At 40.6% G+C, this 72,089-nt stretch overlaps 1 protein-coding gene across 4 annotated transcripts; it reads left to right on the plus strand.

Moving 5' to 3' along the window:
• Positions 1-18,579: 18,579 nt before the first annotated feature.
• LOC145536437 (plastin-3-like) lies at positions 18,580-56,370 on the plus strand. 4 transcript variants are annotated; one of them, XM_081565811.1, is made up of 14 exons: positions 19,038-19,206; positions 21,618-21,925; positions 34,976-35,057; positions 35,832-35,997; positions 37,905-38,047; positions 45,352-45,378; positions 45,651-45,746; positions 49,353-49,548; positions 51,122-51,200; positions 51,928-52,042; positions 52,230-52,363; positions 53,205-53,328; positions 53,551-53,675; positions 55,139-56,370. In XM_081565811.1, the coding sequence occupies exons 2-14, from the start codon at positions 21,921-21,923 to the stop codon at positions 55,269-55,271; spliced, it is 1,425 nt and encodes a 474-aa protein (XP_081421937.1). In that variant the 5' UTR covers positions 19,038-19,206; positions 21,618-21,920; the 3' UTR covers positions 55,272-56,370. The 4 variants fall into 4 exon arrangements, with proteins under 4 accessions (XP_081421939.1, XP_081421937.1, XP_081421938.1 ...); XM_081565813.1 differs by lacking the exons at positions 19,038-19,206; positions 45,352-45,378 and adding an exon at positions 18,580-18,843; XM_081565812.1 differs by lacking the exon at positions 45,352-45,378.
• The last annotated feature ends 15,719 nt before the right edge of the window (positions 56,371-72,089 follow it).

The raw sequence follows: 72,089 nt of genomic DNA on the forward strand, positions 1-72,089 counted from the left end.
ATGCAGGAAAATCATCCTTCAGGTGTACATATGTATGAAGCGGGGCATCCAAAGCCAGTGATCTGGAAGAACCCAGAGGAATAATGTGGGGAGGGATGTGGGGTGGGCTTAAGGATGTGTTGGACACATGTGTACCTATGGCTCACTAAGGTTGATGTATGGCAAAAACCGTCACAATGTTGTATAGTAATCATCCTCCAGTTAAAATAAAGAAATCAACTTAACTTACTAACAAAATCAGAAAGAAAAGCACAAGGAACTCTAGTCAGTGCTCTGGAGACACAAATGGGAAGACAATCCAACACGAAGGGATCTATGTTAGCATATAATTGATTCACACTGATGTGCAGGAGAAACTAATACACCAATGTAAAGTAACTATACTCAAATAAAAATTGATTTAAAAATATTACAATGCAACTAGACCTCCAGCAGTGAATAAATAAATGGTTCCCCCATTTGCAATGTATATGTCTTTAGGGGCATTCCGCTAAGTAAAATATTTCAGTTAGAGGAAGACAAAAACTTGATCATCACATGATATTGTTAGTTAAAATACCTGAGTTATAGAAACAGAGAGTTGAATGTGGTTATCAAGGGCTAGTGGAAATGGACCATGATGGCCCAAGATACCAACTTTAGTCATACGTTGAATAATCTCACCAAAGAAGATGCTGTAAGAGGGCAGGAGGAATATGGAGCTGCACACTTAGCTCATGTCCATTAGTGAAGTTCGAAATCCAGCTCCACCAGAGTCAGCCTCTCAGAAGAGTTTAGTTAAAGATATATTGCAGGCTTTGCCCAGGGCCCTCCAGGTCCTCTGGCCTCGTGCTGGGTAGCAAGCCAGGGCACCTGGGGACAGGCTAAAGGCTGTGTCTTGCAGTGGCCCAGAGCCGCTTGCTAGAGCCACTCACTGGCCTGGCTCCAGGTTCAGAGCAATAGCCAAGCGCTCCCATCCCCACCTCCATGACTGAACGGTTGTGGCTTCTGCATGAGTCAGTCTACCGAACCCAGCCCCTGCCCGCTGAGGAGACTGAGGGTCAGCTGCATGCTGGACACCTGGCTCCCTCATTGAAGATGGCTGGGCAAAGTATGGGGACCTTGGTAAGAGGAGGGCACAGAGAACTGAGAGCTGCCTCTTCAGCTGGGACTGGCTTCCTGTGGGAGGATCAAGACTGGGTGCTGGATGAATGCTCCCAGTCAGGATAACCAGCATGCCCAGGCCCCCCCCCCCACTCCTAAACAGGACCTTGGAGTGTGAAAGTCACGCTTGGAAGCTTTTCTTTCAGCATAGGGAATCATATTTGTTTCGATAGAGGCTTACATGAACACTGTTACCTCACCGTGACCTTATTTCACTAGCAGAGGATCTGACAGGGATACGTTTGCAACGGTTAATCACACCCCTCCCTCACCTCTCCCAGAAGTGTATTTGGCTGAAAACCCTTGGGGAGTTCAGGATTTTTAAAGCCATATGCCATCCTTTCATGGCCCTGCAATAAAACTCTCTCTGCTTTAAGCTCCAATGTTCTGATATTGCTTGGCCTAACTATACTGGGTACGTTGGTATTCATTAACAGTAGCACCTAAAGTCCTATTTCTGAAGAGGGTAACTATCTGAGAGAATACCTCACTCCCAAACCACATTCAGTCATTAAATTATGTGCAATTGATCATTCTTCCAAACACTGATGGCTACAACAAATTACCAGGTGAATTTAGGACAAAAGAACGGTGACAAATGTTGTCATCAGGTCTTCTTTGAGGAATACATGTTACTTTGTAACCTTTGTAATGACTGTGCTTTAATAGGATCATTTCAGTCACTCAGTCGTGTCTAATTTTTTGCGACCCATGCACGCCAGGCTTTCCTGTCCTTCTCCATCTCCTGGAGCCTGTTGAAAGATATGCCCATTGAGTCAGTAATGCCAATCCAACTTTAAATCAGTATGGAAAGTAAGCAAAACGTACATTTGACTCATGATAACATATTAAATAGAAAAATATTCATCAGGCACAGTACCAGACATATGAAAACATGTGTCTTTAGATTTCTCTTCTCTTGAAAATCAAAAGCATATGAAAAGGTTGATTAAAATATCTTCCCCCCAAAGAGAACTAGCACATTCTATTTGCTGACACGAAACCAAGGCTGTGGATAACTGAACTATAACAAAGCTCTAAGTTGAGCTAGTTAAAACTGAACATTAGATTTTCTGTAAATCTATGTTCTATTGAGGTGCTTTCTAATTTATCTTCTCTGTATAGACTACATGCAAGAACATTTGGACTTTCATAAATACAAAATACACTGAGAGAAAATTAATTCGGCTATTCAATAGCAAACAGTTTAGTTACTGTTCTTTTTGAAGTCTATTTTCTTCAATAACTATACCAACATATTTTATGGCTGTTCTCTCTTTCAAAGATTATATCAATGGGTTCGTTTGAATCTCAATGGAGAAGAGGCACAGACTGTTAAAAACTGGAATAATGAGCAATAGTTTTTCAAACACTATGAAGAACACACATAATACAGTGAAGACTCATATAAAATACACATATGCTTGTAGTGAAACTTCATGATAAATGTAAAACTGCAACTGCAACTGGTACGCATACCGATTTGGTTAACATCTCGAAAGGATAGAAGAGAATCAAAACAAACCAAAGAAAAAGGGGAGAAGTTCATCCTGAACTTCAAGTTTTGTGTGGAAACGCTGAAGAATAGTGGACAAAGCAATACTCAGGAAAAGAAAATGTGCTCAGTGTTGTTCGATTAAAAATATTTTTTTCTAATATGCATGATTTCAACTTATGGGTCCTTCATGAAAAAGTTATTAGAGGACTAATGAAGGAAAGTAATCACTGATGGCATAAACAGAAGCAGAAGTTTTGCTGAGCAGAAGATCTATTTAAACCTCAGAAAACCAGTGAAGTTGGTCAGTCGTGTCTGACTCTTTGTGATCCCATGGACTGTAACCTACCAGGCTCCTCCATCCATGGAATTTTCCAGGCAAGACTACTGGAGTGGGCTGCCATTCCCTTCTCCAGGGGATCTTCCCAACCCAGGGATCGAACCCAGATCTCTCGCATTACAGGCAGATGCTTTACCGTCTGAGCTACCAGGGAGGCCCCAAATGTAGGCGATGTCAGGAGTGAGATTAAACCTCAGGTTAAAGAAAAAACACCCGAAGAATTTATGGTAATAAAACACAATGGAAATATGGAAATAAGATAACTTTTTAGAGTAGACTGGTGAAACTAGAACACTGAGATACAACGACAGACTTATTGGAATGGTCAGATACAAAAATCTGACAAACCATTTGCCGGCAAAGATGAGGGACAACAGGAACTCTCATTCGTTGTTAGTGGGAATGCCATTTGGAAGCAATTTCTTACAGAGCTAAACATTGTCAGACCGCATGATCTAACCATTGTGCTCCTAGATAGTTCAGCAAACGATTTGATAGCCACTGCCCACACAAAAACATGCACATGAATTTTATAACAGCTTAATTCATGCTATCTCTCTCCCTGTCTCTCTCTCTCACACACACACACACACAAACACAAATTGGAAGCAACCAAAGTGTGCTTTAATAGACGACTTGATAAACTACTGTAGTACATCAACATAAGAAAATATTATTGAAGAATAAAACAAAGTGAGCTATCAAATCACAAAAAGAAATGGATGAAACCTGAATGAATGTTATAAAGTAAAATAAGCTAGCCTGGAAAAGATCACACACTGCATGCTGCCTATTATATGACATTCTGGAAAAGGTAAAACTATAGAGTGAATGAAAAATATCAGAGACTTTTTTGTTTTGCTTCAGAATAGTTTTATTAGTTTGGATAATGTATGTCAACGTTTAACAATGCCTCTCCTACTTTGACTCACAAATCCAGTCAATTGGATTCTTCGTTGCCCCAGAGCTCATAGGTCTGCAGGAACCTCGACATTGTGGGGGGGTGGGGGTGGTTACCACCAGTTGACGTGGCGAATTTCAGATTCCACACACTGGACACAAATTTCACGAGGTCCATCTCGAGCAGGGTTAAGGTATGGAAAAGGTAGTCTTCTTCAGAGGAAGACTTTTCCTTTTTCCTTCTGAGAGAGCCAAATGAACGGTCCTAATGGGCTGCAGGAGGAGGCTGCACTTTACTCTCGCCACTCTCTCCTGCCAACTTCACTGTCACGTACATCAGCACAATGAAGAAAAGCCAAAGCAACGTGATCTCAAGCAAGTCTCGGACATGCTCTTGTAGATTCTGCCGAATTAAAAAGTGCCCTCCACAGAGCAGCTTCCCCTGGGGTTCTTCAGCTTTCTCTCTCAGAGAAGTAAACTTTAAGGCGTAGACACAGGTAACACCCATGGAAAAGCACAGGAACGATTTGAGAGACCACATGGTGAGCCGAGAGGAAATGGCTCCTGGTGCGCTGGTCTGCCCTGGCACCTGGAGACTGAGGTCCAGCCAGGGCTGGGCCCTTGGTGACGTTTTAGAGGCCCTGCCCCATCCAGAACCCATGAGGCCATTGTGATGACTTCAGGGCAGAGGATAAGGAGGCTTGCAGAGGTCAACTGGTAGTAGGGCTTAAAGGAAGATGGTGAAATTTCCAGCGGGTAGTTGCAAAAGGGTTGGGGGGTGACAGAATGCCATCTCCTTGCCAGTGTATTCTTTCTGAACCTGGTGCTCTACTGGGAGGGTGGGTCTATCTTTCATTTTTATTTTTCCATTTGTTAAATCCAGACACTGGGTGAGCAGAGCAGACCCATGGGCACGTGGCCCTGTGGAACAGAGGGCCAAGTGGGAAAGAAAGATAGTAAAGGAGAGACCGCAAACTAGGAGCCGCTGAGGTGTTTTGTGTGGCCTTCACTGTTCTAAGTCGTGAGTGACTCCTTGGGACCCCATGGACTGTAGCCCAGCGGGCTCCTCTGTCCCTGGGATTTCCCAGGCAAGAATACTGGAGTGGGATGCCATTTTCTTCTCCTGGCAGAGAGGATGTTTTAGGGCAGTGAAACTATTCTGTATGATGTTATGGTAAATAGATGACACTGCATATTTCCCAAAACCCTCAGAATCTTACAGCACATAGAGTGAATCAATGTATGCATATTAAACAAATTTTGACCTCAAGAATGGAATACAGAATCTGTCTAAACTATCGAATTATATTGCAAATATTTAAAACAACCTCAATCAGATTCCCTGACTTAAGTAACTTTGGAAATGAACAGAGTTTGAAAGACTGAAAGCAAAAGATAAAAGCACTGTAATCTAGTTGATCGTGTTCTTTCTAGTAGTGATACAGGTTAACAATCTTGATATGGTTGCACATGCGTACATGAATTAAACTGTTAAATAGATGGCACATGAGTATACATACATACATTTCTTTGTTCTGTGAGCTGAAAGAGTCTAAGAGGAATGATACTCCCCATACCTGAAAGAAACAACGATGTAGAAATAAGCACACATTTTGGTTCCCAATACTTTCCCCAAGGAAAGGAACCAGGCTTCTAGGAGAAATTGCTGATTATAGGGCTCAGAGAAGAAATATAGAAGAGGAGTCTGGGGCATCTTATGGTATCAAAACGGAAGTGAAAAAAAAAAAAAAAGCCCCACAGTAATGGGGTTATGTCAAAGTAGACAGGAATGAGCTTCCAATGGCCAAAACTAGAACAGGATGAGCAACGGAATAAATTAAGTAAGTCATCCTTTGGGATTATACCCCAAAGTATAAAGCAACTATTCATAAAGCAATTTGGTGAGGTCTATCAAGACAGGCATCCATGATAGGGGACGTGGTACTATAGTGGGCCAGATGAAATGGTAGGGATGAAGAGGATATCCATGAAGACAAAGTAGCCTAGTATGGGGAGTCAGAACCCAAATAGGGTGAAACGCTAAGATCCACAAGAACAGGGAAAAGAGGTGTGTAGTATGAGATGTGATCACACCATTGGACTTATCTGTGTCATTAAGATCTTTTCTGTATAGATCTCTGTATTCTCGCCACCTCTTCTTAATATCTTCTGCTTCTCTTAGGTCCATTCCATTTATGTACTTTATTGTGCCTATCTTTGCATGGAATATTCCCTTGGTATCTCTAATTTTCTTCAAGAGATCTCTAGTCTTTCCCATTCTACTCTTTTCCTCTATTTCTTTTCCTTCATCACTGAGGAGGCTTAAACTCTTTGCTCTTCTTTGGAAGTCTGCATTCAGATGGCTATATCTTTCCTTTTCTCCTTTGCCTTTCATTTCTATTATTTGCCCAGTTATTGGTAAGGCCTCCTCAGACAACCATTTTGCCTTTTTGCATTTCTTTCTCTTGGGGATGGTTTTGATCACGGCTTCCTGTGCACTATGACGAACCTCCGTCCATAGTCCTTCAGACACTCTCTCTATCAGATTTAATGCCTTGAATTTATCTGTCACTTCCACTATAAAATCCTAAGGGATTTGATGTAGGTCATACCTGAACCATCTCATGGTTTTCCCTACTTTCTTCAGCTTACGTCTGAATTTGGCAATCAGGAGTTGATGATCTGAGCCAGAGTCAGCTCTCAGTCTTCTTTTTGCTGACTGTATCCAGCTTCTCCATCTTCATCTGCAAGGAACATAATCGATCTGATTTTGGTATTGGCCATCTGGTGAGGTCCATGTGTAGTGTTGTTTCTGGTGTTGTTGGAAGAGGTTGTTTGCTATGACCAGTGTGTTCTCTTGGCAAAACTCTGTTAGCCTTTGCCCTGCTTTTCACTTTTTACTCCAAGGCCAAACTTGCCTGTTATGACAGGTATCTCTTGACTTCGTGCTTTTGCATTCCAGTCCCCTATGATGAACAGGACATCTTTTTTGGTTTTAGATCTAGAAGGTCTTGTAGCCCACCAAAGAACCATTCAACGTCAGCTTCTTCGGCATTATCGTTGGGGCATAGACTTGGAGTACTGTGATATTGAATGGTTTCCTTTGGAAACGAACAGAGATCTTTTTCTCATTTTTGAGATTGCACCCATCCCATCGGAGGCAAGTAGCCTAACCTATCCGTGCTTCCGTATCTCAGCCGTGTGATCTTAGGCAGGTTGCCTGACCGTTCTCTGCTTTCACTTCTGAGCTCTATGATCCTAGGCAAGATGCCTGTATGTGCTGTTCTTTCATATTTCAGCCGTGTGAGCTTAGATAAGTTGCCAAAACTCTCTGTGCTTCTGCATGTGAGCTGTGTGATGTTAGGCAAGATTGCTAACCTCTCTCCTTCCACTTCTGAACTGTGTGAACTTAGGTAAGTTGTCTGATCTCTCTGTGTTTCCACTTCTGAGCTGTGTTCTTTGTCAAGTTGTCAGACCTCTCTGTGCTTATGTGCTTATGTCCTTATGAGCTATGTGACCCTAGGTAAGTTGCCCGACTTCACTGTTGTTCCGCATTGAAGCTCTGTGATTTTAGGCACGTTGCCTGACCTCTCTGTGCTTCTTCATATGAGCTGTGTGATCTTAGGCAAGTTGGCTGACCTCCCTGTGCTTCCACTTCTGACCCATGTGATCTCATCACCCGGCCTGACTTCTCTGGTCTTAACATTAAGAGCTGTGTGATCTTGAACAAGTTGTCTGACCTCTCTGTGCTTCCACGTCTGAGGTCTTTGATCTTAGGGAAGTTGCCTAAACTCTCTGTTGGCTTCCCTGTCTATCAACAACTCCCGGAGCTGGCTCAAACTCCTGTACATCGACTCGTTGGTGCCATCAACCTACTCATCCTCTGTCATCACCTTGGCCTCCTGCAAACAAACGTTCCCAGCATTCACGTCTTTTCCAATGAGTCAGTTCTTCACATCAGGTGGCCAACGTATTGGAGCTTCAGCTCCAGCATCAGTCCTTCAAATGAATATTCAGGACTGATTTCTTTTATGATGGACTGATTTCATGTCCTTGAACTCAAGAGACTGTCAAGAGTCTTCTCCAATATTCCAGTTCAAAAGCATCATTTCTTCAGTGCTCAGCTCTCTTTACTGTCCAACTCTCACATCCATACATGAGCACTGGAAAAACCACAGCTTTGACTAGAGGAAAGTTTGTCAGCAAAGTAATGTCTCTGCTTTTTTCATATGCTGTCTAGATTGGTCAGCGCTTTTCTTCCTGCACGAAGCATCTTTTAATTTCCTGGATGCAGTCTTGTTTCCTTTTATTTTATTTTATTTTTTTGTTAGGTTTTACGTGTGTGTGTAGGGGGCTTCACAGGTGGGGCTAGTGGTAAAAAAAAAACCCACCTGCCAGTGCAGGAGACAAGAGATGTGGGTTCGATCCCTGGGTTGCAAAGATCCCCTGGAGGAGGGCATGACAACCCACTCCAGTATTCCTGCCTGGTGAATCCCTGGACAAAGGAGTCTGACAGGCTATGGTCCACAGAGTCTCAAAGAGCTGGTTGTGACTGAAACGACATAGTACGCACAAATGTGTGTATGTATAGCGAGAACACAATTAGATATACTCTTAACAAATTTCGGGGCTTCTCAGGTGGCTCAGTGGTAAAGAATCCACCTGCCGTTGCAGTATATGCGGGTTTGATCCCTGCACCAGGAAGATCTCCTGGAGGAGGAAATGGCCACCCATGTAAACTCTAGAGCCTGGAAATTTTCCAGCTAGCATTCTTGCCTGGAAAAATCCCATGGACAGAGGAGCCTGGCAAGCCACAATCCATAGGGTCACAAAGAGTCCAATACGACTAAACAAGCAACAGATTTTGAATAATACTTTAAAAATCTTCCTTCATTGTGCATTTAATATCTGAAAGCTCTGTATTGATGTCCCCTATGGCATTACTGAAATTGGTAATTAGTGTCACTACTTGCTTTTTCTCTCTCTTTTTTTAATCAACCTGGTTGAAAGTTTATTATTTTGTTAATCTATTCAAGGTATCAACAATTGGTTTCATGGAGTTTTCTGGTACTACTGATTTTCGGGTTTCTATTTAATTGATTTCTGTTCAGATGTTTGTTAATCTTTTTTTTTTTTTTTTTGCTGGTTGTGGATTAAATTTTATTGTACTTTTCTAGCTTCTTCAGTAAGAAGGTTATTGGTCTTTGAACGATCATTGGCCTTTTTCCTTTTCTAATACAACGATTTAATGCTATAAATTTCCCTCTTTGAAGATTTGGTGTCACCTCATAAATTTTGATCTGTTGTATTTCCTATTTCTCCTTTGATCTTGGCATTAATTTGAAGTGGTTTTAATTTATAAATAGTTTGTGATTTTCTAGCTATCTTTCCACAGCTAATTTCTACTTTAATTCTCCTGTGGTCAGGGAATATACTTTGTATGATTTCAGTCCTTTTGAACTCATGACGTTTTTAAAATCGCATATCTCATGAACTTCCATATTCACTTTAGAAGAATATGTATTTGGTTGCTGTTGTTCTGTTGGTCTTTCCAGGTGGTGCAGTGGTAAAGAATCTGCATGCCAACGCAGGAGAGGCAAGAGACGCAGGTTCAGTCTCTGGGTCCGGAAGATCCCCTGGAGTAAGAAACGGCAACCCACGCCAGTATTTTTCCCTGGAAAATTCCACGGACAGAGAAGCCTGACAAGCCACGATCCATAGGGTCACAAAGAGTCCAATACGACTAACCATGCAACAGGCTACAGTCCGTGGGGTCTTAATGAGTTGGACACAAACGAGTGACTGAGCACATTCTATAAATATCAATTAGGTCAAGCTGGTTCATAGTATTATTCAAGTCTTCTATATATTTTCTCATTTTTTTGCTCTCTTATTGTATTAACGACTGGGAGTGAAAAGTTAAAGTTTCCAGCTGCAACTGTGGATTTGTCTGTTTCTCCTTTCCATTCTATCAGCTTTTGGCTCCTATATTTTTAAAATAGCCTACACATTCATGATTGTTACGTCTTCTCAATGAACTGAATTCTCTATCATTATGCACTGTCCTTTATCTTCAGTAAAAGTCCTCATTCTGAAGTATAGCTTAATGGGATTAATTCAGCCTCTCCAGCTTTGATTTGATTTGGAATTTGAAGGTGTAAGTATTTCCACCCATTTAATTTTAAATTATTAACTTTTTTAGGGTGAGATCATTTTTGACCATACATAATGTGATCTGACCAACTAGGTCTTTAAGTATTTATCTGGCTTCATGGGCCTTCGCTGCTGCGTGCAGGCTTCTCTCTAGTTGCAGTGTATGGGCTTCTCTTGTTGCAGCACAAGGGCTTCGTTGCCTCGAGACATGTGGGATCTTTGCTCCTAGACCAGGGATCACACCTGTGTCACCTGCATTGGAAAGCAGATCCTTAACCACTGGACCACCAGAGGAGTCCCCCAAAGTAGGTCTTTTAGTTGACATGTGTAGGCAAGTTACAATTAGTGTGTACACAGTTCAGTTTTAAATCTCCCATCTGGATATGCTTTTCTTTATATCACATATGTTCTTTCAGTGACCAGTTGTCCATTTCTTCTCTTCGTTTAGATGGTTGTTTTCTTTAATTAGTCCATTCTATTGCCTCTATTGGCTTTCTAGCTATACATCTTATGAAAAATCTTTCTAGGGAATTCCCTGGCACTCCAAGGATTAGCTCTTGGTGCTTTCACTGCCATGGCTCCAGGTCCAGTCCTTGGTTAGGGAACTAAGATCCCACGAGCTGAGTGCACAGCCAAAATAATCTTTCTAGCGGTGGCTCTAGAGTTTAAAATATGCATTTTATACTTCTTCCAATAAGCCCTCAATTAATACTATACCCAGTTCCTATCGAAGAACCTTAAAACTGTGTGTTTCCCTTTCCTTCCTGCTATTCTTTTCTTACATTTTATTTTTGCATATGTAACAAACACCACGGTACACTTAATATTTTTGCTTTCAATGATTATCATATGAGATTAACTACTTTTAAAATGTATATTTATAAAAAGTATTACTATTTCCAGTATGAGTCAATTCTTTGTACAGACCCACATGTTTTTCTATCCTTTTCCTTCTTCCTTAAGAACTTCATTAAAAGACTTTGTATGGCAGATCTGTTAGCAATGAATATTCTTAGATTTTTAGTTTGATAGTCATTGGTTTAAATATTTCCACTTCATCTTCACGTTTCAAACAGCATTTGCACTGATTAGACAATTCTGGGTGGTATAAATTCTGATGAGAATTCTGCTTTCTCAAATTTGTTCCTGTGTATGAAACGTGTCTTTTTGTTTCTCTTTCTGCCACTGCTGATGTCACATCAGAGTCGCTGCTGATGTTTGAGTCAATCTTTTCAGTAGTTGAGCTGGCCTTCAGTTGTTTTCTGTCTATAGACATTTTCGATGCAATACAGTTTTTTACTATACTCTAGACATGGAGAATTGTACCTTGTTGAGTTCTGGATTTTATGATAATAGTAATAGCAATAATAATAATTCCTTTCAGTAGTTTTGAGACCGAGCCTGTGATGCATTTCAGATGCTTAGAAGGAGATTTATCCTTTTCAGGCTTGCTTTCAATCATTGTTAGATTGGACAAGAGCAGTCACTAATCTAGGGCTAATTTGCCCCGCTACTGAGGTAATATCTTGCTGAGTAATGTGCAAGATACCTGCATATTATGAGTGTTTTCTTCCCTCTGGCAGGTAAGAAGAAGAACTATCTCCATCCCTCTGTGAACTCTGAGATCGCTCCACCCACTCCTTTTCGGTGGTTCTTTTCGTGGCCTTAGGTGCATTCTTCACACATATGAGCTGATCGGAATGGAGCAGGGGGCTCCCAGGGAACCCTGTACAAATATCGGTAGCGCTCGCTCCTGTTCTCTCTCTCTCTCTGCAGTCCTCCCTGCTAGGTGCAGCTCCCCTTTCTCTTGTCCTGTGTTCCAGGATTTCTAGCTGTGTTGGCCTCCCTGAATGCTGTACTCTGTTTCGTCAGATCTGGCAGAGTGCTGGCCTCTGGGTGGGTTCCCTCTTCCTGCACTAATGCTTGGAAACTTCTTCAGGAAGTAAGCCAGGGAAAATTGTAGTTCTCACCTCGTTTTCCCCCTTCTCTCAGGCATCAGCATCTTGCAGGTTCTACTATGTATGAGAACCATCACAAAATTTCAGTTACTTAAAGTGGGAGGATAAATACAAGCCTGTTAACTCCTCATGGGCTGAACCAATTCCTAAGTCAGTCTTGTTGTTTTCTAAAATGTATTTATTTATTTTAATTGGATAATTGTTTTTTTAAAAAGTTTATCTTTAATTGATGTCTTTACAATTTACATTTCTGTATCTATTTTGTAAAAGACATAATTTATTAGCACAATAGTAAACCTGTACCATAAATAGAGTGTCTGTGCACCGCAAGGAAAGATCCGCAACTCAATTTGGGGTGCACGGACTCGCTAGCTGTGCCACAGGCTCAGTGGTTGGAGCGAATTCGCATGCCCTGCACTGCAACGTGAATTCTTAACCATAGGATTACCAGGGAAGTCCCCTCAAGTCCATCTTAGTTAGTTATTGAATTCTGGGTTGAGAGGGTCAGTTATCTTTCCTTATGACGTGTCTGTGTTTGTGTGTTCTGCGATGAAATGGTTGAGGGAAACTCCCAAGGAGTTGACATGAGTGCAAAGACGTAACAACTTTGATGCAGTCCTGAAAATTACCTCTATTTATGATGCGGCGGAGGCTGTCACGAGGGTCTGGAGTCTGCACCAACCCCATCTTCTCTATTGTACCTACACCAGAAGCGGATCAGCAGGGAACATTTACCGTGGCCATGTGCTGCTCTTCCCTACCCTCACATGAGCTGGGTTCCCTTATGCACACTAACTGCCTGGCCCTGGGCCATGTAAGTTTGAGAACCCTGTTCCTGGACATCTTCCAGAGGCCCTCACATACAAATGCTCTGTGCTACAGGTATTGTTTTCATCATATGACCTTGCTTTATATATTAATAGTTACTCAAATATTATCTGAGTACGGGGCTGGTGAGATTCCATTAGTATATCAGTACATGGACTACACAGGTCATCTCACTCCACGTTCTCTGCTCCCAGGACCTACCACTGGGGTTAGTTATCACTGCCTCCTTGTTCCTTTCAAACAGGTTTCTCTGTATTTAAACCACACACACACACACGGCTTTCACAAACACACACACACACACACACACAGGGCTTCCCTGGTAGCTCGGCTGGTAAAGAACCAGCCTGCAATGTAGGAGACCCCGGTTCGGACCTGGGTCAGGAAGAACCCTGAGAAGCAATAGGCTACCGACTCTGGTATTCTTGGGTTTCCCTGGTGGCTCAGATGCTAAAGAATTCACCTGCAATGCAGGAGACCTGAGCTTGGTCCCAGTGTTGGGAAGATCCCCTGGAGGGGGGCATGGCAACCCACTCCAGTATTCTTGCCTGAAGAATCCCCATGGACAGAGGAGCCTGGAGGGTTACAGTCCATGGGGTCGCAAAGAGGCAGACATGACTGAGCGACTAAGCACAGCAGAGCACACACACAGACAAATACACACACAGAGCAGGCCCCACTATGAGCATCTCCCATTTGCTTCCCCTCCCCACAACTATTAACAGCATCTCCTGAAGCAGTTCCATAGGATCAGTACACACTGGTCCCCTCATTGTGTTCCACGGCCAGTGCGTGCTGCATGCTCTACCATGAACCCCTCACCGTTAGTTTACCATCCAAAGATCATTGACAATTAATGGACATAAAGAGGTTTTGCACAATTATTTGCTACCACCTTCCTTCTACACACAGGTCTACGAATGTGGGTGTGTTGATTATACATTTTTAAAGTGGAGCTGCTGGATCAAGACTCAGTCGGTCACCAATCACCCAATGAGCACCTACTATGTGCTGGGCACTGGGGTGACTGACAAAACTGGACAGAAAATATCCTTCCTTCAGGGACAGGACAAGGATTTTGAAAGGAGTGTTCACTTTGATAGATGCTGCCACAGCGCTGTCCAATCTACAGTTCAGGAGAAGTCAAGCTTGCTTCCTACCTCCTCACATCATTCTCAGGGCGGACAGAGGGGAATCCCCTTTCTCAGATGTCCAGGAGGCCACTCCAACCCCCATTTTGCCCACGCCCGTCCCCTGCACATTAGCATACACAGGCAGCAGTTTTTGGTTGTGGGGCTTGGAAGGCAAGGAATACTAGACCACTCTGCACAGCCCACGTGGAAAACGCAGGTTCAGGCTCTCGCGGGGTACAGCGACAGAGACCCCAGATCAGACCAGGGCTCACACAGGCACTGAGGCTGATGAGCAAGAGCTTGCAGTGGGGGCCTGGGGCCTGAGCACCGAAGGGCCAGTGGAACCCAGTTTCCAGGAGTGTTTGCTGCCCAGTCAACAGGCTGGAGAGGCTTCCCCAGTCAGTGGCTGCTTTAGCGAGGTCACTCTAGGAGTCAGCAGGCATCCTTGGGCGGGGCTCTGAGTTTCAGGTAATCATCCTTCTGAGTTGCAGTGTCCTAAGCACTTCTAAGGTGCCATCTCACTTCTTCTTCACTAGGTCCCTTGAAGAAAACCCTGTCACACCTGTGGGACCTTGAGTCTGGCTCTTTCTCTCACAGACCCTCACCCTTTCCCACCAGCCCTGAGGGAAGTGCCCTGGACTCCTGGTCTGGGTCTGGATATTCGCTGGATCTTGGAGAGATTTTCCGTTCCTCCCTCAGCAGGAATTTGTGACAGACCCCTGTGTGTGGGCAGGAGAGAGGTGTCCTGAAGAATGCAGGGAGTAGACAGGGTCCTCACGGGATCCTCTGAGGAAGGGGGGTGCCAGCTGAGAGGCCACAAATGGAGTGAGGGTGTCAATGAGGCCCTGGGAGTCGGGCTGGGGGAGGGGCTAAAGAGGCCCCTGAGGTGGGAGGGGAGGCCTCTTGGAAGATGAGGGGAGGGGTGGGAATTTGCGGAGAGAGAGGAGTTGTGGCAGCTGTCACCAGGAGAGGGACTCTGGAAGATGACAGATGATTAGAGGGATGTAAGGGAGTTGTCATAGGCACAGTGAGGGGAAACCCTCTCCGATCTCCAGAATTCAGTAGCCCACAGTGGGTGCTGAGAGAGACGACCAAGTCCCCGGGGCTTCTTCTCTGGATCTGGGATTCACTCTGAACCTCCCATGGGGCAGGATACAAAGTTACCATGACCAGAGGTGACCGGTGATGGGGGGAGGGTTAGGGCCTAAGTCAGGGACCCAGACATGGGAAATCAGTTTCAGAACCCCTCAGCTCTAAGGCACACCACACCCCTGGAGTGAAACTGCCTTCCTCAGAATGACATGCTGGTGAATGCAGACTGCAGGGGTTGCAAGACTTGCGGCCTCTCTCCCTTGGTGTTGACTTAACAGAGTCTCAGTGCCACTGCCCACACGGAAGTCCAGAGGGAAAGAATTGGGGCTCTGTGTCCCAGGGTGCAGCCTGTCGGCCCTGTGCGGAGGGGTGTGACGCCTCCGAGCTAAAGGGGAGCTGTTAGCTTGAGTAGTGTCTACTTAGAGAAAAACATACGGTGGAAGTGTTGGGAGTCTAAGTTGGATTCAGGGTCTTCTGGGGACTAGAACCCAGGACACAGCTACTCTGTTAGCTCTGAGGAACCTGCTCTGAGGAGGTAGCAGAGAAGTCAGTATGATTTTGGCTAGGAAATACATTCAGTCAAGTATGGATATTGGTGAAAGATTACTGTGAAACACAGAGATCAGATATCACAAGTTACCGCTTTTCATGCTTTTCTGTGTTTGGGAAGATGCAAGAATCTGGCGTCACTGAACCTTTTCCTGAGGTATCCGTGCAACGAAATAAAGGCCAGCTGGTCCAAAGCATAGTGTGCCTCATCCTGTTTTTCACTCTGAATTCCTTCAGGATGCAGTGTCATTCAGCAACCACAGAGGTTACAACCTCACCCGATAGAACTGGCTGTGAGCAATGCTGTTTGTCTTAGGGATCCTAACTCATCTGAGGCCACAGTGGGAATTTCTGAGCTGGTTAGGGTCTGTGTCCTCAGGTGTGACATATTTGAGCTGCTTGGTATTGGTGTCCAGGATGAGCAGGCTCGGAACTATTTGTGGATCTCTGTCCCAGGTATGGAGTCTCTGAACTATGGGGAGGAGGGGTGGTCTTTGTCCAGAGGGATGGGCCTCTGAGCTGTTCATGTATCTGCAAATGAGAGTGTTCTTGAGATGAAGGCTGGATAGACCCCACTCTCACGGGTCTAGAAGTAGACCTGTGATTTCACATTTGCTATGATTTCTACCATGCCTGCCTACAGAGATGAAAGCTTGGGGCCCCATCCTCAGGGAGAGTAAGTGATGTGCAGTTCACAGGAGCCCATGGAAATAACTCTGATAAGAACAAAACTTTCTGACATGATGACCACCCTTGATAGGGGCCCTGTGACCAAATCTGTGTTCACACACTCACTCATTCAATCTGCCCAACCCACAACAAGGAGGGCACTGTTTGTAGATGGGAGCCCAATCCAAAGCCCAGTGCAGATGGAAAGTCTCAGCACCGGAGGAGGGGAGAAACTGGATGTAAGCCTGGGTTCCTTGGAGGAGGCAGGGAAGACTCAGCACAACCCTGGCCAGGTAGTGAGGGAGGGGGGCATTTGCACAGGGCCGCAAGGACCCTGTGACTGACGCACTGTCAGGATATTTCTCTGTGTCTCCCCATCACACACTCAGCTGGTTACCGGATATATGGAATGCAACCTTCTCATCCCCTGGGAGGTGGTGCTGAAAATTACAGAGGTGAGGCTCCAAGCAGGTGGGGAGAAACTTCACACTCAGCAATTTTCATGAGGCTCCACCACAAATGCAGAGACCCCTGCCTCTCTTTCCCCCATTAAAGCATTCATTGGCACTGAGGTCAGCAGGAGTGTAGTCTGGACAGAAGAGGTTGTGAGGGACCCTGTGTACAGCATGAGCCTCCCCATGACTGGAACATGTCCTTGTCTTGATGGGCAGAGGCCCCTGATGTGTGTCAAGGGAGCATGACCGATGCCCTGGCCATGGGTAACTCAATCACTCCCTAGAGGCAGTCCCCGAGGAGGGGCCTCTTTTCTCCTGTAGAGACAGGTACATCATCCAGTAGCAGGGCTGGGCACCCATAGGTGGCTGCTAACTAAGTGGGGACACTTTGCTTCCAGAAAGAGTCTCTCTGCTCCTATCTAATGCTCTAGCTTTGTCTTTCTCCCTGACAACTCCGTGCCTGTTACATCGTCCCTCTTTGCCTCTGTAAGACTGAATGTGACCTCACTCACACCACGAGGGTCCTTGTTCTGGCTCTCCTGAGGGTATCATCCATTGACATGGATGTTCACTGGGAGCAGTAGGGGGCATTCCCCTTGAGAGTGGGGATTCGAGGAAAGGCACGTTCAGCTTCAGAGGGCCTGTGGTTTTCTTGGGGGTAAACCAGGCGTTCCTCAACAATCATTGTCTGATCTGGGCCTCTGAAGGAAGCATGGGGGCTTCTCTTGTAGGAACCCTCCTGGGGCTCAAGTCAAAGTCCTCCCCATGGCCAGTACGCCCTATGGGACCTGCCCCTCGTTACCTCTCTCATCCAATCTCCTGGCTCTGCCTCCATCACGCTGTGACAGTCACATCAGCCTCCTCACTGTTTTCACACACACGACACTGAGTTCCACTCCCCACTTTTTCCACTGGCCATTATCTCTGTCTGGGGTACTCTTCTCCCAGAGAGGCATCTCTTCTAGGCTTTTGCTCAAAAGTCACAATCTTAGAAAGAACTTCCGTGACCACTCTTTCTAGACATGATCCCCTCTCTCTATTTCACTATCCCGATTTAATTTTAATCACGGCAGTTACAAACGCCTGAAAAATTACTTAGAGTTTGGGGGTGTATGATCCCAACAGAATGTACATTCCATGAGGGCAAGGTTGATTTTCTCCTTCCTAACACTCATAGTTGTGCTTCACACATACATGTGCTTCACACATGACTGAATGACAGAATGAATAAATTTAAACTCGTTGAGAGAGGCACAGCTAGACAGGCTGAGGATTCTGCTAGGGAACATATTCAGGGATGACAAGATGATGACAAAGCTGTGGTCTTTATCTCACCTACATGGTGTCCTTGGGTCCCCTTGGAGATGACCCCTTTTCTAACAGAATGGAAAGTCCTGTTGTCCTTTCACATATCACTCGCAGTCAGCGACAGAGGCCGTCCCCACGCCAGGCCTTCGGATTCCATTCTCAGTAGCTTTATCTCTTCTGCCAGTTGGGGGACTGTGGCCGCCTTTCCCCATGAGACCTATTCTGTGTTAAGCAGGAAAGCACAAACAAGCACCAATGCCAATGCTCAGCACAGAGAAAATTCTTTGAATGCTTCCTGTTACAATAGTGGCCACCACAGAGGAGTAATCTTCAGTTTATGAAGACTTTTTTCCGAGTCCAAGAGTGTGGCAATCTGTGGGGTTTTCCTCCTGACTTTGTCTTTCCACCCTTTGCATTATCATCCTGGGAAGGTTGGGGAATCTACGTCTGTTGTTCCCCAATCTCACCACCAAGAGGCGCTCGAGATGAAACAGTTTTGTCCTGGGATGTACCGCTGAGGGGTAGCGGTAGGACCACCCACTCTGGAAGGTACCATTGGGAGAGTGCGTGTGACAACACAGAGGGTCCCCTGACACCGCGTCGGGCATCGACCACAGTTCCCAGCGGAGGCACTCATGGCGCCACTGGGTCCAACCGCATTCGCTCCACTCCGCCTTCCCGCCGCATTTGAATTTGAGTGGACACTGATATTAAGCCGCAACTTTCTTTGTCTCTTTTCCAACTCCACCCCTTCGTTTTGACATGGTCACATCCAAGGTGGGGATGGCTCCAGAGCGAGAGATTGGCTGCCGCTTTGGGGGTAAGGCGACCGGGAGATGGCCGGAATTAGTTCTTCCGGAGCGCGAGTATACGCGGAAGTCCGGCTACTCCCGCCCTCCTTTTTCTCCTGCTCAGTTCCCATTGGCTGCCTGTCTTAGACAGGCACTGAGGTCGCGGAGCTGGACCTCTGGGCGCGAGGCGTGCGTATACCAGTGCGCCTGCGTTCGTTTGCCCGGCTTTTCAGAGTGTGCCATGTTTTCTCCGAGTTTTACCGCTTTTCCCGAAGGGGTTGAATGGCTGCCTTGGTTACTGGCGAGGTTCGGCACAGTCAGTGGCTGTGCAGGGCGACCGTGTTTCAGTCTTACTGAGCTCTCCCTCAGTCTGGATCAGATGGCAACGCGCGGTAAGTCGCACAGATGCATGCAATTCATGACCAGGGAGAGGTCTCAGGGCTTGTTTCGTGTCTCTCCCTGGAGAGTAACCTGGGTCAGGGAGCTTGGGGTTGTGTATGGCTACGTGTGACATCACAGATGCTGTTTTGGGTACGCTTGATCTCTCTGAGCCATTGGCCAGGATTGTGGGTGATGGGGTATTTGATCGGAGTGGATTTTGAGAGCCATAGTCCAAAGCCTCTAGGATGTGTGTGCCTGTGTGCCGGGATGTGCATTTTTGGAGCTTTGGGGCACTTGAGTCCCTGGGTGTGAGATCTCTGTGTAGGCGTCTGCGCCCCAGAATGTGAGATCTCTGAGCTTTTGATTCTGGGTCCCAAGTTGTGCTGTCTCTGAGCTGCTTTGAGGAGGGGTTTGTCTTAAGGTGGAAACTCTCAGCTGCTTGGGGTCTGCGCACAGGGTGCAGGTTTTCCATTTGTCTGGGAACTTTATCTGCAGGTTGTATGATGTTCTTGAGTTACTCAAGGTTATGTCTTTCTGCTTAGCGGTTTCTGTATTAACTTAGTAAGTGTCCGGAGTGGTTCGGAAGTCAGTCTCCGTGATGTGAAGTATCTGTGCGATTCTCATTTGTTTCTGTCTTGACGACCTTGGTCTGTTTGGAGGCTCTTTGTCGCAGTGTGTTTGGTCTCTGTCGTATTTGAGGGTCTGAGGCTCGAGTTGTGAGCTCTCTGTGCAGATACTCAGTGACCTTTTTTTGTGTGTCTGGGTATCTACCTGAGCTGTTTGGAGTCGTTGTGTTAGAAATAAAACCTCTTGAGTTCTTGGCTGTGAGGTCTCTGTCCAGGAGCTGAGGATTTGGAAGCTGGCAGATATGATTCCGAAGCCTGGAACCTGACATGCTGACTGTGTGTCATTGAGCGTGTATGATAATTAATTCAGTGGGGCCAGTGTCGGTCTTGGAGGGTACCTGTGCATGTTAGCGATGTGTGTAAAGGGCCTGGCTCCCGACTGTCCTTCAGCAAATGTTTTCTGAGCACCTGCCATATACCAGAGCGCTATTCGAGGAGTTTGTAACAGGACAAAACGGACCAAGTCTCTCGTTTCAGAGACCTGGTAGTCAGTAAGTAAATCAAGGGTGGGTGGCAGGCACTATGAAGAAAGATAATACTAGATCAGGGGAAAGGGGGTGTGTGGGGTATGATGTTATTATTTTATTCAAGATAATGAGGGAAAATCTCCCTGAAAGATGGCAATTAAGCAGAGATGTGGAGGAAGTGAGGGAGCAGGCCATGGGCTTACCTAAGGGAAGAGCATTCCAGGCTGAAGGAGCAATAAACGCAACAGTCCTGGCAGGGAAATCTACTTGAGGTGCTTCTGAATGTCAAGGAGTCCCGTGATGCTCTGAGTTTGTCATGTTTCATTGGGTTTAGCACTCATTGCAAAGGGTCTGGTGCCGAAATCTCTGTTTCTCCCACAATTTGTGGTCATCCGCATTTCACAGATGAAGGACTCAAGGCTCCAACGTGTGCCCTGCACCTTCTCTCCTAGCTATACCTGAAATTAGGAGTGAAACCTTCTGGTCCATGATGAGACAGAAAGCTTGAGTATACCAGCTGCAGGGATGATAGCATCCAGCTGAATGTCAGTCAGCCAGCGGATATCAGTTACAATATGGGAATCGCGCCTCATAACACTGCTACTCTTGATGCAGGGCAGGACTTAAGAAGGAGGAAGCAACTGGGGCAAAGGAGGGAGGCAGGAAGGAGAAGCTGGAGGACAATGAGAAAATAAAACCAATGGCTTCATCACATTGCTTGGATTTGGCCCATTTTACCTTGAGTAACTGGTTGTGTTAGAATATAGTCACCTTTTCTCTGTCCCTACCCATTTTTTCCCTCCCTTTGTCTGTTGTGCCAGGGATACCACCTGGGCCTGGAGATTTCTGTAAATTTTTCAACTACAAGCTCGATTTTTAAATAGATTATCTATTTCTTTTTGGCTCAACTTTGTTAGTTAGTTCCTTTCACCGAAATTGCCAGATGTAGTTATTATAATCATTCACAGAATCCTTTTAATTTCTGTGAGATCTGAAATCTATTTTACTTCCGATATTCGTAAGTGTTGTCTTTAGATATCTTGCTTTTTTTGGTCTACATGAGTAGACGTTTATGAATTTGTATTGATCTTTTGAAAGAGCCAGCTTTGGGTTTTGTTGATCATCTCTACTTTTTTTTTTTTTCTGATATGTGTTCTGATCGCTATTTCCCTTATTTTGCTGACAGTCTCGCTACTAATGAGGTTTACTAAAGTCCCTGAGAGTTTCCCAAGCATAGTGAAAACGGACAGATTCTAGGGCACTATTGTAGCTGCACTAAGTGAGATGCACCGAGTGCGGATCATGAAATCTCCATTTTTCTTTTTTTAGAATTCCTCAGTTCTGATTGACATGGACAACTTGTCTAGGCACTACTAGAGCAGAGGAATGGTCTTATTTTGCCTCCTGCCAGGCTCTGTCTCCACTGGGAGCATGTGTAGGTGACAGGGGTTTGCTGCCTTCTCTGATGCACAAACCCAAGACCTCCAGTCTAGGAGACTCACTGACCTGCTGTCTGCTGTTCTGAGGAGGCTCTCAGACTATCCTTTCTGCAAAACATCCTGATGCAGTCTTGCCAAGCCTCTATCTGAAAGATTTCTGAAGAAATCCGATTTCTATTTCGTGTGCATTTCTATGAGGTAAGATCAATTTGTGTTATGTGGTAGCTGTTATTCTACATATTTTGCCATAGCCGTTGGATCTTAGCCTTGACTGAATAAATACAGAACACACTGAGGTTTCCACAATGCCTCGAGACCGGTGGTTCCCTGACTGCTGGGCGACTCTGAGCAAGTAACATAGTGTCTCTGTGCCTCATTCTTCCATTAGCCACATAGAAGCACTAGCTTGGAGTAAATTTAACTACTTCATGGGGCAGTGTAGAACACTGACCATGTTAAGACAGGGGAAAGTGTCAGAACAGTATGTGCCATATGGTACGTTCCCGGTCAATTCTAGCTGTTGTCATTACTGTAGTTAATATTATTGCTGTTCCACATTTCCCTGGATAGTGCTCCAGGGACACAGTGTCAAGACCACCTTTGACTCACCGCATGGACCTTGCAGCATCACTTCAGCCCTTCAGGGCCTCAAGAATGGATTGTATGAGGCATGGGGGAAGGATTTTTTTTTTTTTTTTTTAGCATAATGAGTATTCGGCTCTTCCTGTGGGGACATTGTGAAGCCTAAATACAACACTGAGGCTTCATCATGTGCTCGTATGGAAAAATTTAGTGCATATTCTCTATGCAGTTACAAGTCTAATGACCCCTTCCTATGATATGTATAATGACAGGAAGTAAGTGGTCACTGGCCAGTTATAGAACTAGAGTATATAAAGTTTTAAAAACCTTACAGAGGGTCATTTAAAGGCCAAGAAACTTCTTCACATAGGTTTTTTTTTATTTTGGCTTTCTTTTTATCAAGTGTAATTCCCCTGTATCAAATTCTGAAAATCTCAATCTAATGAAGATATGAAAATGTTAATAGTCAAACTTTCATCATTAATGCTTTATTTCTTGTTTAGTTTTCACATTGCCAGTTTTAGTGTGTTTCTTATTTCTTCTGCTAATATTCATGATTTTTAATCCAAGGGTAATGGTATGGATATTTTCTGAGGTAAATCATGAGGAGATCGTCAGCCATGATTTTGGATGGAGAGTCTGAGGATGGAACACGGGTGCTAGAGAGCGGAGTTGGGGTGGGAGGGGAAAAGGGTGGGGGCGGGGACGGGGGTGTGAGTACAAGCAGAAACGGAAGTGAAGAGAGGCAGGAAGATAAGCTCACCCTTCTGAACCGTGGTTAGCTCTCCATGTGTGCACGTATAATGAAGTCTTTGAGTACTCATCACAACACTATGAGGTAGCATTTTTAATGCTGTCATCCCTTTCGGCAGCTGAGGAAGCAGAAACACGTAGCGGTTAACGGGTGAATGAATTTACCCAAAGTCACCTCCCTGGCAAGAGCTGAGTCAGATTGGTGCCAGGTGGAGAGGAACAGAGACGTGTTGTATCTGACCCCCAATCTGGAACACATTGCGGTGTCTAGTGTACTCTGGATCAAAAGGCAGATCCACATGTCCATCCGCAGGAAACTTTACCGTGTACGGATTGAACACAGTGTCTCCTAAGTGCATGAAAGACCATGGGATGTCAGGTCAGCATGCACATATCACAGAGAACAGTTCCTGGTCCAAATAATAGATACAGTATCATGAAGACATTAACTCCCCTATCTCATACTTTTTAAAAATGAAGAGAACGGAACCTGGAAGGCAATAGATCACATATTAAGGGGTTTTTTCCCTCTCAATTGTGACATTCTAGGTAATTTCCAAATTAACCTATTTCTAGCTTTTAACAAATATTTATTTTTCATTGATTGATTATTATTTACAGTATTGGTTTGATTTCTGTCACACCTCAACCCGAATTAACCATAGTTTTCGGTGTACATATGTCCCCTCCCTCTTGAATCCCTCCCACTTCCCGCTCATTCCCACCCCTCTAGGTTATTACAGAGCCCCCGTTTGTGTTCCCTGAGTCATACAGCAAATTCCCATTGGCTATCTATTTACATATGTTAATGTATATTCATCCATGCTACTCTCTCCATTTATCTCACCCACTCCCTCTCCTCCCCTACCCTTGTGCACAAGTCTGTTCTCTATGTCTGCGTCTCTATTGCTGCTCTGGGATCAGGTTTATCAGTACCATCCTTCTAGATTCCACATGTATGCGTTAATATACGGTATTTGTTTTTCTCGTTCTAACTTACTTCCCTCTGTATAATAGGCTCTGGGTTCATCCACCTCCTTAGAACTGACCCAGATGCATTCCTTTTTTTCTATGGCTGAGTAGCATTCCATTGTATATACGCACCTCAGCTTCTTTATCCATTCCTCTGTCGATGGACATCTAGCTTGCTTCCATGTCTTGGCTACCGTAAATAGTGCTGGAGTGAACACTGGGGTACGTGTGTCTTTTTCAGCTTTGGTTTTTGGAAGGTCATATGCCTAATAGTGGGATTGCTGGGTCACATGGTGGTTTTATTCCTAGTTTTTTAAGGCATTTCCACACTGTCTTCCATAGTGACTGTATCAATTTACATTCCCACCATCTCTAGCACTTGTTGCTTGTGGACTTTTTGATGATGCCCATTCTGTCTGGTGTGAGGTGATATCACGTTGTAGTTTTGATTTGCATTTCTCTAATAATGAGCTTCTCTGGTGCCTCAGATGGTAGAGAGTCTTCCTGCAGTGCAGGAGCCCCAGGTTCAATCCCTGGGTCAGGAAGATCCCCTGGAGGAAGAAATGGCAACCCACTCCAGTATGCTTGCCTGGAAAATTCCATGGACAGAGGAGCCTGGTGGGCTACAGTCCGTGAGCTTGCAAAGAGTTGGACACGACTGAGCGACTAACACTCTAATCATGAGTGATGGAGAGCATCTCTTCATGTGTTTCTTAGCCATCTCTATGTCTTCTTTGGAGAAATATCTGTTTAGGACTTTTGCCCACTTTTTGACTGGGTTGTTTGTTTCTCTGGTATTGACTTGTATGAGCTGTGTGTATGTTTTGGAAATTAATAGTTTGTCAGTTGTTTCAGTTGCTATTATTTTCTCCCATTCTGAGGGTGGTCTTTTCACTGTGTGTATAGTTTCCTTTGCTATGCAAAAACTTTTAAATTAAATTAGCACCTAGTTATTTATTTTTGTTTTTATTTCCTTTATTCTAGGAGGTTTGTCATAGAGGATTTTACTATGATTTGTGTCATAGAGTATTCTGCCTATGTTTTCTTCCTAGAGTTATATAGGTTCTGGTCTTACATTTAGGTCTTTAGTCCATTTTCAGTTTATCTTTGTGTGCGGTGTTAGGAAAGTTATGACCAACCTAGACAGCATGTTAAAAAGCAGAGACATTACTTTGCCAACAAAGGGCCGTCTCGTCAAGGCTATGGTTTTTCCAGTGGTCATGTATGGATGTGAGAATTGGACTATAAAGAAAGCTGAGCGCAGAAGAATTGATGCTTTTGAACTGTGGTGTTGGAGAAGACTCTTGAGAGTCCCTCGGTTTGCAAGGAGATCCAACCAGTCCATCCTAAAGGAGATCAGTCCGGGGTTTTCATTAGAAGGACTGATGTTGAAGCTGAAACTCCAATACTTCGGCCACCTGATGGGAAGAGCTGACTCATTGGAAAAGACCCTGATGCTGGGAAAGTTTGAGGTCAGGAGAAGGGGATGACAGAGGATGAGATGGTTGGATGGCATCACCGACTCAATGGACGTGGGTTTGGGTGGACTCCGGGAGTTAGTGATGGACAGGGAGGCCTGGCGTGCTGCGGTTCATGGGGTCGCAAAGAGTCGCACACAACTGAGCGACTGAACTGAACTGAACTGATGGTGTTAGGAAGTGTTCTAATTTCATTCTTTGCACTGAGTTGTCCAGTTCTTCCAGCACCACTTACTGAAACTGCTGTCTTGTTCCCATTGTATATTCTTGCCTCCTAAGTCAAAGATAAGGTGCCCACATGTGTGTGGGTTTTTCTCTGGGCTTTCTATCTTGTTCCCTTGGCCTTTATTTCTGTTTTTGTGTACTGTCTTGATGACTGTGACTTTGTAGTATAATTTGAAAGCAGGTAAGTTGATTCCTCCCGCTCCATTCTTCTTTCTCAAGATGACTTTGGCTATTCAGGGTCTTTTGTGTTTCCGTACGAACTGTGGCTTTTTTTTTTCTAGTTCTGTGAAAAATGCCATTAGTACTTTGATAGGGATCACATTGAATCTGTAGATTGCATTTGGTAGTATAGTCATTTTCACAATATTGATTCTTTCTACCCAGGAACCTGGATTATCTCTCCATCTGTTTATATCATCTTTGATTTCTTTCATCAAATTATAATTTTCTGTATATAGTTCTTTTGTCTCCTTAGGTAAGTTTATTCCTAGATGTTTTATTCTTTTTGTTGCAGTGGTGAATGGAATTGATTCCTTAATTTCTCTTTCTGATTTTTCATTGTTAGTATGTAGGAATGCAAATGATTTCTGTGTATTGATTTTGTATCCTCCGACTTTGCTAAATTCACTGGTTAGCTCTAGTAATTTTCTGATAGTATCATGGTATTCTATGTACAGCATCACGTCATCTGCAAACAGTGAGTGTTATACTTTCTTCTCTTCCGATCTGGATTCCTTTTATTTCTTTTTCATCTCTGATTGTTGTAGCTAGGACTTCCAAAACTATGCTGAATAATAGTGGTGAAAGTGGACACCCTTGTCTTGTTCCTGATCTTAGGGGGAATGCTTTCAGTTTTTCACCATTGAGAATAATATTTGCTGTGGGCTTATCATATGTGGCCTTTACTATGTTGAGGTAGGTTCCTTCTATGCCCATTTCTTGAAGAGTTTTAATCAGAGCCAATGCCCCCACAGACTGAGGGGTCCACAGGTCATGATTTTAGAGCCCCCACCACTTGATTTACACTGGGTGACTCTGCAAACCCTCCAACCCCTCTTGCGGATACAAACACACACAACAGCACAGCAGAAATTGTGAGCCTGTCTTTGTCTCCTGAGGTAATTGCAGATTTGTGGACTCACTACCCAGAGTTGTCACTGGCCATCCTTTGCTCATTCTTGTCCTGAACAGGGTCACCGCAGAGATGCGTGGACCAGTCTCCCCTAGACTGTGGACGTCTCCTGCCTCCTCTTCTCGTTGTTAGACATCTCATGTTCTTTCGCCTTCATCTCCCATGTCAGCAGGGGGCTGGGCCCATGCACATACACGCAAACACAGGTGACACAAGCACACACCTGTACACACGCATGTGCAAGGCACAGGGACACAAACAGGGAACAAATGTGTCAGTACCTGAAGAACCAGTGGTTCACACGAAATGCAGTGATTTCATATTTCTCATAGGAAAATCCATTCTGATCTTCAAATGTGAAATATACAGAAGTCCAACTTCCATGAAAGAGTGTTCAAGCCTAGATTTTGATAGAAGAAATACAAAGAATTCCATATTTTGCGAAGAAGCAGTGGTGCACATATTTTCATTTGTGAAACAGAGAGAACTCCAATACCATATAGGTTCTCCATATCTTAAGAAAACCAACGCCATGATTTTCGTCTGTGAAATATAGAGATTTCCATATTTAATGTAAGGAAGTCACCACCCAGATTGTCATATATGAGGTATAGAAAATACCATATTTCATGTAAGAAACTCAGCATCCAGATTTTCCTAAAGTGAAATACAAAAAGTTCAATATTTCATGATGTAAATTCAGCACTGACATTTTCATATGTAAAATATAGAGAATTCCATTTTTAACTGAGTAAAATTTCACCCTGATTTTCATATGTGAAATATACCGAATTCCATAGTTTAGGTAGTAATATTGGTGCACAGATTTTGATATCCAGAATATACACAATTCCGGATTGTACATGGGTAAATTAGCACCCAGTTTTTCATGTGTGACATACATAATGTTAAGTACTGCCTAGAGGAAAATTTGAGCAGAGATTTTCCTATATGATATATAGAAGATTTCATATTTTGTGGTAAATGGGTGTCCAGGTTTCACATGTGATTCTATAGAGAGAACTCCACATTTCATGTGGGAAAATTGGCAACTGTATTTTCATATATGAAATATAGACTTCAGGGTTTTTTTGTATGAATGTCTGGGATGGGATTTCCTTATATGAAAGATGAAAAATTTCTTATGTCATGTGTGAAAATCTGTTCACTGATTAATATATGTGAAAAGTAGAGATTTCATATTTCATGTAGGTAAAGTTTTTCCCAGTGTTGTATAATGTGAAATATAGACAGTTACATATTTATGTAATAAAATCATAAGATTTTCATATATGAAAAATACAGAATCCCATGTATCAATATAGCAGAAAAACCCTTCCTCCAATTATCACCTGTAAAATATACAGAAGTCCATATTTCATTTAGGAAAACTTCTAATGTGATGTCCACATGCAAAACACAAAATTCCACATTCACATTTGAGAAACTGTGCCTACAAAACCCATGCTAATATTTTAATATGTGAAGTTTAGGGAATTTAATATTTAGTGTAGGAAAATGAAAGTCTATATTTTCAAATGCTAAACACAGAGAATTCCATATACCATGTAGGAAAATGTGCAGCCAATATTTATAAATGCGATACGAAGAATTGAACATTTCATTTGTGAAATGTAGAGAAATACATATATTGTAGAACACACAACGCCAATATTTTCATATGTGAAATATAGATTAGTCTATATTTAAATCAAGGAAATCTGTGCTCAGATCTTTTATATGGAATGTAAAGAGTACCACACCTCATGTAAGACAAGCTCTATCTAGATTTTCATTTGTGAAATGTACACATTTCGTATTTCTGGAATGAATATTTGCTACTGGAATTTCATATTTGAATGATAGAGAATTGTACATCTCTTGTCAGAAAATTTAATTGAGAAATTCATTTATGAAAGTAGAATTCCATGATTCAGCAGGAAAATGGATACTCAAATTTTCCTATGTGAATAATACAGAATTCCCTATGCATGCAGGAAAATACGTGCACATATATCCATATGTGAAGCAAGCAATATTTCATATATCATGACCAAACATATACAGCTAGATTTTCAGACATGAAATACAGATTTCATACTTCCTGGAGAAAATTCTGTACCCATATTTTCGTGTATGAAATATAGAAAGTTACATATTTCCTGTAGGAAAGTCATCTTTCAGGCTTTCCTATATGAAATATAGAGAATTCCATATTTGAAGTGGGAAAATCTGCACTAATACTTTAATACAAGAAATGTACAGAATTTCATATTTCATGTAGAAAATCTGCACCTAGATTTTCAAATGTGAAATATAAAGAATTCCATTGTTCGTCAAGTTAACCTGCCCTCATGTCTTGAAAGGGACATACAGAGAATTCCATATTTCATGTGGGAGAATCTAAACCAAGATATTCATATATGACATGTAGCGAATTGCACATATTATGGAGCAAAATCAGGGTCCACATGTCATATAGGAAATATAGGGATTCTATATTTCATAGAAGCATATCTAAGGTAAGTTTTCCATATTTGAAACATAGAAAATTCCATAATTCATGTAAAAAATTTGAACTCAAATTTTCGTATCTAAAATATACACGTTTCATATGTCATGTAAGAAAATCTGTACCCTGGTTTTCATATGAGAAATGAACAAACGTCCATATTTCATCTCAAAACTTCCTCATCTTGTTTTTACTTGGGAAATATAGAGAGTTCCATATATTTTCTAAAATATCTGGCCTGAGAGTCCCACATACGAAACGTGGAAAATTTCATATGTGATGCGTGAATATCTGTACACTGATTTCTATATGTGAAATATAGAGATGTCATAGTTCAAGTAGGAAAATCTGTTCCCAGATATCTATATGTGAAATTAGAATTACATATTCTATGTCAAAAAATCATAATTAAGGTTTTCTTATATGAAATATGCAGAATCCCATATAGCAATATAGCAGAAAATCTACACTTAACTTATCATCTGTAAGATATACATGATTTCATACTTCATTTAGGAAAATCTGCACTCAGATTTCCACACGTGAATCATACAGAATTATATAATTTCACAGTTGAAAACCTAGGCCCACAACACCTGTGCCAATATTTTAATATGAGTTCTAAGGAGAATTTAATATTTAATGTAGGTTACTGAATGTCTATATTTTCCAAAGAGAAACACAAGAGAATTCCATATGTCATGTGCAGAATGTGCACACAGATTTTAATAAGTGTAAAATAAAACATTCAGTATTTAAGCAGGAAAACCTTTTTCCAGATTTTCATATAGCATATTGCATGTTTCATGCAGGAAAACCTGTGTCTAGATTTTCAAATGGGAAATATAGAGAGTTACATATTTAGTGTAGAAACATCAGCACCCATGTTTTCATATGTGAAATACAGAGTATCCCCAAACAAGGAGATCTGTGTCCATATTTCTTTATGTGAAATATGAAATATACCAACTTTCATGTAGGAAAATCTTTACCTAGATGATCATTTATGAGATGTACAAATTTCCTAGTTCAGTAATGAAAATTTGCCTCGGTGTTTCATATTTGGACTATGGAGAATTATATACTTCATGTCCGAAAATCTTAAGTGAGATTTTCATTAGAAAACTGCAAAATATTCCATACTTTATTCAGGAAAACATGTGCTCAAATTTTCCTATGTGAAGAATACAGCATTCCATATTTATGTAGGGAAAAGAGTGCAGAGATATCCAGATGTGAAACATACAATAGTCCATCTATCATGACCAAAAATATACAGCTAGATTTCCAAACATAAATACAGATATCAAATTTAATGTAGAAAAAACTACACCCATAACTCATATGTGATATAGAGAAAATTGCATATTTCATCATTCAGGAAAATCATCATTCAGGTTTATATATGCATAAAGCAGGGCATTCAAAACCAGTGCTCTGGAACAACCCATAGGAATAGGGTGGGGAGGGAGGTGAGTGGGGCTTAAGGATGTGTGGGACACATGTATACCTATGGCTCATTAATGTTGATATATGGCAAAAAGCATCACAATATTGTACAGTAATTATCCTCCAGTTAATACAAATAACTTAATTTGAATTCAAAAACGAAAAAAGTGGAAGGAACTCTACTCAGTGCTCTGTGGTGACCTAAATGGGAAGACAATCCAAAAATGAAGGGATCTATGTATGCCTATAATAGATTGACTTAGATGTACAACGGAAACTAATATAAGATGGTAAAGCAACTCCATTCCAATAAAAATTGTTTTCAAAATATAACAATTCAACTATAGCTCCAGCAGTGAATGAATAAATGGTTCCCCCATTTGCAATATATATGTCTGAGGGGACATTATGCTTTTTAAGTATAATATTTCAGTTAGAGGAAGATAAAAACTATATCATCACATGATATTGTTAGTTAATTTACCTGAGTTATAGAAACAGAGTAGAATGTGATTATCTTGGGCTAGTGGAAATAGACCATGATGGTCTAAGTTACCCACTTTCAGTCAAAGTTTGTATAATCTCACCAAGGAAGATACTGTAATAGGGGCAAGATGGGCATGGAGCTGCCGTCCTTAGCTAAAGACCATAGAGGTTAGAAGACCAGGTCCACCAATAGTCAGCCTCTCAGCAGAGTGTAGTAAAAGGTATATTTCAGCCTTCGTCCATGGCCCTCCAGGTCCTCTGGCCTTGGTCTGGGTAGCAAGGGGTGGAGCCTGGGGACAGGCCAAAGGCCGAGTCTTGCAGAGGTCCAGAGACCTTGCTAGAGACACTCACTGGCCTGGCCCAGGGTTCAGAGCACTAGGCAACCTACCTCTGCCATCCCCACCTCCATGACTCAACGCTTGCAATAATCTGATTGGGTCAGAGTCTACAAGACCCAGCTTCCCCCCCAAAGTTAGGGTAGACTGAGAAGACTGAGGGCAACTGTGGGCTGGGCACCTGGCTCCCTCCTTTAAGGTGGCTGGGCAGGGTATGGGGACCTTGGTAAGAGGAGGGCCCAGAGACTGAGAGCTGCATCTTCAGCTGTGACTGGCCACTGGTGGGAGGACCAAGACTGGGTGCTGGATGAATGCTCTCAGGCAGGATAATCAGCTTGCCCAGGAAGCCCCTCCTCCTAAACAGGACCTTGGAGTGTGAAAGTCAAGCTTGGAATCTTACCTTTCAGCATTGAGACTAATATTTGTTTTGCTAGAGGTTTACAGGAACACAGTTACCTCACTATGACTTTTCTTCAAGAATAGAATATCTGACAGCAAGAAGGTTGTCAGAGCTAATCACATTCCTCCCTCAAGTTTTGTATAAGTGGGCATTCTTGAAAGTGTTTGGAAAGTTCAGGATTGTTAAAGGCATAAGCCACCCATCTCCTTGCATGGCCCTGCAAGAAAATGCTCTCTTCCTTAAACTGCAATGTTCTGATGTTGTTTGTCTAACTAACCCATGGGTACATCAGTTCAGTTCAGTTTATTCAGTCAGTCAATGTCAGTCGTGTCCGACTCTTTGCGACCCCTTGGACGGCAGCACGCCAGGCCTCCCTGTCCATCACCAACTCCCGGAGTTTCCCCAAACTCATGTCCATTGAGTTGGTGATACCATCCAACCATCTCATCCTCTGCCGTCCCCTTCTCCTCCCACCTTCAATCTTTCCCAGCATCAGGGTCTTTTCAAATGAGTCAGATCTTCGCATCAGGTGGCCAAAGTACTGGAGTTCCAGCTTCAACATCACTCCTTCCAATGAACACCCAGGGCTGATCTCCTTTAGGATGGACTGGTTGGATCTTCTTGCTGTCCAAGGGTCTCTCAAGAGTCTTCCCCAACACCACAGTTCAAAAGCATCAATTCTTCCACGCTCAGCTTTCGTTATAGTCCAACTCTCACATCCATACATGACTCCTGGAGAAACCAAAGCCTTGACTAGATGGACCTTTGTTGGCAAAGTAATGTCTCTGCTTTTTAATATGCTGTCTAGGTTGGTCATAGCTTTTCTTCCAAGGAGTAAGCATCTTTTAATTTCCTGGCTGAAGTCACAATCTGCAGTGATTTTGGAGCCCAAAAATATAAAGTCTGCCACTGTTTCCACTCTTTCCCCATCTATTTGCCATGAAGTGATGGTACCAGACGGCATGAGTTCTCTGAATGTTTAAGCAAACTTTTTCACTCTCCTCTTTCACTTTCATTAAGAGGCTCTTTAGTTCTTCTTCACTTTGTGCCATAAGGGTGGTGTCATCTTTATATCTGAGGTTATTGATATTTCTCCCGGTAATCTTGATTCCAGCATGTGCTTCATCCAGCCCAGCGTTTCTCATGATGTACTCTGCATATAAGTTAAATAAGCAGGGTGACAATATACAGCCTTGATATACTCCTTTTCCTATTTGGAACCAGTCTGTTGTTCCATGTCCGGTTCTAACTGTTGCTCCCTGATCTGCATACCGATTTCTCAAGAGGCAGATCAGGTGGGCTGGGGTTCCCTTCTCTTTCAGAATTTTCCACAGTTTATTGTGATCCACACAAAGGCTTTGGCATAGTCAATAAAGCAGAAATAGATGTTCTTCTGGAACTCTCTTGCTTTTTCGATGATCCAGCAGATGTTGGCAATTTGATCTCTGGTTCCTCTGCCTTTTCTAAAACCAGCTCAAATATCTGGAAGTTCACGGTTCACGTATTGCTGAAGCCTGGCTTGGAGAATTTTGAGCATTACTTTACTGGTGTGTGAGATGAGTGCAATTGTGCGGTAGTTGGAGCATTCTTTGGCATTGCCTTTCTTTGGGATTGAAATGAAAACTGACCTTTTCCATAGTAGGGAAGAAGTATTAAAAAAAAAAGGTACTTGACTGCTTTGCATTTCAGGATCCATCCATTATGATCCCCATATTATTGTGCTTGCTCAGAAATTTGTTGTGAGCATTGAGTAAGTACATATTGGAACACTTAGAACAGTACAGTGGGTATATTTCTGATGACAGTGTACAATATATAAAATTTGTTTTTTTCCAATACGGTCATTTTGGTTATTTAAAAAGATGATTTCTAAAAATGTGAGATACCCTTTTACTTGCCACTTATAGGCTGTAAAGAAATAATTTCCCATATATTTTAATAGAGAGACTCATATGATACTATTTGTTTAATATTTAAATTTTGCATGGAAATAAGCACGGTTTTCTCTATGCAAAATAACTTGTTTTAGGACAGTAGTATAAACATCTAAAATGTTAGAGTCTAACTCCAAATTTTACCAAATGAGGTTGTTCTAAGTCAGATCCTGCCCTAATTAATACAACTTTTCTTTCTATCGATATTATCACTGTATTTTCAGCACCAAATATGGTACCTGGTGCATCATCTGCTACTGCTACTGCTAAGTCGCGTCAGTCGTGTCCGACTCTGTGCGACCTCATAGACGGCAGCCCACCAGGCTCCCCTGTCCCTGGGATTCTCCAGGCAAGAGTACTGGAGTGGGTTGCCATTTCCTTCTCCAGGGCATGAAAGTGAAAAGTGAAAGTGGAGTCACTCAGTCGTGTCCGACTCAGTGACCCCATGGACTGCAGCCCGCCAGGCTCCTCCATCCATGGGATTTTCCAGGCAAGAGTACTGGAGTGGGGTGCCATTGCCTTCTCCAGGTGCATCATCTAGGTACTCAATAAATATTTGGTGAATGAAAGAATCTCATGCTCAACTAATTTTCAGTCTTTGTAGATGAAATCATTTTAATTATACATTATATAATCTAACAGAGAGATTCAGTTCCAATGTGGGATATTATCTGTTTTTAACACTTACTCAACAAAGTTTTTAATATCCAAGTAATTCATTCTTCTAAAAGAATGTGAGAAGTACAAAACATTAAATAAGAAAATATGCCCCAATCCCCAACTCAGAAATATTCAACTACTATAAGCACTTTGGTCTTTCCTTTATTTGCATTTTTATATGTATGGTTTTTTGATCAACCTGACTAAAGTCATACATTGCTTTTTTTTCAGATTACATGAGATAGATATTATAATAAGCCTTAAAATATTTGTGAATATTTATGGATTATTTAAAAAATAAGTCAACTTATTTTAAAATTTCTGTTTCAGTAAAATGATCAACCTTTCAGTTCCTGATACAATTGATGAGAGAGCAATCAACAAGAAGAAACTCACACCATTCATCATTCAGGTATGCACTCTTCTCCTCTCCTTCCATGAAACTATTATTTGAGGACCTGTTTTACAGACTGAAGGCTCTGCATTTTGCATTGTCTCATTTAATTCTTACAACAGCTCTGAGTTGAGGATTATTTTCCAGATTTCATAGAAGCTGAGATGCAGAAAGATTTCAGAGCTGTACCAAGGTTAATAGTGCTGGAACTAAAGTTCAAATCCAGGTGTAACTGCAAAGCCCTATATTCTTTTCATTACATTTTGCGTTCAAACATACAGAAATAAGCAAGCATGTTTAAGCTCTTAGTTAATTAGCATGCTTGAAGAATAGAAGGCTTTTATTTTCCATCTCGTATTAGGGCGTTATATAGCAGTATTTCCTCATGCAAGGCCATCTCTTGGGATGAGGAGATTCAGAACTTCTAGAACTCTCATGTGTATTCAGTAGACCTCTCATTTAGGCATTTTAAAAAATTCAACACATAACCCACATGGATATACTTACTCTAGTAACTCAGCCTTTTCCTTTAGGGTCGGTATCTTTCAATCGAGGCTAACTAAAAATGCTGTTAACTTGCCTTGGAAATCTGGAAAAGACTATAAAAATGAGGATAGATTTGTTTTAGCTATGCTTTTAACACCAAAGCTTGGATATTACTTTCTGTGGATCATGTATGGGTAAACTTAATACATAATGTCATTACTGAGTGTTATTTCAGTGAAGGGAGAAAAAGACTGTAAAAAAACAGAAAGGTCAAGAAGCAAGTGTTATAAATTGGCTGTCTTGCAGGAAAACTTGAACTTGGCACTGAATTCAGCTTCTGCCATTGGATGTCATGTTGTGAACATTGGTGCAGAGGATTTGAGGGCTGGGAAGCCTCACCTGGTTTTGGGACTGCTGTGGCAGATCATTAAGATCGGTTTGTTTGCTGACATTGAATTAAGCAGGAATGAAGGTAATGAAACACAGTCATGATCTTGAAAATTGTTTATTGGTTATTTTTTTCTAGTCATGCAGACTGTCACGCTTTCACCTAATTGAGGTGATTAGATGATAATTAGAATTAACAGAAGGTAATGTTATAGTGTTATTCAGGAAAACAGCCTAATTATAACTTTCTTCTTTAGTAGTAATTAACATTTGTCTGGCTCTTTAGAATTCATTTCACAATAAAGACACGAAAACCCAGAGAGTTTAAGGAATTTGTGCAAAGTTCTTTTCTGCTCTACTCACATAGTCCCCACCCCATTACCACCCTCAGGCACACCATCTCCTATTAATTTTAATACCTTTTCTATTCTATTATAGATTTAAGACTCTTCAAAAATATTCTAACCTGCCCTTGATGGTCTCATATTTCCTGAATTAGCAGAAGCACCGTTTTTATAGCATAGGGTTTGATATCACATCATAGACTTGTAGAATGTATAAGCATATGTGATACAATTGTCCTAAGGTCCTAGGAAGTGCTACACTGTCCTCTCCTTTTGAAGTTTAAAATATTAAGCATCACTCCAAATATTCACGTTTTTTTCCGGAAATCACCATATCAATCTTCAGTTACTTTGGGGGAAGAATATATATTGGGAGTTCTCAGTATTTCAGGGTCTCACAATACCTGTCAACAGTCCTATTCTGCACATTTATCCAAGACTTTATGATACTTAAAATTTTCAGTCCACTCAAAGTGGGCTGTATTTAAACAAATAAAATTTTTCTAGTTGCTAGCCTCTTCAGAGCAGTGTTTATCTTGTTAGAGTTAAAGTCCATTGAACAAGGAAAGGAAGACAACAAAATTAAACTACATTGGCTCGTGTAATAAGTCAAATGATTTATCTCTGACAAGGTCTCAGGTGCAGGGAGGTCAGGCTGTTTAATCCTTTCCAGCCTTTTGACTTGGAGATGGAGAGCATGAGGAGGTTTCTGTACAAGTGACAATGTTGCCTCTGCCTTTACTTAAATCCCTCAGTGCCAGAGTGACATGGTGTGAAGTGGAGTCTATGAAAGATGAAGTTTGCCCATTAGAGATATTACTTAGACCTCTTTGGAAGTCAGGCAGTTTTAGTCTTCTTGTTCAGTGTAAATCTCCTTTTATCCTATGGGAGGGAATTATTGCATAAGGACTATACAACTTCTCCATAAAAACAGTACCTAAATTTAGACAATTCTCTGTGCAGATGCCCAAGCTTCTACCTCTTATCTCTGGGGATATTTAACCAAAAACCCTTGGCTTCTTCTGCACATTTAATTCAATAACAAAAAAGTGTTGAGGAACCTTTACATATTAGGTGCTATAGACAATGTAAAGTTGAATTCTTTTTCTTTAAAAACAGGTATGGCAAAAGCCACTACAATATTGTAAAGTAATTAGCCTCCAATTAAATTAATTTAAAAAACCAGGTGTAACATTTCAAGAGTTAGTTATGCTTAAATATAAATACCATAGGGTTTGAATACTCTTTAAATCAAAAGGCTCCAAAGTTTTAAACATACTCCCCCAAGCCTCTGATTTTAATATTATTTAAGAATAGTTTATGTAAATATATGACATAATGTAACAATGTTCAACTTAAAGCTAGAACTTACTTGGTATTTGGAATGTGATGAATAATCAAGATGTTAAAATATGTAATGCTGTGTATTCTTATAATTAAGTGTTTCTATCTGTATCATCTTATAACTCATTATATACTTTCATTTATCTTTATTATTAGACTGTGAGTACCTGAAAACCAGGAACTAGGTCACAGTACTTTTTGTACCTCTGTTACTTACTTAACAGAGTGTCAAAAGACTCAATAAACATGTAATGACTGTTACCATATAATGTATCGGTTGGGTTTTTCTTTTTTTCCTTTGTAGCCTTGGCTGCTTTACTTCGAGATGGTGAGACTTTGGAGGAGCTTATGAAATTATCTCCAGAAGAGCTTCTGCTTAGATGGGCAAATTTTCATTTGGAAAACTCAGGCTGGCAGAAAATCAACAATTTTAGTGCTGACATCAAGGTAACTGTTTAGTTAAATACTTCAGTTCAGTTCAGCTGCTCAGTTGTGTCCGACTCCTTGTGACCCCATGAGCCGCAGCACGCCAGGCCTCCCTGTCCATCACCAACTCCCAGAATCCACCCAAACCCATGTCCATTCAGTCGGTGAAGCCATCCAACCATCTCATCCTCTGTCGTCCCCTTCTCTTCCTGCCCTCAATCTTTCCCAGCATCAGGGTCTTTTCCAATGAGTTAACTCCTTGCATCAGGTGGCCAAAGTATTGGAGTTTCAGCTTCAACATCAGTCCTTCCAATGAACACCCAGGACTGATCTCCTTTAGGATGGACTGGTTGGATCTCCTTGCAGTCAAGGGACTCTCAAGAGTCTTCTCCAACACCACAGTTTAAAAGCATCAATTCTTCTGCACTCAGCTTTCTTTATAGTCCAACTCTCACATCCATACATGACCACTGGAAAAACCATAGCCTTGACTAGACGGACCTTTGTTGACAAAGCGATGTCTCTGCTTTATAATATGCTGTCTAGGTTGGTCATAACTTTCTTTCCAAGGAGTAAGCGTCTTTTAATTTCATGGCTGCAATCACCATCTGCCATGATTTTGGAGCCCAGAAAAATAAAGTCAGCCACTGTTTCCACTGTTTCCCCATCTATTTCCCATGAAGTGATGGAACCAGATGCCATGATCTTAGTTTTCTGAATGTTGGGCTTTAAGCCAACTTTTTCGCTCTCCTCTTTCACTTTCATCAAGAGGATCTTTAGTTTTTCGCTTTCTGCCATAAGGGTGGTATCATCTGCATATCTGAAGTTATTGATATTTCTCCCAGCAATCTTGATTCCAGCTTGTGCTTCCTCCAGCCCATCGTTTCTCATGATGTACTCTGCATATAAGTTAAATAAGCAGGGTGACAATATACAGCCTTAACCGTTTAGTTAAATACTTGACAGGGACATAATAACATGGAGACTTCAGGTCAGCTTAAAGGAGGGAAAATCCTATGAGTTTATCACCCAACCTTGTTGCCTCTAGGCCCTGATGGTAGATTTCAGTAGAGAGACTGAGCCAAGTAAGAGCACCAGCACTAAGTCTAGCTTTCATTTTGTGGAAAGGGGTTTAAATATTACAGTGCTAACATTTTCTATTCTGCCTACTGTTCAACATGCTGTACGAAAAGATCGGCAGTCATGACTTCTGTTCCTAACTGCCTTTCCCAGGCCTCAGTGGATCTGTGTTAGTAAAGGCCTAGAGAGAAAGGGCCTCAGGATTCCCCATTCCCTTTCTTATTTGGCTCCTCTTCTGTCATGTGCTCCCTCCTTCAGGCATTCAGTTCTTGGGGGTAGTTATATACTCTTATGTATGTTTGTATTTCTTACCTCAACCCTGCCCCTATTTTTTAAATTTAAATATATTTTTTAAAATGTTACAATGTTATATTTGTTTCTGCCATACCACAACGCAAATCAGCCATACATTCCCCTCCCTCTCTGGCCTCCTACCCCTCTCCCCATCTCATCCCTCCAGATCATCACAGAGCACCAGACTGGGCTCCCTGTGCTACACTGCAACTTCTCACCAGCTATCCATCTTACACTCCATAGTGTGTGTGTGTGTGTGTGTGTGTGTGTGTGTGTGTGTGTGTGTGTGTATATATATATATATATAGATGCTACTCTCTCCATTCGTCCCACTCTTTCCCTCCCCCACTGTGTCCACAAGTCCATTCTCTGTATCTATGTCTCCATTCCTTCCCTGTAAATAGGTTCATCAGTGTCATTTTTCTAGATTCCATATATATGTATTAATCTACTATATTTGTTTCTCTCTTTCTGACTGACTTCACTCTCTTTAACAGGCTCTAGGTTCATCCATCTCACTAGAACTGACTCAAATTCGTTCTTTTTTATGGCTGAGTAATATTCCATGGTGTATATATACCACATCTTCTTTATCCATTCATCTGTTGATGAACATGTAGGTTGCTCCCATGTCATGGCTGTTGTAAATACTGCTGCTATGAATGTTCGGCTTCCCTCGTAGCTCAGTCGGTAGAGTCTGACTGCAATGCAGGAGACCTAGGTTCAGTCACTGGGTTGGGAAGATCCCCTGGAGAAGGAAATGGCAACCCACTCCAGTATTCTTGTCTGGAGAATCCCATGGATAGAGGAGCCTGGCAGGATACCGTCTATGCAGTCGCAAGAGTCAGACACGACTGAGTGACTAAGCACACGTGAATATTGGGGTACATGGATCCTTTTCAGGGTATATGCCCAGTAGTGAGGTTGCTGGGTCATATGGTATTTATTCCTGGTTTTTTAAGGAATCTCCATACTGTTCTCCATAATGGCTGTATCAGTTTACATTCCACCAACAGTATAGGAGGGTTTGCTTTTCTTTACATCCTTTCCAGCATTTATTGTTTGTAGAATTTTTGATGATGGCTATTCTGAATGGTGTGAGGTGATAGCTCATTGTAGTTTTGATTTGAATTTCTCTAAGGATTAATGATGTTGAGCATCTTTTCATGTGTTTCTTGGCCATCTGTATGTCTTCTTTGGAGAAATGTCTGTTTAGGTCTTTTGCCCATTTTTTGAATGCGCTGTTTGTTTTCCTAATATTGAGCTATATGAGCTACTTATATATTCTGGAGATTAATCCTTTGTCAGTTGTTTCATTTGCAATTATTTTCTCCCTTTCTGAGGGTTATCTTTTAATCGTGTTTATTGTTTCCTTTGCTGTGCAAAAGCTTTTAAGTTTAATTAGGTCTATTAGGTTTTTTTTTGTTTTTATTTTCATTACTCTAGGAGGTGGGTCACAGAGGATCTTGCTGTGATTTATATCAAGGAGCATGCTGCCTATGTTTTCTTCTAAGCTTTATAGTTTCTGACCTGATATTTAAGTCTTTAATCCATTTTGAGTTTATTTTTGTGTATGGTGTTAGGAAGTGTTCTAGTTTCATTCTTTTGTAGCTGTCCTGTTTCCCCAGCACTACCTATTGAAGAGGCTGTCTTTTCTCCGTTGTATATTGTTGCCTCTTTTGTCAAAGATAAGGTACCCATAGGTGTGTGTAAGCTTATCTCTGGACTTTCTATCTTGTTCCATTGGTCTATGTTTCTGTTTTTGTGCCAGTACCATACTGTCTTGATGACTGTAGATCTGTAGTATAGTCTGAAGTCAGGAATGTTGATTCCTGCAGCTCTGATTTTCTTTGTCAAGATTGCTTTGGCTTTTCAGGGTCTTTTGTGTTTCCATTAAAGTTGTAACTTATTTTGAAAAAAAAAAGTTGCAACTTATTTTGGTTCTATTTCTGTGAAAAATATTATTGGTAGTTTGATAGGGATTACATTGAATCTGTAGATTGCTTTGAGTAGTATAGTCATTTTCACAATATTTCTCCCAATCCAAGAACATGGTATATTTCTCCATCTGTTTGTGTCATATTTGATTTGTTTCATCAGTGTCTCACAGTTTTCTGCATACAGGTCTTTTGTCCCTTTAGGTAGGTTTATTCCTAGGTATTTTATTCTTTTTGTTGCAATGGTGAATGGAATTGTTTCCTTAACATCCCTTTCTGATTTGTCATTGTTAGTGTATAGGAATGCAAGGGATTTCTCTGTATTAATTTTATATCCTACAACTATACCATATTCATTGATTAATTCTGGTAATTTTCTGGTGGAATCTTTATGGTTTTCTATGTTATCATGTCATCTGCAAATAGAGTTTTACTTCTTGTTTTCCAATCTGGATTCCTTTTGTTTCTTTTTCTTTCTTCTCTGATTGCCATGGCTAGGACTTCCAAATCTAGATTGAATAATAGTGGCAAGAGTGGGCACCATTGTCTTGTTCCTAATCTTAGAAGAAATGCTTTCAGTTTTTCGCTATTGAGAATAATGCTTGCTGTGGGTTTGTCGTATATGGCCTTTATTATGTTGAGGTAGGTTCCTTCTGTGCCTACTTTTTGGAGTGTTTTTATCATGAATGGGTATTATATTTTGTCAAAAGCTTTCTCTGCATCTATTTATATGATTGTATGACTTTTATCTTTCAGTTTATTGATATGGTCAATCACATTGATTGATTTGCATATGTTGAAGAATCCTTGCATCCCTGGGATAAATCACCCTTGCTTATGGTGTATGATCCATTAATGTGCTGTTGGATTCTGGTTGCTAAAATTTTGTTGAGGATTTTTGCATCTATATTCATCAATGATATTAGCCTGTAATTTTCTTTTTTGGTGGTATCTTTGTCTGGTTTTGCTCTCAAGGTGATGGTGGCCTCATAGAATGAGTTTGGGAGTTCTCCTTCCTCTGCAATTTTCTGGAAGAATTTGAGCATGATAGGTGTTAGCTCTTCTTTAAACTTTTGGTAGAATTCACCTGTGAAGCCATCTGGCCCTGGGCCTTTGTTTGCTGAAAGATTTTTAAATCACAGTTTCAATGTTGGTGCTTGTGATTGGTCCGTTTGTGATTTCTAATTCTTCCTGTTTCAGTTTTGGAAGGTTGTACTTTTCTAAGAACTTATCCATTTCCAGGTTGTTCATTTTATTGGCATATGGTTGCTCACAGTAGTCTTTTATGATCCTTTGTATTTCTGCGTTCTGTAGTAACTTCTTTTTTGTTTCTAGTTTTATTGATTTGAGTCTTCTCCCTTTTTTCCTTGACGAGTCTGGCTAGTGGGTTGTCAATTTTATATTCTCAAAGAACCAGCTTTTAGTTTTATTGATCTTTGCTATTGTTTCCTTCATGTATTTTTCATTTATATCTTTACAATTTCTGTCCTTCTACTAACTTCAGGGGTTTTTTTTTTTTTTGTTCTTCTTTTTCTATTTGCTTTGGCATAAAGTCTGGTTGTTTATGATGTTTTTCTCATTTCTTGAGGTAGGCTCGTATTGCTATAAACTTCCCTCTTTTGCTGCGTCCCATAGGTTTTGGGTTGTCATGTTTTCATTGTCATTTATTTCTAGGTATTTTTAATTTCCTTTTTGATGCCTTCAGTACCTGTTGGTTATTTAGAAGCAGGTTGTTTAGCTTCCATGTGTTTGTGTTTTTTTTTTTTTTTCCTGTAATTCATATCTAGTCTCATAGCATTGTGGTTCAGAGAAAATGCTTGATACAATTTCAGTTTTCTTAAATTTCCTGATGATTGTGATTGAAGATGTGATCTGTCCTGGAGAGTGTTCCGTGTACACTTGAGAAAAAAGTGTATTCTGCTGTTTTGGAAAGGGAATCTTATTTTTAAATGAATATTGTAAAAAATTCTCCTTTGATATTTTTTTAAAAAAATATTCTGCTTTTAATAGTTTTAAAAAGCAGAGGATTTCTGGGTAATGTGAAAAGGAAGTTCCAATTTATGTTCACATTCAAATTTTCACCTAAAGCCCCTTTTTGGGGTAGTAAGTTACAGACTCTTTGGGGTTTACTCTTCACCTGTCTTTCTCAAGTGCATAGGGAGAAGGCACATACAAATTATTTCTGCACCCTTAGTAGATAGTTGTAAGTGAAAGCACTTTCACAACTGTAATGCCCTACTCCTTAGGAGATAACCTCTGTGCCACTAATGTAAGATCTGGGTTTGCGTTCCATGAATTTCTCTGCAGTGGCTTTCACTCTCACCTGATTCTCCCCATTCTTAGAATAATTTCTGACAAGTGTATCAAACGTACATAGTTGGCTCATTGAAGATACAGCTTTCTAGGCCTCTCCCAGAGCTCTGTACTTAGCAGGTCAGAGCTTACATCTGGCCATCTCCATATTCAGCAACTTCCCTGGGGGATTAGGGTGTACACAATCCATAGGAGTTACCATGAGAAACATTCCTTTATAATCTGTTTGGACTGTCAAGGCCCAGTAATAGAAAACTACCAAAGCTGGGAAGGTGATCTTCAGATGTAACATTGATCTCAGGTGGCCTCGGCCTATAGCAGCTTGAGGCAGGGATTCTGTTCCCAGCCAGAGATTGAGGTCAGGCTACAGCCGTGAGAGAACTGAATCTTAGCCACTAGACCACGAGGGACCAGTGGGACCAAGGCCCTGGCCCATCAGCTGTGTAGAAATGAATTTCCACATAGAGACTGAGACAAGTAAAACAAGTGTTTATTAGGAGGAAAACGTATATGTGAATAGACTCACATGGGTGGGCTCAGAGAGACAGTTGCACCCTCGTGGTGGTTGAAGTCACTTTCATGGAGCATTTCTTCTGGGTTTCCCTTTGCCAGTCATCTTGCTTTGTCTGGTTCTGAGTCCGTGTTTGGTTTATCTCAGGATCCTCCCATGTGTGCATGTGTATCTCTTAGCCAAGATGGATTCTAGTGAAGAGGCCTATGGGTAGGTTGACATCACTTACTATGAGCTTGAGACAGGAGATACATGGGTCCAGACTGAAGAGTTTCTCCCCTGTGGACAGAAATTCTATAATAGAAGAAACTCCATAAAAACTGGATGATGGAGGAGGCTGGGCCTTGCCCAGATAAGAAATAAAAGACCATATATTCCTCATTCTTGAAGTCAAGGATACCTTTCTGACTACACAGGCACAGGAAGGCTCAATGGAGGTCAAAAGGAAGGGGGCAACACCTCAATTTCTGGCTGGGAACCAAAGCCCTGCTTCAAGGCACTGTGGACTGAGGCTACCCAAAATCACCGTGATGCTACCTCTTCTATCTCTTATCTGGACAGGGCCCAGCCTGCTCCATCATCCAGCTTTTATGGAGTTTCTGCTATTACTATTATGGAGTTTCTGTCCACAGGGAGAAACTTCAGCCTGGGGCCCATGTATGTCCTGCCTCAACATGATAAAGAAACTTCACTCCAGTTCCTGTCCTCTGGTATTCCAGAGAGGCAGAATTGTACTTGACATGTGTGTTGGAGACCCTCATTAAATGTTTACACTAATATAGTGGTTTTCAGGTTTTGTTCTGTGTAGCATCCACACAGCCTGAATTCACCCAGCCCACATCCCATATGAGCAATACCATTTTGTTTTAGGTATTGGTATTCCAAGTAAAAGTGTTCCAGTGTTGAAAGAGGTCAAGGGCTTAAAACAAAGAGAAGCTCATTTGGTTAAATATATTCAGATGATTAAGGGTTTACTGTTATTTCACCACCTCAAGTAGAAATCATTTAAAAATTTTTGTCATTTCAATTTATAATTTAATGCATTGTTAACACAACTAATCTCTTCTCCATAGGTTATGGTATATACATATTATGCTTTGTAATGATATAACCTGTTTATTTTCTCTTTCCCTATGCTTCCTGGATTTCTCCTATCCTACTTGTTTCTCGTGCTTGTTTTATCTGTCAAGCTTATTGACTTCAGTAACTCAGTGAAGGTACAGAACTAGTTATATGTTTTCTAGCATTATTATATTGATGATTTCAATAAATTGTAAAGTCATGACAAAATCCAGTTCATCCATATTCAAGGCAGACATAAGGCCAGATAGGTGGACTTTTCTGGGAAAAGGAACTGTTAAATAAGAAGATAGAGATTTGTGTCACATTCTTACAAAATCCAATGCAAATATCCTTCCACACATGGGACAATAGGATACATTCATTCTTTGTAAATGTGATCTCACTGACATTTGCAATTCATTTTTAGGATTCCAAAGCCTATTTTCATCTTCTCAATCAAATCGCACCAAAAGGACAAAAGGAAGGTGAACCACGGATAGATATTAACATGTCGGGTTTCAATGTAAGTATAGATGTTCTTGTGAATTCTACAAGCTTACAAAATTGTCAATTTCTTATAGATAACAAGAATGCTTATAATTGCATGTTGTGATGTTGGCAGTTTTAAGTATTATCTTAAATTTTATTACTGTAGATGTAATTTATAGACAGAAAGACCAGCTTTGATTTATATTAATAGTTTATTGGTGAGTTCTGTAGTTATGGTGTTGTTGGTTTTTATGGATGGCATAAAATATTCAGAGTAAGTGTGGGGAAATAAGCACTAGAGGCTAACCTTTTCTGAGTGTTTGGATTATAATCACAATGATAGATTTAATGAAAACATATTCTTATGTTGAGAGTAATGTGAATGTGTTTACAAACTCCTGATCTCTCAAATCCAATTTGGTGAATTACTGTCACAGACCATGTTCCCTTGTTACATCACTTATTTGCTCAATGACCTTGGACGAGTTCCTTTGTTCATACATGAAGTAACAAGTTGGCCTAGACTATTGAGTCTCAACTTTCTAGGATCCTGTTGTTCTTTGTATTCATTAGATATGGAATGGATTCTACTGATTTTTAAAAAATGCACATTTCTAGCATATTTCATATCCACTTCAGGATTGAGTGGATTACACTTGCTAAACATTTTATGCAGCCCTTATCAGAACTGAATTTGTCACTGACTTGTAGTACTTACATTTCTGTCTGTTTTTAAATCTGAAATTCTTCAGTTCAGGTCCCTCTTGGCACAAATGAGGGGCCCTCCTGTGCATGAAGGAAGCTATCTGGGATGGCTAGCCAGGTGATCTTATGCCTGGGTAGATAACACCAGTGTACTGATTCTGATTATGATACAGCTCTTCTCTAGTCACTTCTCCCTGGTTGATCTTAAAGCACTCCCTTCGCTGTCTCTGTCCTCCTCAGAATCCTTTAAGGATTCCCCGTTGACTTAAGAGTTCAATCTGAAATGTTCTGCTGTGCACGTGAAGCCCTGCTACACCATCTTGCTCCATTTCTTCTAGCCAGGGCAATTTCCTACTGCTCTGTCCACACATTCATTTTACTGTTGAGCCTTTCATCATGCTTTTCCTTTGTTTTTCAGTGTCCTTTATCTTTGTCAGTCTTATACCTTCTTTAGGGATATGTATCTCCATCATAACATCCAGTTTCCTCATGATCCTTTGTGATTCCTCTCTGCCTCCATACTCCACCATCCCAGGCAACCACTGATTTGCTTTCTTTCAATGTAGTTTGAATTTTTGAGAATTTTATGGAATCATATAATAGGTGCCCTTTTTTTAATCAAGCTTCTTTCAGCGTTATTATTTTGAGATTCATCTGTGTTGTTACATAAATCAGAAATTCATTCCTTTTTATTGCTGAATAATATTTCAGTGAATGGATATGCTATAATTTGTTATCCATTCACCCCAATGAACATTTGGATTGTTTCAAGTTTGAGGCTATTACAAATACAGCTGCTCTGAACATTCATATACAAGTCTTTGTGTGAGTTTATGCATTCATTTATCTTTGGTAAATACCTAGGAGTAGAATGGCTGGGTAATGGTATATGTGCGTTTAACTTTTCTAAGCAGCCGCCAAGTTGTTTTCCAAAATGGTTGTACCATTGCACATTGCTACCAGTAGCACATGAAAGTTCCAGTTCATCCACATGCTCACTGACACTTTAATGTGGTTAGTTTAAACATTAAGAATTTTGGCAGTGGTAGAGGTGTCTCATTGTGATTTTAATTTGCATTTCCCTAATGGCTAATGATGTTGAACATCTTTCCATGTAGTTATTTGCTGTCTATACATCTTTGTTTAAACACTTTACCCATTTTAATTGCATTGTTTGTTTTCTTATCAAGTTTTGAGTGTTTTATATATTTTGGATATAAGTCCTTGATTGGATATGTGATTTGCAGATACTTAGTCCCAGTGGTTTTCCAAGAACAGGCATTGTTTAATTTGAACAAAGTCAGATTTAGTCATTTTTTTTCTTTGACAAATCATGCTTTTGATGTTGTATCTAAGAAATTTTAGCCTAACACAAGGTCACAAACATTTCTTATGTCTCCTCTTAGAGGGTTTATAGTTGGGGTTTTATATCTAGTTTTTTATTTATAGTTTTGGGTTTATACATTTACATGTGTGTGTGTATTGAAGGTTAATTTTGAATATGATGTGAGGTATGGGCTGAAGTTCTTTTTGGCATATATATATATATTTATTTGATTGTCTTTTGTTTCATTATTCTGTATCTTAATTTTTTAAAATTGTTGCTATTTCAACGTTTCCTTCTACTCCAATATCATCAATGCTTTTTGTTTAAGAATGCCGAGATGATAAAAAATATGAGATTTAAAAATAAAGATAGTAAATAGCATGAACCAGAAGTATTAAAGTAACAGAAAATAGAATAGGCTCTATGAGATGAACTCACTAGGCTCATGGAGAATCCCAAAGGCTGAATCCCAGTCAACTGCTCATCTGCTGGTGGTTACTGATTGCTCTGCAATGGTAACAGTGAAGGGTAACACAGTAAATACCCATTCTTCTGGAGACCTAGATGATCGAGGCCCCTCACTGGAGATGAAAAAAGTAAAGATAGCATCACCCATTAAAGACAGAGTTAAGACTCAAATTATAGAATCTGAACTGTGTTGGTTTGTAAGTAACATTCCTCAAATTTCCTTTATCTCTTATTTCCCCCTTATTATAAAAATCCCTTCTTACCTGACACTCTTTTCCAGAAGACATACATTTACCCTGGGGCATACTGGGGTGGCCACATCTATAGTAACTGCCAAGAGAAGTCTAGAGGGGGCAGATCACTGGAAACGAATAATCCAAAAGCAATTGTTCCTCCTGCAGCTCCAGTTTTTTTTTACTTTTATTGTTGGGAGGTGGGGATGGTGAGCACTTGGGAAACTATCTTTAATTTGGTATGAAATTATCAGATCTGTAACTTATACTCCTCACCAAACTGTATGTTAGTCAAGAAATCAGCATGCATCTTTCCAAAAGGAAAGAAGTTGGGGTTGAGGGGGTGGGGGGGACAAAACAGAGAAGAAGTTAGGAGTCCTAGGAATTAGCTGAAAGTAAGTATTTTACACAGAAATAGACAACTTTGCTTCCTGGATGGAAAAGTAAAATCAAAAAATAGTTTAAGAGAAAGATGATAATTTGAAATATGTAATTTAAACCTCAAAATTATTGGAGCCTGGTATCCTTGATTATTATTGTAAAAAATTTCTTCATAATTCCTTCATCTTTTTCAGCCTTACACCCTCTTTAGGGCCTAAATTTAAAATCTGAACAAGTTTCACTTTTTTTCTTAATGAATTTTGGCATGAGAGAAGTAATTTCAGTTGAGTGAAATGTATCCTGTCCTTAGATTCGTGATCTGGTGCCATCTAGGGTATTTTCAAGGTACTGCATATCCAGCACAGGCAACTTTTTTTTTTTTTTTTTGCATTCAAAACAGTAATATAAGTACCATGTGTTGGCTAAGAAAAAATAGAATTGTATACCCAGCTTATCATTGTAGGGCAAAGTTTCTATATTTTTAGTATGGCCTTTTTTTAAAAAAAGTCTTATTTTACTTCAACAGGAAACAGATGATTTGAAGAGGGCTGAGAGTATGCTTCAACAAGCAGACAAATTAGGTTGCAGAAAGTTTGTTACCCCAGCTGATGTTGTCAGTGGGAACCCCAAACTGAACTTAGCCTTTGTGGCTAACCTGTTTAATAAATACCCAGCACTCACTAAGCCAGAGAACCAAGATATTGATTGGACTCTATTAGAAGGTAATAGAGTATACAGGTTTAGTATACAGGTTTCTTAAATTATATTTGGGGCTACACAGTAGAAATACATAGGCCACGATGATTTCATAATCTTGATTTAATAAGTTTCCTTATCTACTTTCCTTTAGCAACTGTCTACTATAAGTAGTCCCAAGGGCTGAGTAAAAAGTGGCAACTGATAGAAAGGGATGATACAAGGGAACTTTTATTTTAATTTACTTATTTTTGGCTGCTCTGGGTCTTTGTTGCTGCGTGTCGGCTTTCTCTAGTTGCTGCACCCGGGGGCTACTCTTTGTTTTGGTGCTCAGCCTTCTCATTGGGGTGGCTTCTCTTGTTGAGGAGCGTAGGTTCAGTAGTTGGGCTTCGTTGCCCCATGGCATAGGGGATCTTCCTGAACCAGGGATCGAACCTGTGTCCCCTGCTTTGGCAGGAGGACTTTTATCCACTGTACCACCAAGGAAGTCTGGGAACTTTTAAAGTAAGCTAGCCTAGGATCACTTAGTATAAGGCCACTTAGTAAACCAATGTTTTATTTTAATATTTTGTATTTAGGTCACTTATTTTTAAACCTCCCTCCAAAAAAATGCACGTGTGCATAAAATTTGACCTATGTAAATCTGCAGTATTTGATTCATTCTTGCATAGTCAGACTAACTGAAACTGCTCTCATTTCCTTTCACCTTTAACCTACTCAAAAAATAATAATAATGCATGTAAATATTCATTTAATTTGGGAAAGGCAGAGTATACCTTTGCCAGATTATATATGCATGAAGTATAGTACTTAAAAATTAACAAATGTAATTAGTAGCTCATTGCATATCCACTAGCATTATTATGAAATCAGATGGTAAAGAATCTGCCTGCAGTGCAGGAGACCTGGGATCAATCCCTGGGTTGGGAAGATCCCCTGGAGAAGGGAATGGCTGCCCACTCCAGTGTTCTTGCCTAAGAAATCCGTGGACAGAGGATTCTGGAAGGCTACAGTCCATGGGATCACAAAGAGCTGGACACAACTTAGCGACTAATACTTCAAACTCTCAATTAGCAGCTCATTGCATATATACTAGGATTACTGTAAAATCTTTAAATTTTATGCTTTTGAAGTTTCAAATAATTTGTTGCTCTAATATAGGCACGTAAAAAAAAGTACATATATGTAACTTAGTATCAGTATTTTTAAATGGGTAGAGAGAAGATGTAAATTAATGTGAGTATAGAGGTTTGTATGACCATGGTAAATTTTTCTAATAAAAACTAAACCAATAATATCAGTTACTTTAGAAGTATGGGGATTTGGGGAGATACTGGAGAAGGATGAGATAGGGAAGAGAGTATAAAAAGTTCATATACCTCTTAGCTGGTTATAATAAGGTTATATTTTTACTTTTAAAAGAAAGTCATCCAATTTAAAAAACAAGAGAGTATGTATTTAGAGAGACTGCTTAGAGATTCATATTGGAGAAAACCTTTAGATCTGAAAAAAAAATAATCATCTAATTGTGGGTTGATGTTATATGCACATATGCAAGGTGTTTAATGATTATATAAACACTGTGAATATTTTTAATAGGAGAAACTCGCGAAGAAAGAACCTTTCGTAACTGGATGAACTCTCTTGGTGTTAATCCCCATGTAAACCATCTCTATGCGTAAGCCTTCCAATGCTCTTGTAAAGTTTTGAACATCATGAATGGATGCTGCATAAATAATTATAGCTCTAAACCTTTTCTAAATGTTAGTTTGTAGCCATTACTTTATTGGAAAATGTGGTGACTTCCGTTATCATTTCCCAAATACACAAAAGCCCAGATTATTTCTTTACATGGTCATTAAGTGAAAAAATGTATAAATATCTTTCTAACACCCTAGGGAACAGAGACTTTATATTTTGAAACGGAGACCAGAGAGCACATTAAGTAGACCATCCATGATGCCTTGAGGTCTTTGTGTTCACTGTTCTCTCAGCCTGGAATGTTCTTTTCCACATCAAATGCTTTATTCCCTTGCTATATTCAAGCCGCTGATTCAGATCCTAACCACCACCTACCACTGCCTAACTCCTAACCTCTTTCTTTTTGTTTTTCATAGCAATTAAATACATTCCCCTAACCCATTTATCCATATACTTGTTTATTCTCTTTCTTTCTCTGACTCTAAAGGCCTGGAATTTTTCTCCTATGAGCCCAGCTTCTAGAACAGTTCTTTGCAAACAATAAGCTCTCAATAACTATTTTTAAGTGAATTGGATGGTGTTAGCTCCATTTTTAGCACAGATTAATAAAATACATGAGTCTTTTGACAGTGTAGTGTCCTTGTTTTTAAGGAAACAGGCTCTGCTCTCTGAAAACACTGATCAAACTCTTTTTAAATCATCAGTGACCTGCAAGATGCCCTGGTAATCTTACAGCTATATGAACGAATTAAAGTTCCTGTTGACTGGAGTAAGGTGAATAAACCTCCATACCCGAAACTTGGAGCCAACATGAAAAAGGTAGCTAATTAAGTTGCTGCACATATTTGTTACGGACTGTTTTTATTCTCAATTTGTTTCTTTTGTTTGGGAAACTCTTTGACTCTGAGCTTCTTGAGGACAGAAACTGTGTCTTACTTTGTGCGCACCTGCATATAAAGATTAAACAAGTGAAAATCTTTAATCATTTGCTTTTGTTTGTTTGCAGCTAGAAAACTGCAACTATGCTGTTGAATTAGGGAAGCATCCTGCCAAATTCTCCCTGGTTGGCATTGGAGGGCAAGACCTGAATGATGGAAATCAAACCCTGACTTTAGCTTTGGTCTGGCAGCTGATGAGAAGGTATAGTATACAATTTTAACTGCTCAAGTTCACTATCATACAGGTCTGTGATCTAGTCTTTACTATTTCTAAGGAAACGTATCAATGACTACACCTTTGAAATTTTTATGTTTAGACTCCGAAGTAAGTTTAAGTAATGAGTATATGTTGGATGGTCAATGGGAAATGCCTTCTCGATAGTGAGGCAACAGAATTGTGAATATTTCCCTTTTTTATAATCTGCCTGACACAGACCTGAGCCTCATTTAGAGTTGGTGAATAAAAACAGCAAAAATTATGAACATGTATACATTTGAGAAAGAAGATCTCTTAACTGTAATGCTAAAAAGCAATTCATTATAACTGGGTACCAGCCAAAGCACAGCTTACTTTAAGTCGTTACCAGGGGTTGGCCTAGTACACAGTGAGCCTGCAGTAAGTAGACTGGTGGACTTACTCAGTAGAGCGCTGAAAATCTTCCCACCAGCAGTGCAAAAGGCAGCTCAATGGCAAGCCACTACTGCCTGAAATTTTTTTTTTCATATAGTGTGAATGTCTTCTCGTGAAATCTTTCCTTTAATCTCTCAAACCTAAGGAAAAGAAATGAAAGATAAAGCATTCTAATAATTGTATTTTTTTCTAATAAACTAGGACAGAAACTGTTCTGCTGCTTTTTTAAAATTAATTTCTATTGGTGTTTAGTTGCTTTACAATGTTGTGTTAGTTTCTGCTATACAGCAAAGTGAATCAGCTATATGTTTAAATATATCCCGTCTTTTTCAGCACAGAGCATTGAGTCGAGTTCCCTATCCTATGCAGTAGCTTCTCATTAGTTACCTATTTCTTCTGCTGCTTCATTTAGATATACCCTCAATGTCCTGGAAGATCTCGGTGATGGTCAGAAAGCTAATGACGACATCATTGTAAGCTGGGTGAACAGAACATTGAATGAAGCTGGAAAATCAACCTCCATTCAGAGTTTTAAGGTAAGAATTCCATGTTTGACTATTAAACGTTATGTTTGCTATAAAAAGTATCTATAGTTTGGAAAGCTAGCCTTTGGATTCTTTGTGAGTGAGATCATTGTGGGGCTAACGACATGATTCTTTTCTAATTCACTAGACTTTGTTTTTGACAGCGTTATATAAGTGATCATGCATTAATTTGTACACATGGAAATTCTCAAATGTATTGTCCTTTTACTCTAGGATAAGACGATCAGCTCTAGTTTGGCAGTTGTGGATTTAATTGACGCCATCCAGCCAGGCTGCATAAACTATGACCTTGTTAAGAGTGGCACTCTGACAGAAGATGACAAGCACAATAATGCCAAGTAAGGGATGCTGCCTAATATCCTCATAAGGGCATAGACATTGTAGGCAGGCAGATCTGCATTATCATTCAGGTTCTGCCACTCAAGAATGGTGTCAGCTGGGGGAAGCATCTTCTAGCCTCAGATTCCTCATCCATAAAATGGGAGCAATAATACTTACCTTGGAGATTTTGAAATGAGTAAAATACGTTAAGAGCCTAACATTGCTGCACCTGACCTAATAGGTAGGTGCTCAGTCAGCCATTGGTTTGTAGGTTATAGAAATAATGTATGTGTTAAAGCAACTTAGCTGCAAACTTAGAACAGAAGAAAAATGGGCTAAGGATAACCATGCCTTTGATAGGGTTTTCTTTTGTTGCACTCTTTTCAAACGTTTTTAAAACTTACTGTGCATAGCCCACCTTACTACATACACTGAGTTTATCTTGGTCCCTTAAGTGGGCAGGATGCTAAACCCTCAGCTGAAACCGTGCCTTGAAAGTTCCCTGCATTTTGACAACATGCAGAAGGTCCTTCCCACCTGCCTCTTCCCTTCTTCTCCAAAGATCTAGACTGTGATCTGGTTTCATGGGCAACCCATGAAAGCTCTCCTAGTATACACTGAAAATCAGCTCCCAACAGGGCTTCACAAGATAGCTAAGAAGCATTACTGTAAAACTTCATTTTGGCATCACATACTGCATCACATCATTTCTTCCCTCCTTGAAAAAAATATTTGCAGCATAATATGATAAAGATTTATAGAGAACTCCTCAAAGTTCTTTTTCCAGAAACTTGATCATATTTAAAGATTCCTGTTATAGAACACCTAGAAATGCCTTGTGTATTAATTGAGGGGTGCTCCTGCAAATTTCCTCGGCTGGACATGTCAGTTCTTAACTCCTTTCCTTTTTCTACCCTTTTCATTCCTTGCTTCAGCCACACTGGCATGTACCATACAGACTGTCTCTCCTCCCTTGGATATTTCGAAGTATTCACTGCATCTATGAAATTGTATTTTGCATCTGGCACAGTTTTCCATTCTGTGTCTCTAAGATCTCGTGATAGCCACTGTTATCTTATTACATGCTCAATGAGAATATCAATATCTGAGTAATTATATATACATATTTTCAACATCTGGGTATATATACATATATGTATATACACACACACACACATATTCTAGAAAAGTGTTTTTTCATATCAGTGCTCCTAAATTGTTCTCATTTTACATTGTAGAAAAGGAGTGAATAAATATCATCAGCCCCAAATAGTAGAGCTTAAAAATCTGGTATCACTTATGAGTGACCTCAAAAAATAAAAGAGAAGACAATGAAAAATAAAGTCATTCTGATCTGAACTCTCACTGTAGAAGTTTTGCATCCTAGACAGTTGAGTATATAAGAGGAAATAGATGCCTCATGTCAGTGCCCATGACTGACCAGAATTGCACTTCAATTTTTGTTTCCTCCAAAAAATAGGTACGCAGTGTCGATGGCTAGAAGACTTGGAACCAGGGTGTACGCTCTCCCAGAAGACCTTGTGGAAGTAAAGCCCAAGATGGTCATGACTGTGTTTGCATGCTTGATGGGCAGGGGTATGAAGAGAGTGTAAAATAACCAATTTGAATAAAAAACAACCTTGCTCCCAGGTGCATGATTAGCAGTACAGCAATTTCTGGCCGAAGTGCTCATGGCTTAAGAAACTATTGGTTATTGAAAGGACTTTTTAGTTTTCACAAGACTAAGCTCATCATGGGAGCCCTCAGGTGAAAGAGTTTTAGTAGCAACAACTCCTCTTTCCCATAGTCAAGGTGGATTTGTCAGGCCCACCTGAAATGTGCCCGTAGTCAAATCATTTACTCGCTCCTCATAGATCGCTGCCCTTGACATTTTCCATTGCTGTACGTATTTCTATGTATCTGTTTTCCTCTTAGAATGTCCACCTCGTGGGACTTGCTTAGATGATTGAATATGAATATTATTGATATTAGGCAATAATTTGCTTTCCATCCAGTATGCTAGTTCTTATTCAAGAACTGTGGTCAGAGGGTATTTGTATATGAGTATCCTTTGCTTATCTTTCTAGTACTGAAAATTGACAGAAGTAACTGGCTGTGCAGAATGTAATAGAAGCTTTTCATATTCTTTTATTCTTAAAATCAGTATCTTTTTACAGTATTCTGTCTACATGATCCTTTTTTGTACATTTAAGAATATTTTGATTACGTTAAATAAGACTGCTGATTTTGCTACTTTTTTAAGGGGTCTTCAAGTAAGTAAAAAACATAGAGGGAAATGTACCTTGAATTTCCATCTTCCCTCCCACACTAAAGCTGTAAACACTTGACATATTTTGTCCTGAAACATTGGTTCAATATATGCTTATTTGTTTTAAAACATGTACCATCAAACTCTCTCTTTAGATTTAAAATGCTGTTGAATATGACACTTTTGAGGAGAGAGTGGGCTCAGAATTTAGGAAGGATATGGTAGGCCAAGTATGCTAAGTGTATATTAAATTTTCTAATTTTACACCTAAGATAAGGAGATGTGGTCACTAAAAAATAAACATATATGTAGGACTTAATGTACTCTAATGTACTCTTGCTTTGTCAAGCTGTTTGCTATAGTTTTTAAGATCATAATGTTACTCTAACTCTAATGTAATCTGGTAGCGATTATTAGTTCAAATAAAGGCATTTACATAATTAGTCTCTTCGTGCCTCTGTCCCTTCTTAGTATGCCTATAATGTTTGCCAGTTTTTTTTCTCCAATATTCTAACTCATTTTCTGGTGTACTTTATAATATGATGTTTGTTAAATTTATGCTTTTGGAGCTGAATTACACAGATGGACAGATTAAGGTTATAATCCTCAATGAGGTAAGATGGTTTTCTCCAACTTACCAAAATTTCTTAGTCCATTTTCTCCCTTTTTCTTTCTTTTCATGTCATTCAATCTTTTCAGTGTTCAGTAATGACACGATATGTGTTTGCATGCGTGCTAAGTCACTTCAGTCTTGTTGGACTCTTTGTGACCCTATGGACTGTATCCCGCCAGGCTCCTCTGTCCATGGGATTCTCCAGGCAAGAATACTGGAGTGGGTTGTCATTCCCTTCTCCAGGGGATCTTTCCAACACAGGGCTAGAACCTGCATCTCCTGCAACTCCTGCATTGCAGGCGATTCTTTACTGCTGAGCCACCAGGGACGCCTGTTCTATGGTATACAGAAGGTCAAAACAATGGGGATCCAAACAACCAGGGAGGAGAGGTGGCTTATGACAGGTTTTCTTAGCCTCATCACTATTGACATTTTGGGCTGGATAATTCTTTGTTGGAGGTGGGAGGGAGCTGTCCTGTGCATTATTGCAGAGCATTTAGCTGTGTCCCTGGCCTCTATCCACTAGATGTCAGTAGCATACCCCCAGTGTGTAGACCAAATATGTCTCCAGAACCAGTCAAATGTTCCAAGGTGGGGGCAAAATCATCTCTAGTTGACAAAATGTTGTTTATGGTACCGTTTTAACGTTTTGTGTGAATCAGTAATATGAAATGCAATCCTTTAAGGAACTACATGGTGATACTATAAAATAGTTTTTATTTATAGCCTAAGAATAAGAAAGACCTTTCTTAATATGATATAAACCCCAGAGCTATAAAAGAAAGATAAATGTGACAATTCTACTTTTGCAATAAATGAGTAAGCAAAGTCACAATATAGATGACTGAGAAAAAATGTTTGGTCCCATTGTCTTAGTCCATTCAGGCTGCTGTAACAAAGTATCATAGACTGCGTGATTTATAAATACCAAATTTATTTCTCACAGTTAGGCAGTCTGGAAGTCCCAGATCAAGGCACTGGAAGGTTTGCTGTGTGGTGAGAGCACACCTCCTAGTTCACAGATGGCTGTCTTTTAGCTGTAACCTCACATTGTGATAGGGACAAGGAGCTCTGGAGTCTCTTTAATAAGGGCACTAACCCCACTCATGACTTCACCTTTATAACTTAATGTCCCACCTCCTAATACCGTCACACTGGGAGATTGTGTTTCAACATGCAAATTTTGGAGGAGCCTGAAACATTTAGTCTATAGTACCCGTATGATGGATTTTCTTAATATAAGGATAAAAGACCAGTCTCTGCAAATATATACCAGGGTAACTGATAAGACAGGACAGTTATCCCTTATGACCTGTCTTCTACTTTGTATTTCCCATGCTTATCTACATATGTTTCCTTCCAGGTACAAAAGTTCTCTGTAAGTAATGCCTTGAAGTGGCTTTGAAGCAAGATATTAATAAAAAAGACTTATTCCATCTTGCCCTTTATTCAAAACAGGAGCTAGTTTCTTGGGTGGTTCACTGTACAGAGCCCACCATCTGTAGGAATGCACCTTTGGTTACTTAAGTGTTCACATGAGACAGTTGGCCTGAACACACCATTCTTCTTTCCTCCAAATAAAGGGCTAAAATCACTAATATATTAAGAAATCTAACAAATCTGTAAAAGAGAAAGTTCCATTAGAAAAATGGGCAAAGGAGATCAATATCCAATTCAAAGCCTATAATTAAACAAAGAACATTAAAAGGGAATGCTGATTCTCAAAAAGTAACGAGGGTTATGTAGTTTCAACCAACAAAGAGCTGCCTTTTTTAGTAGACTTTATTTTTAGAGCAATTTTAGGTTCACAGCAAAATTGAGTAAAATGTACAAAGATTTTCCACATACCTCCAGCCCACACACATGCATGAGCCTCCCTCACTAACAACATCCCCCACCAGAGTGGTACATTTGTTATAGTTGATGAACCTACATGGACACATCCATAATCACCTAAAGTCCATAGTTTACCTTGGATATTCTGTGGATTTTGACAAACGTGTAATGACATGAATCTACCTTTATAGTATAATATATAGGATTTTCACTGCCCTAGAATCTTCTGTTCTCTGCCTTGCCATCCCTCCCTATTCCCTAACCCCTGGAAACCACTGATCTTTTTACGATCTCCATAGTTTTGCCTTTTCCAGAATGTCAGAATCATACAGTATAGCCTTTTCAGATTGTTTTCTTTCACTGAGTAATAGGCATTTAATAGAACTGCCTTTTTTATGAACTGCCTGCCATTGATTTTTTTAAACAGTAATTGATAAATTATTTGATGCTAATGAAGGTATGAGCATACAGGCATTCTCTGACACCACAGATGGAAGAGTGATCAGTTTATAGCTTGTTGAAGGCAAGTTGGTAATTACAGAGAAACCAAAAACTAGCATATCCTTCAACTCTGTGCAGCCAGCAAGTACAGCAGTGTGCCATGATACATCTTGTAATATAATAAAGGGTTGGTGAGATAAATATGGTCCATCTACACAATGCAATAGTTATGTAGTTGTTAAAAAGATGGCTGTGACTCAGAGCACCGGCTTTGAGTGCCCTGCTTCCTGCATAGAACTTGCACTGGTCATCTATTTTACATATGGTAATATACATGTTTCAATGCTATTCTCTCAAATCATCCCACCCTCACCTTCTCCCACTTAGAACAAAAGTCTGTTCTTTATGTGGAATCTAAAAAAAAAGGCGAGGTACAAATATTTACAAACCAGAAGTAGAGTCACGAATGTAGAAAACAATTTTTGGTTACTACAAGGAAAGGAGGGGATAAATTGGGAGATTGGGATTGGCATATACACACTACTATATATAAAATTGACATTTACACACTGCTATATATATAAAATAGATAACTAATGACAACCTACTGTATAGCACAGGGAGCTCTACTCAATACTCTGCACTGACTTGTATGGGCAAAGAATCTAAAAAAGTGGATATATGTATAACATACACTTTGCTGCATAGCAGAAACTAACACAATATTGTAAGTCAACTATTCTCCAATAAAAAGTTTAGAAAAAAGATGGCTGTGACTCTGTAATGACGAGGAAAGATGTCCTGTGTTAATCCCACTTTAGAAAAATAAATGATAGTATATATATAGATAAAGGGACTTCCCTGGTGGCTCAGACGGTAAAGTGTCTGCCTACAATGTTGGAGACCTGGGTTCAGTCCCTGGGTCGGGAAGATCTCCTGGAGAAGGAAATGGCAACCCACTCCAGTATTCTTGCCTGAAAAATCCCATGGACAGTGGAACGTGGTAGGCTACAGTCCATGGGGTCGCAAAGAGTCGGACACGACTGAGCGACTTCACTTTCATATAGATAAAAGTGTTAGAAATTCCATAAATATATTTGTGTAGTTATACTTGGAGGGATGGAGTGTGATTAACAAGGGGTTTTTACTTTTTATATTACATATTTCTATAATATCAGAAGGCTAAGATTAAAATACACTATTACCATACTCAGGCAAATAACACAAATTTTTTTAACCTACAATGAAGTTAAGAGTGTTATAGTGAACATGTATATATTCTTTACCTACATTCCTCAGTTGTTAGCATTTTGACATAGTTGTTTTGTATCTGTGTGTTCCTCTGCTGAACCATTTGAAAGTAAATTGTAGATATTGTGACATTTTACTCTTAAATATTTCATCATAAATCTGAGAATAAGGACATTCTCCACAAGCTGGAATCAAGACTGCCGGGAGAAATATCAATAACCTCAGATATGCAGATGACAACACCCTTATGGCAGAAAGTTAAGAACTAAAGAGCCTTTTAATAAAAGTGAAAGAGGAGAGTGAAAAAGTTGGCTTAAAGCTCAACATTCAGAAAACTAAGATCATGGCATCTGGTCCCATCACTTCATGGCAAATAGATGGGGAAACATTGGCTGACTTTATTTTTCTGGGCTCCAAAATCACTGCAGATGGTGATTGCAGCCGTGAAATTAAAAGACACTTACTCCTTGGAAGGAAAGTTATGACCAACCTAGACAGCATATTAAAAAGCAGAGACATCACTTTGTCAACAAAGGTCCGTCTAGTCGAGGCTATGGTTTTTCCAATAGTCATGTATGGATGTGAGAGTTGGACTATAAAGAAAGCTAAGTGCCAAAGAATTGATGCTTTTGAACTTATGGTGTTGGAGAAGACTCTTGAGAGTCCTTTGGACCGCAAGGAGATCTAACCAGTCCATCCAAAGGGAAATCGGCCCTGGGTGTTGATTGAAAAAGGACTGACGTTGAAGCTGAAGCTCCAGTGCTTTGGCCACCTGATGCGAAGAGCTGACTCATTGGAGAAGACCCTGATGCTGGGAAAGATTGAGGGCAGGAGGAGAAGGGGACGACAGAAGATGAGATGGTTGGATGGCATCACCGACTCAATGGACATGGGTTTGGGTGTACCCAGGGAGTTGGTGATGGACAGGGAGGCCTGGTGTGCTGCGGTTCACGGGGTCGCAAAGAGTTGGGCGCGACTGAGCGACTGAACTGAACTGAACCCACATGCTACAACAACATTGTCATGATATCTCCAAAGTATAACATAGATATGTCTAATACAAAGTCTAAATTCAAAATTTCCAGATGATTCCAAAAATATCTTTAAAAAATTTTTCTTGGCGGATAGTTAATTTTCAATGTTGTATTAGTTTCAGGTGTCCAGCAAAGTGATTCAGTTATACATATATTCCTTCTTTTTATATTCTTTGCTCACACAGGTTATCACAGAATATTGAAGAATAGTATTCCCTGTGCTATCAAGTATGTCCTTCTTGGTTATCTATCTTATGTGTAGTAGTGTGTATGTGTTCATCCCAAGATTCTGATTTATCCATCCCTGCCAGGGTTCTGTTTTGGTAACCATAAGTTTGTTCTCAACATCTGTAAGTCTGTTTGTATTTTGTAAACAAGTTCATTTGTATCTTTTTTTTAAATTAGATTCCACATATGAGTGATATCATATGATATTTGTTTTTCTCTGTCTGGCTTGTGTGATAATCTCTAGGTCCATCCATGTTGCTGCAAATGGCATTAATCCATTGTTTTTTATGGCTGAGTAGTATTCTATTATATATGTATACCGCATCTTCTTTATCCATTTCTCTGTCAATGGACATTTAGTATAGCATATCTCTCCATTTAGTTAGGTCTTCTTTGTTTATTTAATCAGCATTTAAAATTTTTTAGTATACAGATTCAGTACATTTTTTAAAGTTTATGCCTAAGTATTTCATTTTATTTGGAGTTTTTGGGTAAGTTTTTTGGGACTTTCTACACAGACAATCATGTCATCAGCAAAAATCTGTTAAGACGGTAGATCTCATGTTAAGTGTTCCTAAAGTTAAAAACAAATCATTGCTAATTTAATGGGAAGTGGTTCTCTGTCCTTCATATACTTTCCCAGAAGCACTGCATGGGAAGGTTTATTTCAAGGATCAGCAAGATGGAGATGACGACCACTTACTGGAAAGCAAATAGTATTGGTGAAAGGTTTTTAAGTAAAACCATTAAACCCCAGGTAAAGGAACTTGCAGCAACTCATGAGGTATTTATCAGATTTTGTCCACTTTGTGAAATGTCCCTCAGGGAAGAATTTAGGACTTCAGTCTTCCTCTTTGTCACCTTTTATTCAATATACTTCCTGTGCCTAGAGAAGTTCTCCAAGTTACATTTTACTTTGAGTCTTATGTTAAAATATTTTTCATTAATGGTCAGTTAAACAATACTGAGCAACTGCTTAATTTCAGGCTTTTGTCTAAGGCCTGAATAAAATGAATGAGACCCATTCTTTTCCTTGAGCTCAACAGTTTCAGATCTGGGATATGAACACTTACCACTAGGTTAAAGTGTGACTGTGGAAGTTTGTATCCAGAGTACAAAGTCAAAAAGGGAAAATTTGGACAGGGGTAGACAATGTGTGTGGCTTGGGGTCATGGTACTTGGCAAAATCCCCAATGCAAAGTGATGCTTTAGCTGCTGATTTATTTCTTGCAAATTTGATTGGCGATAAAGGGTCCCAGAAAGGTTTTTCGAAATCCTGCAGGCTTCTTCCGGAGAAGGCAATGGCACCCCACTCCAGTACTCTTGCCTGGAAAATCCCATGGATGGAGGAGCCTGGTAGGCCACAGTCCATGGGGTCGCAAAGAGTTGGACACAACTGAGCGACTTCACTTTCACTTTTCTCTTTCATGCACTGGAGAAGGAAATGGCAACCAACTCCAGTATTCTTGCCTGGAGAATCCCAGGGACGGCGGAGCCTGGTGGGCTGCCGTCTATGGGGTCACACAGAGTCAGACACGACTGAAGCGACTTAGCAGCAGCAGCAGCAGGCTTCTTCTTGAGATACAGATTTGACCCATATTTACTCCTGGGTTTCAAAATCTTAATTTCAAAACTGCTACAACTGGCTGAATTTCATGGAAGGGGCCCCTTGTAAGGCTTGACAGCCAAGACTTAAAATATAGATAAGACAGTCCTCTCAGAGTCTGTCACCGATGAGAAAGCGGAAAATAGCCCCTGGCCTATGGAAGCTGGCCTGGCATTCACGGCTCAGTCTGTTCTCTCGTGAGCATGAAGAAATTCACGCGCCAACATCCGACAAGGCCGCTCTGGGGTGGTGACAAAATGAGACCAAAACAAGACCACTGTGTAATCTTGTCTGAACACAGACAAAACATGAATGTCCTCTAAGTCTCAGAAATGAGCAAACATCCTCTCCTCGCTGATAGGAGGTACTGCTGCTATCTTTTCCCTAATACAGCTTTAGCCTTGGTAAAATCTAGTGTGGTTTTATGGTGTTGATTATAAATATTTCTTGTCTTTAGATACTTAGGACTTACACCTTGTCTTCTCTGACAGCTAGCCTTGATTTTGCCTTTCCCGAATCTAGGCTCCAAATTCAGAATCATACAATTACTAAGACATCGTCTATGCCTAAACTATCTTTGGGTGTCCTGAAGTGGCCACTAGAGAATATGAAGATTTGAGTCTCAATTCTATATAAGAATAAATTTTTCTACCACTTAATCAAGTCCAAACTAAAAATAATGGTGATGATCAACTTGACAAATTAAGAGTTTTTATTCCTATGTTAATTTTGCATAAATAAAGCATGGTAGTTATGTCTTTCAATGACTGAATACATTTCAAGTTAAAAGAAACATACATTTAAGCACAGAGACTGACGCACTGACTCTGCCAAGTATTTTTGCAGGATTCTGGATTCACGGATTGTTTTTCTTTTTTGTTCAAAATATTTGTGGGTAGGCACTGGGGGTACTGACTCAGTTACATAGGATTGGTGAAAAGTCTATTTTTTAGATTCAGTAACCAAGACATACCCTCTTTGCAAGCTGTAACAGCAACAACAAAACATGTGAAAACTTCAGTAACTTGGTTCTCAAGTCTTCACTAAATGTAATTGCTCTAGTGCTGTATACACTCTTCCATGAAAGAAAAGCGCTCACCACCTTTCAGCTAGTCACCTAAGAAATATTGCAATATTTCAGAGCTAGTCACGCGCCTTCCTTCACCTGAAACGGAAAACCGCTATGGTTGCTTATGGCTTTTAGGAGACTGTCTATGTGCCCTGGACAGACCTCCTAGAGACTCAAAGAACTGTGATGCATTTGTATTTGTTAATGGTTCCAACAGAAAAAGTAAAACCAAAAAATTGCTACCTAAGATATGCTATTACAGACTTAAATATCCCCTTGAAATATTGAAAACTTCTCATAGAAATTAAATCAGTTCTTATGGCTCAATTAATTGTCTGTGCTCAGACTAACCTACAAAATATTTAAGAGAATATTTTATATTGATAGTAAACAGGTGATTTTAGGTTAACTACATGATGTCTACATGGTATAGAAACAAAGATTTCCTGACTTCTCCAGGAACCCCTATAAAATAAACAATGATTTAACAGACCTTGAGATGCTTGGCCATTATCTAAGAAGATAACCTTGATAAAAACAGATTTTAGCAAAATTGCTTCATGGTAGCACACTCAATAGCAGAGCTAGTTTGACCACAACATTGAACTAACAGTCAGGGAAATGGTAAGAAGTATTGCTGAGGGTGGTTTCAGGGCATGTCCTACCTGCAATCTCACACATTCTCAAAGTCTGTAAATGTAGGAAATAGGAACCCAAACTTCAAGGTCCCCTTAAACATTTCCAAGTGGGCGATGACTGGGTTCTGGTTATTGTATATTCTCGGGGTAGTTTGAGGCCTCTCTGCTGGAGAGCCAAGTGAAATGATTTCCAACTCCTGATGTTAGAAATCCCAAGGTATCTCTCTAGTAACAGGGACACACATTTTGCTGGTATCGTTATTTTTAAATCCTTTAAAGTATTAACATTTTACTCAGAAATTCCTCTGTACATACCATATTCAATCTCAAAAAATAAAGAAAGTTAGGAGAATTCTAGAATTTTAGCTATTAAAGCTCTCAAAAACCCTTGGACTTCCCAGGCCTAAAGTACTGCCATTAGCCCTATGATGATAAACTCAGGCCACTCAAGGTTCCACAGTTTTCTTCCTTGTATGTTAATAAAAAGCTGCCTCGTGCATCTGGGAATTTCACTTCCAATTCCAGATTCTACTTTATTTACAGGCTAATGTGACTGAGTACTCCAGGAGACTTATGAAATATCTCCAACTTTATGAATAATGGATATAAGGCACATCTTCAAACTACTTACCTAAACATCCCCTGTGAGATCTGCCACCTGGAGGTTTGGTCTTCTGAAATAGACAACAGAGATAAAACTTCATTGAGTTTTAGTGAAAAGTATCTTGTTGGTACTGTTAACAACCGATATATCAGTAAAACTCCAAGATACTGATACTTAGACTTTTTTTTTTAAGTATATCAAATGTTTACCTTAAAAGATATACATCATTTCCTCCCACATTACTGGACATTCATTTCATCAGAAGACCTTAGACTGAGGATTCGTAGGAATCCTCCAGACGCTGCTAACTGCGGAAGTGGGCAGCTTCTGCCCGAGACAACAAAAGCTTCTGTCTTCAGAACTGGATAGGTTCCACCCAAGATGACAGAATGGAGATTAATTTTCTCTTTTTTTAACACTCTTTCTGTCCCTTTACCCTTCTACTGATATTACCTATTATGACACTTTTACACCCTCCGGAACACTCTTGTGATCTCTCTTCTATTGCTGTTCAGTCACTAAGTCATGTCCAATTCTTTGCAATGCCATGGACTGCAGCACACCAGGCTTCCCCATCCTCCACCATCTCCTGGAGTTTGCTCAAACTGCTCAAACTCATGTCCATTGAGTCGGTGATGCCATCCGACCATCTCATCCTCTGTCACTCCCTTCTCCTGCCCTCAATCTTTCCCAGCATCAGGGTCTTTTCCCATGAGTCAGCTCTTCACATCAAGTAGCCAGAGTATTGGCGCTTCAGCTTCAGCATCAGTCCTTCCAATGAGTATTCAGGGTTGATTTCCTTTAGGTTTGACTGGTTTGATCTCCTCGCTCTCAAAGGGACTCTCAAGAGTCTTCTCCAGCACCACAACTCAAAAGCATCAATTCTTCGGCACGAAGCCTTCTTTAAAGCTTATCTTCATCCTATTATTTTCATCTTTTTAATTTTTTTAATCTTTTCTTATTTCATCCCATTATATGTTATCTCCTGTTAGATACTCTATCACCATCCAGTTAGTTTTAAACCCCTATTGCCCTCTTCTGCCACTTTAGGGAAAACAAAACTCTCCTATATGTTTTTCCCAGTCATAGCTGCTGCTCTGAATTTATCTGATTGCTAGATCTAATATCCTCCACCAGACCCTGGGGACACTAATTTAATATAAGTTCCTTTAAACATCTTGGAAGGAAGACTCTCTGATAAGCCCCTTTTGGCACTTAAGCTCCCCTCATATCATTAATCCCACTCTTCAGCCTTATAAAAATGGACCTTGACCTTACAGTATCAGAACACTTCTGCTAAGGTTTTTATAATACCATCAGCAAGACCTGCTAGTCAGTAGTAGACAATAATATTGAGGCCTCTTGACCATGACAGTCAGTTCACCCTCTTTCGAAAACACCCTGCTTTGCTGACCTATTTAATTCCACTCAAAAGATATGTCTTATCGTACTTAATACAATTGCACTATACACTTAAAAATTGTTAAGATGGTGAATTTTGTTATGCATATTCTACCACAACAACAAATAAAAAATGCACTCTGAAAAGAAAAAAAGTATCTTCCTTGAAGGATACCAAGCTGGTCTTCCCTTGTGATAAATGATACTTACACTTCCAGCATAGTCTACTTCCAACTAGGGTACTCCATTTTACATGGATAGGCTTCCACCGATCTGCCACACACTGATTTATTCTGTGTACTCAGGATAATTATGAGGCACTTCTACATATTTAAAGGTACCATCCTTCCTGTGGATCATGTGAAAAAAAATAGTACCCAGAAACCTTCAAAATGCAGTGCACCCAAGCTCATTAAAAAACAACTCCTCCAGAAGTTCTGGTTAAATGCATACTTTATAAGTGGAAATTCCCTCTGACGAGTAATATCACTGACAAACACAGCCCAAAACTTGCCTTAGACCTTAATAAATCATAAGTAATACAATTTCAACTTTGAAAGACAAACTAGTCTAAACCCGTCAGGATTGCTATGGACAATCACTCAGGCCTTGATAACCTCTTAACCAGCCAAAGTGGAATTTACTCTATGGCAAACACTCCTTGCTGTACCTATTGATAAAGGTGAGTCATATATCAGGACCCCAGTGGCCAGGCCCACATCACAAATATAAACCTAAATCAGCAGGCACTTATAGGAAACACCTGTCAAGGAATCCTTACACACCGATAACTATCCGCCAACTCCGCTTTAACTAAGATTTACCTTAGAAAACAGGGCTTACTAGCCTTAGAAGGAAATCCCCGACCTCCTAGCAAGTCATGCCGTCTTTTGGCACTGCCTCTTTTACCTCTATAAAACTTGCTCTTCCCAAAATCCCTCAGGAAGAGCGCTTCACTGTTTGTGAGGCACTGCACTTCACCATCCAGGGACTGTTTTCCCCTACATAAAGGACATCAAACTCGTAACCAAATTGTTTTGTTTCATCAACTGACAGTTTTGGCAATGAGTTGAGACCTGAAGAGAGCTACTGAGATTCCATGAACTGCTCCAAAACACAGGTGAAGATACTCACAGAACCCTGTTGGTTTGCTGCTTCTTCAGCCATTCGGAGAAGGCAATGGCACCCCACTCCAGTACTCTTGCCTGGAAAATCCCATGGATGGAGGAGCCTGGTAGGCCACAGTCCATGGGGTCGCTAAGAGTCAGACACGACAGAGCAACTTCACTTTCACTTTTCACTTTCATGCATTGGAGAAGGAAATGGCAACCCACTCCAGGGCTCTTGCCTGCAGAATCCCAGGGACAGGGGAGCCTGGTGGGCTGCCGTCTATGGGGTTGCACAGGGTCAGGCACGACTGAAGCGACTTAGCAGCAGCAGCAGCAGCCATTCTCTGGGATCTCAGGTAAGCTTCTCTCAGGTTTATCCCTGCTTATTTTGTGTTCTGAGCTTTTGGAGTTTGTTTCTCCTAATCCTTCTGAGTGGAAGATTGGGGCGTGAAAGACTCCAGACTTTTCTAGGTGAGACTTACTGGGCCACAGCATGTGAGTTTGTTGCCAACTTCCCCTAGCACATAAGCCAACTTCAGGAGGTTTTGATAGGTCTCATGAGCCGTGCACAGGCAGCCAGAAACAGTAAGTCTCATTGAACTAGGGAGGGTTATTTCAACAAGGGAAAATAATGGATACCCTTCAATCTAAGAAAACAAGATGGGCACTGTTAGGGGCTTTGCAAATCTTCAAGGTAAGTCCACAGCATAAACCAAAGGGGGACTCGGGGAAACAAGATAAGAAATTCTAACTGCTTTGACCAGTGATACATCAGAATCTAAGTAGGCACATGTCGGACTATTTAAAAACATTAGGATGTCTGCCACTGTAAAGAAATCTTGTGAAAGAAATAATAGATCTATTGCTAATGCAAATCTTGGAAACCATAGCCACAAAATTGGTGACTACAGGTGAAGCACTTAAAAGCCCTTAAGAGTGCTTGCTACCTAACTCTAACCTTACCTGCCAACCTCAAGAAGCGTGTGCATGCTCAGTTGCTTCAGTCGTGTCCAACTTTTGTGACCCATGGACTGTAGTCTGCCAGGCTCCCATCTCCATGGGATTCTCCAGGCAAGAATACTGTAGTAAGTTGCCATACCCTCCTCCAGGGGATCTTCCCATCCCAGGGATCAAACCTGCATCTCTTATGTCTCCTGCATTAGCAGGCGGGTGAAGGTCTATACAAAGAGGTATGCTGTAAAACACCACAAAATCCCCAACCCAGTAGCACATTCCTCTTAGGTATTAATTTGTCTCTGAGAGACCTAAGACTTAGCTGAAGAAATGGCATCCTCAAGTTTCAAAGAATTAAGCACACCATCTTCTGGCACACCTGCTAAAACTGTGTTTCAGTAATGCACTCCCTTCTGAAGCTATCACTACCTACAAAAATGGCAGAATCTTACTAAGACCACCTAGAATCACAGTGGTCACTGCGGGGTACACTTCAATTAGACAAGGTCATTCATTTAAGAAGTGTACTCAGAGATCAAATTGCCAACATCCATTGGATCATCAAAAAAGCAAGAGAGTTCCAGAAAAGCATCTACCTCTGCTTTATCGACTATGCCAAAGCCTTTGACTGTGTGGATCACAATAAACTGTGGAAAATTCTAAAAGAGATGGAAATACCAGACCACCTGACCTGCCTTTTGAGAAACTTGTATTCAGGTCAGGAAGCAACAGTTAGAACTGGACATGGAACAACAGACTGGTTCCAAATAGGAAAAGGAGTAAATCAAGGCTGTATATTGTTACCCTGCTTATTTAACTTATATGCAGAGTACATTATGAGAAATGCTGGACTGGAGGAAGCACAAGCTGGAATCAAGATTGCCGGGAGAAATATCAATAACATCAGATATGCAGATGACACCACCCTTATGGCAGAAAGTGAAGAGGAACTAAAGAGCCTCTTGATGAAAGTGAAAGAGGAGAATGAAAGGTCGGGTTAAAGCTTAACATTCAGAAAACTAAGATCATGGCATCCGGTCCCATCACTTCATGGGAAATAGATAGGGAAGCAGTGGAGACAGTGGAAACAGTGGCTGACTTTATTTTTTGGGCTCCAGAATCACTGCAGATGGTGATTGCAGCCATGAAATTAAAAGACACTTACTCCTTGGAAGGAAAATTATGACCAACCTAGATAGCATATTAAAAAGCAGAGACATTACTTTGTCAACAAAGGTCCATCTAGTCAAGGCTATGGTTTTTCCAGTGGTCATATATGGATGTGAGAGTTGGACTGTGAAGAAAGCTGAGCGCTGCAGAATTGATGCTTTTGAACTGTGGTGTTGGAGAAGACTCTTGAGAGTCCCTTGGCCTGCAAGGAGATCCAACCAGTCCATCCTAAAAGAGATCAGCCCTGGGTGTTCATTGGAAGGACTGATGTTGAAGCTGAAACTCCAATACTTTGGCCACCTCATGTGAAGAGTTGACTCACTGGAAAAGACCCTGATGCTGGGAGGGATTGGGGGCAGGAGGAGAAGTGGATGACAGAGGATGAGATGGCTGGATGGCATCACTGACTCGATGGACATGAGTTTGGGTAAACTCCAGGAATTGCTGATGGACAGGGAGGCCTGGCATGCTGCAATTCATGGGTTCACAAAGAGTTGGACATGACAGAGTGACTGAACTGAAATGAACTAATTTGATGGGACCAGATGCCATGATCTTAGTTTTCTGATTGTTGAGTTTTAAGCCATCTTTTCACTCTCCTCTTTCACTTTCATCAAGAGGGTCTTTAGTTCTTCTTCACTTTCTGCCATAAGGGTGGGGTCATCTGCATATCTGAGGTTATTGATATTTCTCCTGGCAATCTTGATTCCAGCTTATGCTTCATCCATCCAGCATTTTGCATGATGTACTCTGCATATAAGTTAAATAAGCAGGGTGACAATATACAAAGGTTACAAATATTGTTAAATATTATATGATTCCACTTATATGAGGTACTTGTTGCTGTTGTTCAGTCACCCAGTCATTTCCAACTCTTTTTGACCCCATGGACTCCAGCATGCCAGGCCTCCCTGTCCCTCAAAATCTCCCGGAGTTTGCCCAAGTTCATGTCCACTGCATCAGTGATGTCATCCAGCCATCTCATCCTCTGACACCCTCTTCTCCTTCTGCCCTCAGTCTTTCCCAGCATCAGGGACTTTACCAATGAGTCAGCTGTTCACATCAGATGGCCAAAATACTGGGGTTTCAGCTTCAGCATCAGTCCTTCCAATGAATACTCAGGACTGATTTCCTTTAGGATTGACTGGTTTGATCTCCTTGCTATCCAAGGGGCTTTCAGGAGTCTTTTCCAGCACCACAGTTCAAGGTATCAACTCTTTGGCACTCTGCCTTCTTTACGGTCCAGCTCTCATAAGTGTACATGACCACTGGGAAGACCATAGCCTTGACTATATGGACCTTTGTCGGCAGAGTAATGTCTCTGCTTTTCAACACACTGTCTAGGTTTGTCATAGCTTTCCTACCAAAAAGCAATCATCTTCTGATTTCAGGGTGGCAGTCACCAACTGCAGTGATCCTAAATTTTCTAAAATTGAATTTTTTAATCACCTTTTCAATTTGTTTTGCATGATGACAGAGCTTTAGGATATTGGATATTTCCAAAATTCTTGATATATACACAATGCCTTAAGCTGTGGCCCCCCTCTTGGCCATCTGTCTTCTGCCATCTAGGCCTGCCCTAGCCCCTTACTTTGAATGCAGAGTATATATGAACACAGAGACCATATTCTAGACACTGTGAAGGCTTCCTTGGTGGCTAAGATGGTAAAGAATCTGCCTGCAATGCAGGAGACCTGGGTTTGATCCCTCAGTTGGGAAGATCCCCTAGAGGAGGGCATAGCAGTCCACTCCAATATTCTTGCCTGGAGAATTCCCGTGGACAGAGGAGCCTGGTGGGCTACATTCCATGGGGTCACAAAGAGTTGCACTCGACTGAGTGACTAAGCAGAGACACTGTGATAGTTCCCAAAATAGCTATCCAGCCTGAGACAGTCATTTACTTGAAGGGGAGAGAAGTGACATTTAAGTGATTACTGTGAGTCAATGTCTATGCTTGGTGTTTATATAACACTATTTCAATAGTCTTTCAATCCTCACCAAAATCTGAGAGGTATACAAGGTGCCCATGCTATAAATGAGGAAAAACTTAGGTTAAATAATACATTCAAAGTGTTAAAACTAGAATGGGAACTCATTGTTATTTTCATGCTCAGAACAGTCCTAGGTTCATTCACTCTAAAAATAAGTTATTTGAAAAAGCACTTCTAGAATCGTGGCATGAGAAGCTCCATGGATCGCCTCTATCAG

Source organism: Giraffa tippelskirchi, chromosome X (assembly GCF_054371585.1).
Source record: "Giraffa tippelskirchi isolate mGirTip1 chromosome X, T2T-mGirTip1v1.2.pri, whole genome shotgun sequence".
Classification (NCBI taxonomy): Eukaryota; Metazoa; Chordata; class Mammalia; order Artiodactyla; family Giraffidae; genus Giraffa; species Giraffa tippelskirchi.

Coding starts and splice junctions, on each gene's coding strand:
- LOC145536437 (XM_081565811.1), top strand. Junction 38,048..45,351: donor ATTTTAGTGCTGACATCAAG/GTAACTGTTTAG, acceptor TTATCTGTCAAG/CTTATTGACTTCAGTAACTC. Junction 51,201..51,927: donor CATGTAAACCATCTCTATGC/GTAAGCCTTCCA, acceptor TTAAATCATCAG/TGACCTGCAAGATGCCCTGG.